Source organism: Hoplias malabaricus, chromosome 2 (genome assembly GCF_029633855.1).
Source record: "Hoplias malabaricus isolate fHopMal1 chromosome 2, fHopMal1.hap1, whole genome shotgun sequence".
NCBI classification, from domain to species: domain Eukaryota; kingdom Metazoa; phylum Chordata; class Actinopteri; order Characiformes; family Erythrinidae; genus Hoplias; species Hoplias malabaricus.
In genome coordinates, this window is record NC_089801.1 from 40,222,867 (window position 1) to 40,294,955 (window position 72,089).

Below are 72,089 nucleotides of genomic sequence, written 5' to 3' on the forward strand. Positions count from 1 at the left end.
GCGGGAATCGAACCCACAACCTCCAGGTCCTTGGAGCTGTGCGACTGCGACACTACTTGCTGCGCCACCGTGCCGCCCCACTCACAACCACCTGAATCCATAACAACTACACAGACGTATCTTACCAGCCACTTGGGACAATATATGCTTATCATCTTCACATGGGATTCCACAGCAGTCACATAGCAACACCATAGCAACCACCTTCCATTAAACACTATAGCAACCACCTTCCATTAAACACCATAGCAACAACCTTGCCACACCTTAGTTACTACACAGGAAATCCTTTCATCCACCTTGAATAAAACTGCAACAGATTAGCCACACCTCAGCATTCCCACCCTCCATCACAATGAATAAAATAGCAACCAGCCAAAAACTCATTGAATATAACAGTCGTTAAGACATTGAATAAAATTTCAACAGCCTAGCAACATTTTCAACAGCCTAGCAACAGCCTAGCAACCAACTGAAACACCATAACAAAGTCCTAGTAATACAACCCTAGCAACCAACTTGGATAACAGCAATATTAATACCTTAGCAACCACTTGTAGTACCATGGCCACCAACATTCCAAAATATTAACAACCACCAGGATTATCATAGCAACAGAGTATCAAAAGCTTAGTAACTCTTTAACAGCTACTTTGGATAACAGAAATGGTCAAGCAATATTTTAGCATTGACCCGCAACAACCCATCAACCTACTAAAAGAAAAGCTCATGCCAGTCAAACTAGTCAATGAAAAACTCCTGCCAGGAGTTAAGGAGTCAATGTTTAACACTGTATTCACTGGTCAGTTTTACCCAGATTAGTCAATTTGGTGTCCAGCTGGTTATCTGTATTAGAAAATGTAGAGCTTTAAATTAAAGTTTGAATTGGAGTTAAAGGTGAGAGACTGATTAAAATCTCTGCTCATAATGGGATCATTGTGGTCAGTGCTTTTGTGTTTTGCTTCCATAGAACGCCAAAACACTTACGCAACTCAGAGTTTTTGTCCTAGAGATGTAATAAACATACCCCTAGAAATCTTAAAGGGTCTTTTCAAATATATGCAAGTTGAAAATAATTTTTTAGCTTGTTGTTATAGAAAGATAAGTAACAAGTGGCACGTCTCTCTCTGAGACTACATGGTCCACCCATTCATATTCATATGATAGAAGCATGCTTATCTGGCCATAAAATTATGACAAGAAATGTGGATATGCCCATTTTAGTCTAATAAACAGAAGCATATTGCTGTGTTTTCACACTAAGCACCAAGCTCCAAGATGGAGCAGTCACATTTTTCAGCTGCCTGAGGAGGGGCTGCTTAATTTGTGATGTGAGAGAGTAATTTAAATATATTTGACTTATTTTTCTGAAACATGTTAAGTGCTGGTTAGCTTTGATGCTATGCTATTTCTGTAGTATATATTACAATGAGGGAATTTGTGAATCTGACAATAAATGTTTTGTAAATGCACAGAGCTTCATGGATATAGGGAAAAACTGCTTGTAGTAAAGTTTGGATGCTCTCTGTAGCTTCCAAGCAGTTACCCGGCGAAGCTATCTTCACCGTGGCTCAAGGCTAAATCGCAATAAATCTGTACACTATTCCAATGGTAGTAACATTTGCTCTTTCTGGACACTGTCTCGCTCACCTTCTCATTCTACAAAACGTTTTTCTAATCTGTCTAATTTACGCCCTCTTACCCCTGTTCCCCCTAGTTCCTCGTTTGCCCTCCTTAATGTCCGCTCACTCACTAACAAATCTTATCTGTTGCAAGAATTAATATTGGACAATTGACTTGATCTCCTTTTCCTAACAGAAACATGGCAACAACTAGGTGATTACTATTCTCTCAACCAAGCAACCCCACCCAACTTTAATTATGTGCAAAAACCACGTTCCTCAGGCCGTGGGGGCGGTCTGGCAGTGATCTTTAAAAACAATCTCAGAATTACTGAACTTGTTTTCTTATCACCATCATCTTTTGAGTATCTTGCAGTCAAAACACCTGGCTCTATTACTGCACCCCTCATCTATCGCCCCCCCAAATCTAATTCATCCTTTTTCTCTGAACTCTCTGAGCTACTCACTCTCGCTAACTCTTCTTCTTCTCGACTGTTGCTACTTGGTAACTTCAATATACATGTTAACACTCCTGACAAAAAGTTTGTGACTGATTTTTTAGCTCTCCTTGACTGCTTTTCCTTCACTCAACATGTAGATTTTCCTACTCATGACAAAGGTCACACACTTGACCTAGTCTGTTATTCTTCTGTCCTGGTTCACAACCTTCATCCTCTCCTCTTCCCACTCTCTGACCATAAGCTCCTTCTATTCTCTGTCCCTATGAATGTAGCTCACCAATCTGTTAAAAGACTTATCTCTTTCCGTAATATTAAATCTGTTGCTCCCTGTTCCTTCGTTCAGTCCATCAATATGGGCTTTCCTGTTCTCACTGCTCCATCCTCTCCTGAGGTACATGCCACAATGCTTAACTCTGCTCTTTCCGCGTCCCTCAATGCATCTGCTCCTGTGAAAACTAAACTGGTCTCTTTCACCACTTCTGCTCCCTGGTTCACCACTGAGCTGCGCACTATGAAGCAAGCCGGACATCAGCTTGAAAGGCTATACAAAAAAAAAAACAAATTAACGGTGCATGCTGATGCTTATCTGCAACACATGCACAAATACAGAGATTCCTTACACACCGCCAAGTCTAGGTATCTCTTAGGTCTTATTAATAGGCCTAATGCTAACCCCCGTAATCTCTTTACAACAATCTCTAAACTTTTCAAAGCCCCTGGCAGCAACATGACACCCTCCTCTGAACTCTGTAACTCCTTCTTACACTTCTTTGAAAATAAAATTTCCAATTTTAATAACTCTCTTACGATCATCTCATCTAAATCCACCTTTCCTTCCTCACTGTCTCCACAGCCCTCAGTCTGTTCTATATCCATGCCCTGTTTTTCTGATTTCAGCCCGGTTACTCCTTCTCTTATCAGTGATATCATTACCCATTCTAAAAGTACCACCTGCTCTCTTGATCCCCTCCCTACCTCACTAACGAAAGCCTGCATGACTGCTTTGGTCCCTCATCTAACCTCTATTATTAACCAGTCACTGTTTTCTGGCCATGTCCTCTCAGTTTACAAATTAGCTGCAGTTACACCTATCCTTACAAAACCTGGTCTTGACCCAGCAAATCTAAATAATTTCCGTCCGATTTCAAATCTTCCATTTTTTTCTAAAATCCTTGAGCGTGTCGTAGCCACCCAGCTGACAACATATCTAGAATCCAATAACCTCCTCGACTCATTTCAGTCTGGTTTTCGCCCTCACCATAGTACCAAAACTGCCTTGGTCAAAGTTATCAATGATCTGTTGGTGGCTGCAGACACGGGAGCTCTAAGTATTCTGGTCCAAGTCAATGTGTGAGCCACAGGTGTAGAAAAATACAGTGTCACATCTGATCCATAGCAATATAAAAGATAACCTAATTAATATATAATAAAGCCGTAAACACTACGGTGTGTAGTCAAAATCCATGTCTACAATGTTCAGAGCTCAAAAGAAAACTTCATAAATGTTCACAATGTGCTTTTTCACTATACAGGTGCTGGTCATAATGTTAGAACATCATGAAAAAGTTTATTTATTTCGGTAATTCCATTCAAAAAGTGAAACTTGTATATTATACTCATTCATTACACACAAACTGATATATTTCAAGTGTTTATTTCTTTAATTTGATGATTATAACTGTTCTAATGATTGAACCAAAAAAAAAAAAAACCTGTGAAAAAAAGAACCTGTGAAAATCTGTGGATAGGAGGCCCCTTGGAGATGTATCTGTGGCTGAATGTACAGATGAACTGAAAGGACCTCAGCATGAGGAGTCTATTTCATTTTTTGATATTAAAGCACCCAAACATGCTATCATAATTGGGTCTCCATGGCTGACTAAACACCAACCAGAGGCGATTGCTCTAAGACTGCAAGGGAAGCTCAGCTTCCCCTAAAATGCCAAAAATTATGTGATCAAATATATAATGTTGTGTGTACATGTTATTGAATAAACTTTTGTTCAGAATGAGCTTCTTATCACTGGTAAAGACGCGCCTTTCCTCTCAATCAGCTTCACAGTGTTGTAAACAGTGTCCACAGAGTTCAACAGCGAAGCAGCGAAGTGCAGCGAAACGAAACGAGAGCCATTGGATAAATGCTGGGCTTTGTCCCGCCCATCGGACGCTCAGCATCTCTGGGGCTCTATGGGGCAGTGGGCTGGCCTTGGCTGGCCCGGACGCTCAGCTTCTGCATGATGATTGGATGATTTGTCTGAGGCTGAATCCCTTTTTGATTGACAGCGAAATGAGCGAAACAGCAATCCTTTGGTGTAAAGATCCGTGGGAGCATTACATTTTCATTCTGTTCTGAGTTGAACCGGAGACTGTCTTAAAACTCTTAGCGACATTTTCTTTGTTAAAAACGACTAGCGACAAATCGAGCTTCTTTTTCTGGTGGGTTTTTTTTTGTAGCTGCTTGTGCTTGGAGACTGACTTCTATCACTCTTTCTGACTTCTATCGCAGTTTCTGTCCAGCGGGTGCTGCTGAGCCCCTCCACCATCACAAAGCACTCACAGGCGGACATATTTCACATGGGCCAAGGCCGTTTAAGTAGCCTAGCTCTGCTGGCCATTGAAAGGACACTAGTCCAGTCCCTGGAAAAGACACCTTATTGGTATGACAGGGTCACAGATCACTTTCTTGAAAAAGCACGGAGAGTAGAATTTACTTATAAATAAACGGACACATTTTATGATGTAGACCGAAATTGAGCTTCCCCTCCTTGAAAGACCAGCATTCGCCACTGACACCAACCCACCATTACTTGGGGAATTTGCGACATTAGCAGATGGGGAACGAATTGCTTTGATTCATGTCTGAGTGTTCCTCTAAGAGCTACTGAGGTAGAAAGTCCAGAAAGCCCTGTGTTGGAAAATATTCCTCCTTGTTATGATGTATTGGAATTAGAGAATGTGATGAACGGAAAACAACATTTACAACCACTAGATGCCATTATGAGCATACAGTGATGGCCTGTAGTTTGGTAATTTCACCTTCTGTGTTCCAAGCATTTATTAATGAGGCAGTACGAGATATAATTGATTGTTGGATAATTGTTTACTTTGACATTCTAGTGTATTCGCTGGAGGAACTTGAAGTCCATGTGAAACTGGTACTGCTAATATTATTGCAAAATCACCTTTACATTAAAGCAGAAAAGGTGGGTTCCAGCTGAAACAAGTCTTATTTTTGGGGTATATCATTGATCAAGTAGGTGTGTATATGAATGATCATAAGGTGAGTGCCGTTGTGAATTGCCCATGATAAGGAATAACAGTGATTACAAGGCTTTGCCAATTTCTATCGACGGTTTATTAGCGGGTTAAGCTAAAGCCCCCTAACTTCCTTGATACAAGGCAAACAAAGGTCCATGTATTGGAATGAGGAAGCATCTAAGGCCATTGAAGAATTAAAGACTCAATTCATGTCTGATCCTATTTTAAAACATCAAACTCCAGAACCTCCATTGTTGTACAGGTGGATTCTTCTGATTCAGGTGCTGTTCTGTCACAACATTCTGGCCTACCACATAAAATTCATCCATGTTGTCATCCAGTAATATTCTCACATAAACTGAATAATGCTGAATGCAACTATGATGTGGGTAATAGGGACTTTCTGGCAATGAAGCTAGCTTTTGAGGAATGGTGCCATTGAATTGAGGGTGAACAACATCCATTTTTAGTCCCAACAGATCATCAAAACCTAGAAGATCTCAAGGCTGTTAAACAGTTGAATCCGAGACAAGCACAATGGGCATTGTTCTTTACTCGATTTAACTTTAATGTCACGTATCATCCAAGACCTAAGAAGATCAAAGCTGATGCCTTATCGAGACTTTGGTATTCCAAACGAGAAAGAGAGAGATCTGACACTATCCTCAAGACAAAATGCATCCTGGGCCCTATCAAATGTTAGTTCAGATGGAGGAAATCAGGAGGAAAAGAGAAGCAGAATCTCCCCCACCCAACTGTCCTAGTGATTGAATATGTACCCACTAACCTGAGACAAAAATACTTGAATTAATTCATTGTATCACTAGCTCTGGGCATCCAGGGGTTAATTGTACTTCCATTTTGGTAAGGAACAAATTCTGGTGTAAGGGTGTAGACAGGGATGTGGCTGCTTTTGTTAAGGTTTTTACTGTGTGCACTCAGTCTAGGAACCCTAGACAGCTTCCAGCAGGTCTCTTGGAACCTTTAACCACCCCTCAGAGACCCTGGTCCAATTTAGGGGCTGACTTCATCACAGATAACAAGGGACCTAATCACCAACTGTTTCTGATGGACAGAGACCTGATGCCCTCTGCCCTGATGGTGTGTTCACTGCTGCTCATGATATCAGCCATCACAAGAGGTCTTAGCAACACATCACAGTGACAGTTTAGCAACATTTTAGAACCCACCTTGGAGCCACAAAAAGCCACAACTACTTTGCAATCCATAGCAATCAACTAGTTCAACAACCTGCAAACATGTTAACAAGCACAATAGGTACCACAGCAACTGCCTCGTTAAACTTTAGCAGACATTTTAGATACCATAGCAACCACCTAGCAACAGCTATGTAGTTACTTGGGATATACTCACAACCCTTTGGCAATCATCTGGGAAGAATTGGCAACAGCTTAGTAGCCACCTTGGATACCATAGCTACAGGTGGCAACAGCTTAGCCTCACATAACCAAAGCAATAATGTAATGTAATAATGTAAATGTTAGTAACCACACTGGACAACACAGCAGCCCCCTAGAAACCCCTCAGCTAACAGTCAAGAGTAAGTAATAGAGGCCAGTGAATGTTTCAGTACCATGGACAGTGATAGCAACATTCAGCTCCCTGTGACCTACGGACAGTTTGTGTGTGAACTCTCACTGCAAACTTCATCTAAAAGATGCTTATGTTTGAGTTTGAGATCCAGGGACTTTACAGCTCAAGTCTAAGGGTTGAAAGTACAGTATATTAAACATCAATATATTTCAAGACATTTTATTCAGAAAGTATGTGGTCTCTTCATCAGATAAACACAGCCCCTCCCCTTCCACCAGCTTCTAACCCTTAGTTTAAGAGCAGCAAACAACAGCCTCGACAGAAAAAGGAAACCCACAATAAGAGCACCGAACACTGACTGTCTTTAATGACTGATCTCAGAACTGATCTGTCTTGTGTAGAAGCAATATTAAGACCTGGTTATAGCGCTGAAACTCATCTAGGATCTGCTGAATGATGTCTCAAATGGTAGTTCATCTTCTGCAACACACACAAAGGCATGGAAACATCAGTGGTTAGAGACAGACATACTTTTAAGATGCAGAGACAAACAGAAGCTGATTTCAGTTTCAGTTTACAGTTCAGAAAACCACAACACACACACATACTGATGTGTTCAACATGATGGCAAACACTAACTGTGTTTATTGCTAAGGTCATGTCATGTGCATGTACTAAATTTACATTCATTCATTCATTATCTGTAACCGCTTATCCAGTTCAGGGTCGCGGGGGGTCCAGAGCCTACCTGGAATCATTGGGCGCAAGGCGGGAATACACCCTGGAGGTGGCACCAGTCCTTCACAGGGCAACACAGACACACACACACATTCACTCACACACTCATACCTACGGACACTTTATTTTTGAGTCGCCAATCCACCTACCAACGTATGTTTTTGGACTGTGGGAGGAAACCAGAGCACCCGGAGGAAACCCATGCGGACACTGGGAGTGTTAGGGTCGCGGGGTGCGGACTGACGGAGGCGGACGCAAACGCTAATAACACAGACTTTAATAAACAGGAAATAAACGAAACAAACATGAATGAACTAGAGGACAAACACGAAACGAGAAAAGAACAAGACCACGAACGAGAACCAGAAACAACTAGGGATATGAACAAATCGATCAACTTGAAACACAATGAGAACAACACGGTTTGAACATAGCAAACTATACAAAGAACAAGGTGAACATTACAAAGAACAATGAACGACACCAGGAAGTGAGGGAAGGGGACTTAAATACATCAACAAACGAGAAACGGATCCTGAATATATCCTGAAATGGATAACGAGGGCAAAGACAAGGAGGAGGAACAAAGGCGGGGCATGAACGACAACAAAACAAAGCCATGTGCTGAGACAGAGAGAAAACAAACCTGACGATACAAGGGCGTGACAGGGAGAACACACCAACTCCTCACAGACAGTCACCTGGAACGGGAATCGAACCCACAACCTCCAGGCCCCTGGAGCTGTGTCACTACCTGCTGCTTTCACTACTTTCATGACTTCCCAGACCACTCCCACTACTCCTGTATCAGAATGTAGTCCCTGCTGGATGATGATGGTCATTTTGGGTTCAGTGTGTGTTCTGCTTTCCTCACTTCTCTCCTCAATATGTGTTTACTGCATCTGTCACTACAGAACTAAAGGTACCACTTCTGTTAAAAAAAAAATCTCCAACTGTTGATGTGTGAATATTCCATGTTCATCTCTGCAAATGAAATAAAGAACAGCAGAATCTTTTAACATTATTTTTAACCCAACATAACAGCTGATCCTAGAGCAGACCAAGGGAATATGAAAATGAGAAAACGTAACAAGGTATGACTTATGGTTTTTAATTTTTCCTGCATAATTTTAAAGCTCCAGTTCCTCTTCACATGTGTTAAAATTTCACAGTGAATCTTCCTTCATTAAGAATATTTAAATTTTGAAGGTACAAGGTTACTTGTTACAAGGTTAGTTAATAACAAATATTATATGTGATCGTTAAATAACTTAAGGCTGGAGAAGAGAACGTCTGCTACGCTTCGCTGGAAATCCCAAATGGTGGACAAAAACGACTGAAGAAGGAACGAGTAGAGAAGTCTGATTTCTGCACATATTCTGAGGTTAAATCTCAGAAAATATAGAACTCCATTCAAGAAGTGAAGGTATCACAGTCAGTTGGAATTGATTTAATTTCAGGTTGTTGAGATCAGACAGTCTGGTTTATTTCATTGTTTAAATTTCTTTACTTATCTATTTCTCTACCTATATAAACCTTACTGAATTTATTGAAATAAATTATTCTTCATTTTGCAATCATTATAAGTTTTTAACTGAAATGCTGGTCACACATTTGTTTTCTCCTGACATTTATCTTGAAACCTAATAAATGATGTGTGGTTTGCTTTAGCAACAAGAGTAGGGCTGTTTATGTTAAATATAATGATTTTTTCTAGCTGCTTTACACTCAGCAGTGAAACAAAAAGTATTACTCACTTTAGCATTCCAGGAGAAGCGCATGCCAATCGGTTGCAGGCATATTGGAGATTTCATCCAGGTCTTAAAATACAGACAAACACTTCAATTTTGTATTTCTGTGTTATATATCAGGGGAGGGTACAAGTTCTATTTACATGTGTTTTGAGCCTCGGTTTCCTGTGTGGGTCAACACACACTGAGGAAGATTCAGCAGGAGTGTGAGATTTGTTGGATGGATTGTAGGCAATCCAGTCCTTGTTTAGGGGAGTTTATAGTTGTGTTTGTATGTTTGGCATTAAAAGGCTGTTTAAAGGGGATGCTGGACTGGGTCAAGAATGCATCATGACTCCACAATATTTGTGGTATAAATGGGCAAGGTATTAAGACACAAAGAAAGCTGGAGGTTAAACAATTGAACTAAACAGAATAAACTTTATTGCCCCCAGGAGAAACATGTCTTGTACTCTAAATTGCCCTGGATAAATGTGTTTGCTAAATGCCATTACTGTAAATGTTAAATCAATTTAACAAGAACGTGTGATAATCCTCCCCCACACTGAACATCAGAGAGCCTCGCTAAAACAGGGAACCCACACTTACATCCTGCCAGTCAGATGTGATCTGCAGCTCTCAGGCCTGGGTTAAAATGGTGATACTGACCTCAAAAAAGGCTTCATCTTATATTAATCTCAGAGAGACATTCATGGAAACATCTGTGGTTGGAAAAGTTCACATTATTAATATGCATAGATAAACACAGGGTCCTTTCAGCTTCTGACAACGGGATTGGTCATAACAAACTATTATTAGTTATTTTGTTATGCTTCATCCACTGAAGGGTTCTTGGCCCTGAAATTGAATCTGACCAGAAAGTGAGAATTCTGTAAAAAATAATGAACACACAAAGAAACAACCAGGGATTGGTTTTATCAACACAGCTGGTTAATTAAATGAAATATCAAATATTGAATATTGATTATACATTCATATAATTAAATGTACTACAGTGATACATGAGGAAGGAAGGAGATTAACATGTGAGGGAATTTCTCTATGATAACTATCCTAAATTCTAAAAGGGAGCTATTATTTATCCTAGAAATACACTCAAGTTCAGAGTTATGAAATTAATCACATGACCTTATGTTCTCCCTGGGGTAGCATTGGGATGGTGAGCAAAGGAGTTCCAAATGCATGTTGTTGTAGCGGTCTTCAACACTTCCTCTTCTTCCTATGGCTCTGGTCAGGGACACAGTCAGAATTGGAAGACCACACTGCAAGATCCTGTGGCCTTCTTCATCACTGGATCTGCGTCCTTTGGCAAACCACAGGCACATCTGTCCTGTGCTGCAGGCTGGGGCTCAGAGGTCTGAGATTTCTTTCAGGCCTAGGGTGTAGTGTACAACATTGCTGGACTAAATTACAGCTTTCAAATTCTCTAATAAACATAGAAATAAACTTTGTCTGGAATTTCTACTGCCCCGAGGCAAGAACTTATTAAAACTTATTATAAATGTATTTGAAGTTGTTTCACCCTGGTGTTCTGTGTGTGTCTTTCAATCCATTCTGTTTTCGTCTCTTCTAGTGGACTGAACTGAATGAATTACTTCTCTCCCATCTTTCTCCTGAGCTGAATTCTCTGCTCTCTCTCTCTTTTCTCTACATTTCAGCTGGGACTTGAAATGCTTGAGCGCCAGCCGTTTAAACTGGGTGTGATGATGAACGCCTTGGAGGCCTAACTGGTCCTGAGGGACAGACGGATGAGAATACATCCTGGTTCTTAAATCTGAATGGAGGTTTCTAGTGGGTTTTCAGACTGGAACCTCTCTGAAGTGATGGCATCACATATACGTCACAGCATTTTGACAGGACAAAGAAAGTCTTCCTTGTTACATCTCTGAATCATACCTTTGCAATCATCAACAAACAATATTTATTATACAACCCTCCTACACATGAGCTCCTCACATGAGTATAGTTATTTCAAGCCTGGAGCAGGGTTGTCCAAAGTCTGACCCCCTGGCCAAATGTAGCCCACTGTAATATTTTAATTACCTCACAGGGTTCCACTTTATACTAAGTGTCTTCAATAACTGTGTACTTACATACGAACACCAAATGAACTGATGAATTAGTATCTGTTAAAGTTGGAAAAACAGTCCATAAACACATGTTGGCAGGTGGATTGGCGACCATCCAGTGTGTGTTCCTGCCTTGCGCCCAGTGATTCCAGGTAGGGTCCGGACCCATTGGAACCCTGAACTGGACAAGTGGTGACAGACAATGAATGAATGAATGATATTACATTTAATAAACCGGTTGTGTTCATAAAACCAATCCTTTTTTATCTATTTGTGTGTGCACTATTCTTGGAATCCTCACTTTCTGGTCAGATTCAACTTCAGAGCCAAGAACCCATCAGGGGATCATTAAGCATAATAATTAATAATTCCGATACTAATTCCGCTATATTGTATGTAATATTGTGCAACATCTTGGCCTTGTCCAAACTGAAATTGTACTTGTAAAGATGCTACATATTAATTTAATGCCACACAAATATATGGTCACTACACTTTAGCGTTGCATAGATGTTTAATGTGGAAAGCATTATTCAGTAAGAAGCTGGAGAATAATGCAAATATTACTCTTAAATGGACCCAATTAAGGAGGAACTAAATTACATTTATGGTTGAAGGGAAAATAACACCAGGCTTGTCTAGTCTACAATTTTAAGGTGATATGGACAGTATATTTGTGTAAATGCAGGGAAAATGATGGTGGCACTTTCCATTTTTGGCTTTCACTTGTAGTGACATCACATTGGTTTGTGTGATTTAAAAAGATAAAATGGAATAACAGTTGCTTCAGTATGTTTTAAAATCTTTAGCACTAGCTTCAGCTCTTAAGGTGGAACAGAGAATTCAAAAAATCCTAAACAGAGACATGTAGTTTGGAACATAATGATTGACTATGAAAATTATGAATAAGAATCAAACTTCTTCCTCCTAAATTACATTTATTGTGGGAGGGAAAATCGATAAGTAACACCAGCCTTGTCTAGTCAATTTTTTTTTTATGGTGGATTTGGACAGTAAAGGCTTGTAATTTTTTAATTATTATAATTAATTAATAATTAATTAATTTTTTTTTTACATTTTTGTCTTTTTCTTGCATAGGTAGATGTTTTAGCAAAATTATGAACACTTTTCTGTGTAAAAATGTTGAATATGGCGCATTCTTCATAGCTACTATGATCCAAAGTTCTTAATAACCCTTTGGTTTATGATGTTTAATGTTGAGTTCAGCACACCATCATCCAACTCACACTATATGCTATGGTAGATAGCAGTAAGATGCACATGGTCAAAGGAGATCTGAATCACACACTACAACTTGCCCTGGCCCCACACAACACACCCAACCTCCTGAGTTAAAACTCTCGAGCAACAGAGATGAAAAAACAGCAAAGTGTTACCTAGGCCAACCCATGTCTCTTCACATTTATTGTCTTTACCAACTGATCTCAGATCTCCTTAGACTAGCAAAATTGGCAACTGTCAATCTGAATCCACTTTTATATACAGGATTTCTAATTAACTAATCACTCAATCAATTATTTCTAACCATTTCATCCTGATCAGGGACCCATATGTGTCCAGGGCCTATGTGGAATCACTGGATACAGCTGAGACAGGGAATATTCTGACTTTTACTAAATCAAATACCACACTCTTGAGAAGGGACCACTCAGGACACATGACTAGTTTGCTTGACTCTCATTGTATAGTTGTCTGAAAATCAAGATTAACCCCTGTGTGATGGGACATAAAAAAAAGTTTGATGTTGTCAGCAGGAGATAATTCACACCTCTATGTACTCTAGAGACATGTGGCCTATTTGCACTGAAATTATTGGCAGCTTGTGTCTGAAGACAAACCCTCCCCACAGGACGGGGGACAGAGGGTTACATATAAAAATGACAAACTGGAAAGTGTAGGAGTGGTCTTTCCTTCTCCTTATTTGGTTACTTGTCGAAGCACTTTTTAACCCAATGCACTGTTAGAAGGCAAAATCTCCACTGACATGGACCAATTAGTTCAGCCCCTCGCTACAAAGACCCTCAACGTCATCAGCCCTTCAGTAGAAGTATCTGAGATGGAGGGATCAAGACCAGCTCATTTTCCTCTCCTCTGTAAGTAAACCTTTTTATTTATTCAGGTTCATCTCATAGTGGACCTTTTCTCTTATTGCTCATTTGACAGCTCAGAACACCTCATAACCCAAATTCTGTTCTGAAGGAATAAATATAACTGAAGGATATCAGAAGTGTGTTTCTCTTCACAGCAGTAACTGTCTTTAATCTTCTGGGAAGGGTTAACATTAGACAAATAAACATATGTGAGTATCTGATGGTAACAGTATAAATAGTGTGGAGGTCATGTACTGATGCTGGATGATTCACCAGTGCCAATGATACTTAAATGTACTCCCCCAAGACTGGATGTGGTGCATTTACTGGAGTAATGGAGCTCCATTCAATTTTTCTCAGGTGGGATTTGGTGCCTGAACTGATCATCAGTACCCCACTAATTTGCTCAAGGCTGAATACCATCAAATCCTCACAAAAATCTGCCGGCATGTAGTGTAAAACCTTTCAAGAAAATTCGAGACTGTTACTGCAGGGAAGAGGAACACACTCCTGATAAATGTCCTTCAGGTCAGAAGAATCTACAGAAACATTAAAAAAACAAAAACAAATGGTGAGTAACAAATGGTCAGTCAGCTGGTACTCAGAAAGTTCATTTTCAAAAATAGAATGTAACTAAACCTGTAAAATAAAATAAAGGGTAAAGGCGCTGAAAATACAAGAACTTTTGGTTTTAATAGAAAAATCTGCTTACGTTTGCAGAGAACATCACAGCTCTTGTATAAATTATCAAAACTGTCTTATTTCAGACCCCACTATCCCATGTGTCAACCCCACCCAGACCACACCCATGACTTTCCAGTCCACTCCCACTGCTCCTGGATCAGAATGTAGTTCCTACTGGAAGCTGATGGTCATTTTGGGTCCAGTGTGTGTTCTGCTCTCCTTACTTCTGTCCTCCATCTGTGTTTACTACATCTGTTGCTACAGAAAAAAAGGTACAACTTCTGTTAAAAATCTCAAAGAACACTTGATTTGTAAATATTCCCTTATATTATGGTGATCTCTGAACATAAGGCCTTATGTCCTTCCCCAACATAACAGCTGATCCTAAAGCAGACAAAAGTGGGAATATGAAAATGAGGAAACATAACGAGGTATGACACATGGTTTTTAATATATCTGCCTAATTTTAAAGTTTCAGGATGTCTGTTAAAATTTCACAGTAGACAGACTGAGAGAAACGCTCCAAAGTTTCAGAATATTACGCTTTGGAAGATACAAAGATTTGCTTCAACAGTGTCAATGTCCATGTCAGTTAAAATCAGCAGTGACTGTAAACATACAATAAGCTGCAGTAATCTTACTGTACATAAATATTATGTGATAATAAAATCCCTGCAGCCTGGAGAAGATGTCTGTTACGCTTCACTGGATGTCCTGAGTGATGGACACAAACGACAGAAGGAGAAAAGAGTGAAGAACTCTGATTTCTGCACATATTCTGAGGTTAAATATCAGAGAATGTAGATCTTCACTGAAATATGAAGGTACCATAGTCAGTTGGAGCTTATTTAGTTTCAGGTTGTTGAGATCAGGGAGCATGGTTTATTTCACTGTTTTGAGTATTACTGCATTTAGTGAAATAAAGTATTCTTCATTTTCTTTTAACATTCAGCATTTATTAAATTTTCTTACAATTGAAATTCTGGTCACATTTATTTATTTCCTTTTTATCTGAAATCTTTTAAAACTTACTTGAAATATATCAATGGTGTGTGGTTATTTTGAACAACAAGAATACAGCTGTTTAATGTGGATGCTGGACTGTTAAGAATGCATCATGTCTCCACTGCTGTTCATCTTATACATGGGCAACACATTAAGACACAAACAGAGCTGGAAGTTAAGCAATTGAACTGAACTAAATACACTTTATTGTTATAAGTGAGTAATGTGTCATGTACCCCTTGTTGTTCTGGATAAGAAAGTTTACTACATGACATTAATGTAAACGTGAATCAAAAAAACACTAATGTGTGATACTCCTCCCCCACACTGAGAGTCAGAGAGTCTCGCTAAAACAGGAAACCCACACTAACATCCTGCTGGTCTGACTAATATCAGATCTTATCTGCAGCTCTCAGGCCTGGTGTAAATGTCATTATACTGACCTATGATTAGTTGTATATGACACTATTTAATTCATGGTTATAGATGGTCACTCCATTAATATGCAGCGATAAAAACAGGGTTCTTCCAGTTTCGGAGTAAAACAACTACACAACACAGGTGGAGCTGCTTGATCAGTGTATGATGATGGTTGGGACTCTGATGTAGGCTCTACTTGGGCTGGTGTAGCATTCATGGCATTTAGCAGAGTGTTCAGTGCCCAGCAGCTAGATGTTATCTCTGAGCAGTGTGTGTGTGTGTGAGAGAGAGATATATTGATATTCTCAGTGTTTATGTACATTACTAAGTTTACTGAACAAATCTTACAGTTCCTTAGCAGAGTGTTTCTAATAGAATAGTGTTGTTTTTTCCAGTGCCCAAAGCAACCAACCCCCACTTGTAAAAGGAGTGCACTGTCTCTTTAAGCAGTGGTTAAGATGTGGTTGGTCAGTTTGAAATCAGAAAATCAAGGTGTGAGTCTCCTCCAGATTTTTTCACAGGAAAAGAAACCACCCTCACCCATAATAACCGCAACACGATGTTCATGAAGCAGCAAAATATGTTCACGTATATTCAGGATTTTTAGTTGAGTAGAAACACTTACATTTCTGTCTTCTTTCTCAAGAGGCTATTTATACATCTATAACTATTCATACAATATTTTAGCAACAACCTGCAACACCACAGTAAATTACTAAAAGAAAAACAGGTCAATTATTTCTGCTTTGAATTAAATTAGAGTAAAAGATGGATAGCAGAAAGTGACTTCACCAAGCCCCCTTCAGAACCCTCACCCAATCTGATCATAAAACAATCAGATCAGAATTGAATTGTTCAATTTACGTGGACCAATCAGCTGAGAAATATCTCCCAATACGAAACCTGTGATTGGCTGGTGCTATTTTCGCCTGTTTTTATGTCTGCACTTGCCATCTGCTGATGATGTAGTTTACAAGAAATGTTCCACTGACATGGACAAATCAGATCCCAATTTAACCCCTCGCTACTAAGCCCCTCATCAGCAGTCTCTGAGATGGAGGGATCAAGTCCAGCTCTCTTTCCTCTTGTTTGTAAGTAACCAACTAATTTGTAATAAATTGGGGAATATAAGATTTTACATAGTTGTTCAACAAAACTTTTTTTTTTCCTTTTTGATAGTTGGTGATGGTGCTTGGTTTAGAAACTGTTCACATGAGGGTCATCCTTCAATACTCTAATGAGTATTAATCAAAGCTTCATAAGATTCAGTTTTGTGAGAAACTCCTCTAGTAAAATAAACAATCTGTGATCAATTTCACAGCAAAGACCATGTCATATCAGTTCAATGATATGAGTGAAAACAGTAAGGTGATGGAATCATATACAATAGCTTTTTAAGATACGCTTTATAAAGTATCAGAATCTGACCTCACCACTGCTCTATTAGATAAATTCTTAGGAATTCCCACAAATATATCAATTTGTTGTCTACAGCCTTCCCAAAAGTTTAGGGACAGTAACTATGCCAGTCAGCATCAAACTCCTGTCATATGGTCTTCTTAAAAAATTAAATAATGAAATATGCCTGAAGTCGTTCCAGAGATGTTTAACATAGTCTCAGAGTATCACTGGTGTTCCCCTTTACTGAGGAACTGAAAGGGGAATGTGATATCATCATCAGATTCTAGTGCTCCTCTGCACATGCTCAGTTTAGACTGGAATGTAGATGTAGCTGTGTATTTTACAATTAGATATACCCCCCCCCCCCACACACACACACAAACCTCAGCTCTCTAGCATCAAAGTTGAGACTTGTGATAAAAACAGGAAACCCACAATGAGGCGCTGTCCATTGAGTGTCTTTAATAACTGACCTCAGATCTGTTCTCACCTAACTTAGGGATGGTCTTATAACCAGTAACTGTCCTAGAGTCAGTTTATAGTCCGAGAGGGTCAAACATTCTGGAGCTGATCCTAAAGTACTGCTGCAAAGATATAGGGCCTTAGAAATGAACACTATAACCCTGTCAAGTCCTTTAGATCTACTAAAATGGAGGTGTTTTTGATGTCATAGGACAGAGGAAATTCAAAATATGTTCTAGTTTTAGAGGAATAATCTTTCTGACTTTACTAATAAATTCTTATGCCTATGCTTATTTTAACCTCAGAATCAGGATTTGTTGATTTCATACAAGTCAAGGAATAAAAAAAAGACAAACCCTTCCATCATGGCAAATTTCTAAAACAATTGCCACGTGCCTTTACCCATTCTGTAGAATCTAACTGCAGTAGTATGAGGTTTAGTGGGTTCTCTTGTGGAATTCTTTATTATCTGAAGGATATGTCCTGGATGCTGGAAGTTTCTTTGCACTAAATGCCTTCAATGTAAATGTGAAATTAAATAAATAAGAGTGTGTGATACTCCTCCCCCAAACTGAGAGTCAGAGAGCCTCGCTAAAACAGGAAACCCACACTAACACCCTGCTGGTCTGATTGTATTTACTGACTGATCTCAGATCTGGTCTGCAGTTCTCATGCTAGGGGTTAAACTTGAGATACAGAGATACTGGAAACCTTTAAATAAACTAATGCTTCTAACAAAGCTTCACTTATATTAAAACCAGAGACACAGTCATGGAAATAATAATAATAGCAATCACCCCATTAATGTGCAAGGATAAACACAGCATCCTTTCAGTTTCTGAATGAAACCACAACACAACAGAGATGGAGCTGCTTGACCAGTGTAGGGTGATGGCTGAGACTCGGATGGAGGCTCTGCTTGGGCTGGTGTAGCATTCAGCAGAAGTTCTGATCCTCAGTTCCTGAGTGTTTAATACCAAGCAGCTAGAGTTGGTTATCTCCGAAAAGTGTGTGTGTGAGGGAGATATCATATTGATATTCACAGTGTTTATGTGCATTACTAAGTTTGTTAAACAAATCTTTCAATCACTTAGCAGAGTGTTTCTGATAAAATGAACTTGTATGTTCCAATGCTTTCACAACCCCTCTACAACATAGAAACATGTGCACCGGCTCATGTGTTAGAGTGATGTGGTTGATCAATATGAAATCATATCAAAAGTAAAATATGAGTCTGCTTCCCAACACTCAGCAGGCCATGCTAAAACTGGAAACAGAGACTGAGAACGTGCATATTGCTGACTTGATTTCTAAACAAAGATTTTTCCACTATTGTGTTTCTTTTAAAAAGACAAAACCTTGCTACTTCCTTATAAAATGGATTCCAGCTCAGTATCACTCCTTTAACCCAGGCCTGGGACCTGCAGATCAGATCTGAGATCAGTACATAGTCAGTCCGGCAGGGTGTTAGTGTGGGTTTCCTGTTTTAGTGAGGCTCTCTGACTCTCGGTGTGGGGAAGAAGATTCTTATGTTCTTGTTTATCTAATGTCACATTGACATTGATGACATTTAGTAAACAATCTTATCTGGACCACCCTATAGTCCTAAGCATATTTATCCATTATAATATTAACATTTATTCCATTTATTTCAAAGGACTAAATTCCAGTTCTGTCTGCATGATGATATCCTGCCCATGAATGTCCAAACCAGAGTGGAGATGAGATGTAACTTTGTTTGAGACCAAGACACACTTGAATGATTTAAGGCTAAGCATTGGGGCATAGCACTCACTGCATTTGTACAGGGACTGGATCCCCATAACAGAATCCTCCAAACCACATACTTATGAGTACAGCATTAGTCTATGCACATGGTCCTTCTTCAAATCTATTTGAACATATTTGAATAGAATGGTCATACTCACACAGCTGTCCCAGTCCAAATCCATCATCTGGGAAACAAATCGGGACCACCATGCCTTCTTGTTGGAGCTTGAACACGGCCTCTATTTTCTGTTCTAAACACATTTGAGCTTCTAGGCCACATCCAAAATGAAGCTGCCAAAAAACTAAGCAAGAATGTGATTGGTCTGTGGTTGGTTACTTCATTTGTCCACTGCCCTGTGGGTCGTCATGTGACACACAAATTCAATTCAGATTTGAATCCCAATATGTAAAAACTATTTGCTATTAGATGTAGCACATCATTACTCTGACCACAACATGCGTTGTCATTTTGAATGTAAACAGGAATTCTCTATAAAGAGGCCAAAGCTGGAGAAAGGGATTAAAGCAGCAAAGACGGAAATCTCAGAAAAGCTGAAAAGCCAAATTGCTGCTAATGACACAGCTTCAGTCTGGAAAGGTCTCCAAAAGATCACAGGTCTCTTAAAATGTGAGAAAGTCCCCACTTATTCTGACCGTCAGCTCACCATCAACCTGAATGAGTTCTACTGTAAGTTTGAATACGCAAGAAACATTCCTCAACCCTCCTTTTCGTCCTTTATTTATACTATATTCTGGATTCACTTAGTTTGATACTTGTTAGTAATCTCTGTGCCTGTCTGACTTTTTTGTTTTGTTTGTTAAATGTTATACATGTGTGCTCTTACCAAGACAAACTCCTTGTATGTCCAACATACTTCACAAAATAAAGTGATTCTGATTCTGAAGTGACTTGACCAAGCCCATTCAGTCCCCCCATCCAATCAGATCATAAAAAACTCAGACCAGAACTAAAATGTTCCATTTACGTGAACCAATCAGCTGTGAGAAATGTCTCTGTCCAAAAGTCTTCAAAGAGAGTTGACCAGTGCGAAGCCGAAGCTGTTTTTGCATGTGGTTACATTCACGCCTGACAAACGCTGATGATGTAGATTACAAAAAATGTTCCACTGATGTGGACCAATCAGATCTCAGCCCACCCCTTGCTACAAAGACCCTCAATGTCATCAGCCCCTCAGTAGCAGTCTCTGAAATGGAGGGATCAAAAGCAGCTCTATTTTCTCTCGTCTGTAAGTAAACTTTTCTATTTGTTCAAGTTCATCTCATAGTGGACCTTCTCTATTATTGATCAAATGTTGATCGTGAATGGCTCAGGAGACTCTTCACTGCAGTAAAAAATGTCTACAGAATTTAGGGTTAGGGTTGCAGAAACAAATATTAGTGTTGTCAGCTATTTGGGGTGGTTTCCCAGTCATGGATTAATACTAGTCCTGGACTATACCCTCATTTCAATGGAAGTCAAAATACAAAATGCTGTGTAGCCCAGGATTAGGCTTAATCCCTGTTTGTGAAACCGCCACTTCATGCTGTATAACTCTACACCTAAAGTCACCATGTCTAATGCAAATTGTGGGCAAGATGACAAAAAGCCCACTGATGTATTCATGGCTTAATAACAATAAATCCCCACTGCAATGGTTGAGATTCCAGCTGAATGTTTGGCCAGAAGAGTAGAGAATGTTACTGCAGTGAAGAGGAACACACTCCTGATGAATGTCCTTCAGTTTCAAAGAAACTACAGGGACATTAAGAAGATTCACTTTTCTGAGACAGTCTTTTCTTCAACCTTTGTTTTAATGTTGTGTTGCAGGTGTGTTGCTCTCCAGTGTCTCAGGAGAATTAGTGGAAATGAAAGTGAGACCAGGAGATGATATTACTCTCAACTGTGACTGTACTTTACAGAATCAAGAAGCCAAAAGAAATTTTAAAATGATTTGGGTGAGACGATCCTCCCACCAGCTTCGGCCTCCTGTTCTTTATTTGACTGAAGATTCCAAACCTCATTACTATTTCAAATGGAATTCTTCATGTTTTGATCTTAATGTAAAAAACATCTCAGAATTTGAGCTGGGAGTGTACTACTGTGCTTTATGTCCTAAAAATCCTGGGGGTTCATATCTTGAAGGAAACAGATCCACGCTTCTCTCTTTCCCTGGTGAGTGCTGAGACTTCATTTCAAACGGATTCTTGTATCCCAGTGTTTTTTTTATTTTTATTTCTTTGCTAAAGATTTTCCACATCAAATATGTAAAGAATTACAACAACTAGGTGGTAGGACATTATCAAGTGATGGGTTTCTTCTTCTGATTCGTCTTCCTCTTGTTCTGAGGGAGGACTTGTATTTCTGAATAGTTCAGAAACTCTTCCTGTTTGAGCTCCTGTTGGAGATCTGTCAGAAAGCACAACTCAAATTCAACTAAACTCAGGTGTAAATTGAAGTTATGTAATAACAAACTCTGCAAACTTCTGTCAGACAAACTTGCTACATTTTGCTCATGGGATGGACCTCGATTTCACTGCTTCTAAATGTCTGCTTGCTCCTCTGCTCTGGGTTAATTTCTGGGTTCTTCCTCTGCCTTATATTTGGAGCAGTGTTCGGCCGTCATCAAGCTCACCGAGCCTCCTATTTCCCCAATAAGGGAAATTTCCTCCTATTTCCATACAAATGCACATTTCTGTGAGTCAGTTTCAGAGCTGGAGCATGATGGGACCTGATTAGGGTTGCCAACCAAAATGTATTAGGAAAATATAAACCGTGTTCTGTTTGGAACCGATACGCTAGGGGTTTTATTCAGGTTTTGAATTACATTACATATAATGTTAAATATTACAATATATTTACAATATAAATGCCTGGAAGAGTCTGTGTGTCTCACACATATTATTGCTCATGTGGATTGTGTCCTTGTTAAAGTGGCACCTGCACAAGTCAGAGCAGGCATTGCATGCAAGTAGCTATATAGCTTTTAAAAGACACTTTGCTTTCAGTGAATCACTCACATGAAGCTGTTAGATTGTTTAATTACCATTCCACTTTCAAATCTGCTGTGGCAACACAGGTTTCAGGCTGAAGATGTATTTTTTTAAGTGTTTTGACTCCATCGGCTCTTAATGTGGAACATTCAAATAAGACGCAAGGTGTATTTTTATGTGGATTGTTTGTGTTTTGTACACAACATAGCAGAAATGTATAAAACTAATCAAGAACTCAACATGTAATGTATGCACCATTTTAAGGTAGAAGGGGAAATTTAAACAAGAACCTGTAACCTTCATAAACTGGTGGCTGTAGAAGTGAGGTATTAGTTGCTGTGAATCAACTGTGAGTTGCAATCAATACATTGTTGTATAAACTTGACGTACATGGCTGAGGCACATTGGTTCAAATGCTTTTATTTATTTAAACTGTTTTTCACTTAACATAATTCACTAAAAGAGAATGTAATTTCAGACAATGTCCAGCTTTTATATAAAGGCATTTCATCACTATCCCCCTAACATTTCACATTGTATATGCTGTAATGTTCTCAGAATGAATGGCTGAGATAGTACACAAGCCTAAGCTACAGTGACTTTCACTGACATTATTCCCATTTATTCATAATGAATTGTCACATGATTCTGTGGAAGTGATTCATTTTCAGGGCAAGAAAACTGCTGACATTACAGTAAACAAGCAAGACCTCTCCCTTATGCAGCCACGCTGCTCCTAGCCCCTAATTTTCAGCTCATGCTCTTTCTTCAGGCAATGCCTTGGACCAGTCACCTGCCTGGCAGTCCAGGCATCTGAAGAACCCCAAATTCAATTCACCATCTCAAATGTTGCCTTATGTCTTGCACCTACTTTTCCCCATCAGGCATCTCTGTCATCCTTGAGTTAACGTTCTACCTTGTCACCATGCTTGAGCTCCTCAGCGCTTTTTGGATTTGGTCTCTTTCAGAGTTTGCTCCCATGCAATGAGCTGCCTTCTCTATGTCTCACTGTTATTGTGGTGCTGATCGTCAGGTGCACATTTGGGGTTTCAGTCTCACCTGTCATTCCTCTATATCACACTTCCATTCCTCAATTCCCTCTGTGTCACTGGAAAGGCATAATCATGGCATACCTGCCAGCCAGAGCTGTAACTAGAATTTAAATTTTAATGAAGTCCACACTGCGTCAATGCAAACCTACTTCACTTCACAATGCCAATTGTTTACAGCTTCAAATGCTGACTTCTAATATATGTAACCCATCCTTTCTCTTATAAAGTGCTTTGACTCCACTTAGACTATGTATTTTGATTTATGTTTACCTTTCTCTCTCTCTCTCTTCTCTCTCTCTCTCTCTCTCTCTCTCTCTCTCTCTCTCTCTCTCTCTCTCTCTCTCTCTCTCTCTCTCTCTCTCCCCATGTGCAAATCTCGCACTTCTCCTTACTGATTACAAAAAAAAAAAAAAAAAAAAAAAAAAAAAAAAAAAATATATATATATATATATATATTAATTAATATATTAATACTATTAATAATCACAAACACATTCACTCATTCATTGGCAATATATATAGGAACTAAGTCTTTAGTCTCTCATTTAAATAAACATATAGTATCCATGTAGAATTGGGACATAAGAACACTAACTGTTTTAATTACTAGCATTGATACAGTTGTATTGATTGACCATGCAGTATATTAGTAAAATACTAGTAATATACTGCATGACCAAACTAAATTACAGTATTAATGCAGTAGATAAAACAGTTCATGTTTTTATATTGTACTAATATACTGCATAGATTACGTCATATCATGTTACTGTTAATAATAAATGTTTAAAGCTGGAAACAAGTTATTACGATACAGACATTTGCAATTTATATAAATAGCTGATGCTGGAATCATGTTTAGATAAATTATAAAATATACTACTTATTTTTTATTTGTGTTCGATTCTTTTAGTAAATATAACATTACTATAAAACATGTAACTACTGAAAGCATTTTGTATTATTCAGTTTATATCCTGTGTTAAGATGTCCTACCTTTGTATTTTGGAAGTTAAACCTGTAAATACACGCATGATCTAAAAATGTAGCATAACCTGACAGGCATTAGTCTGCTCAGTTAATGTTGCTGTAGCTAGAGAACAGGTTTGAATAGCAGTGCTACGCACACATTTCTGACTAAACCTTCAATTTTAACCTCACAAAGTCCTCATGTTTATATCATAGCAGCAGTGTCGTACACTAGTCTATTATATATGCATAACATACCTCTCAACAAGAAAAACAGTTAGCATTTGAAAGATCTTGTGAGAGCAGGTTGGCAATTTTTACCGGCAAATTTAGAGCAGAGTTGCCAGGTCCAGCAAACGTATCCAGACCAATGCCTGTTAAAAACCAGTGTCCTACAAATATGGGAGATGGGGAAAATGTAAAAAAAATAACAAACAAGGTCCAGACCTCTGTGTCGTCATAGCTAGTTATCATTGGTCATGCTGCCAACTAAGGACATCTCAATTCATTAATGCTGCCCCTGTGTAGTATTTGACTTTTAGGGCCACTAGTAATCCACTTCCACTGGCCCAAGTATCTTAGCCATTTATGGCCAAGTTGGACTCTATCGCATTGTGCAATCACAACCCCTTTACTGCTGCGACACTTTAAATACTCAAATTACCAGTCATGCCATCTCCAATCAAGCTATAATTTCTGTCATTATCATAATTAATAAAGGATTTTCAATTTACTCAACCTAATGCGATTCCTCTACCATCTCACATGGCACTTAGTCATGCACCAGTTTATTAAAGGCAGTTCATTCATGGACTCACTAACCACTTTCTTCACCTACAAATGATCCAGGACACCAACCTAACCCTCAACCAGAGTATCTCAACCTGTCCATTCTGTAGCACTTAATTTTCACTTCAGTTTCACTTTCAGCTTTTTTTTTTTTTACTATTTTATTTATTATTTTATTTTTATTACTTTAAGTTCTTATTTGTTTTTTTATTATTTTTTTTATTTATTTTTTTTTACTGATGTACAGCATTTTTGGTCTGATATGGCTATTTTAAATGTGGTAATTTGAATTTAATTCATGACTAGCATTCCTGTCATTTTTGGGGTCTGGTTCATACGCATTCATAAGCCACCCTAAACTCCCCCTCAAATATTTCTGAGGTCACCTCCCCATTCACCCTTTAGGGGCATGGTCTGTACTAGCAAATTGAAGTTACGTAATAACAGAGATTTGGGAGTACGACCACGCCTGAACTACTCCTCTCAGCCTATATATACCCTGCAAAATCATGTCTTTTCCGCATTGGACACTCCAATTCATTTGCTGTCACCACAATCACACTAATAAACAAAGGATTTGTAAAAGCTAAAATAATATGTTGCAGTAAAAACACTAGGCGAGGGCGACCAATAGAGTCAACACTGTCCTGTTTCATTTCCACTAGGTTAAAGTTCTCTAAATGAAATCTCTCTTATTTCAAACCCAGCTCTTCCATGCACCAGCCCGACCCAGACCACTGTCCAAATCAATCCCCAGGCTAACTCCATGGGTCCCCAATACACAGCCACTCCTCCTGGATCAGACTGTAGTTCCTACTGGAAGCTGATGGCCATTTTGGGTCCAGTGTGTGTTCTGCTCTCCTTACTCCTCTTCTCCATTTGTGTTTACTACATCTATTGCTACAGAACTAAAGGTACTGCTTCAGTTAAACATCTCAAATAACTGTTGACATATAAATACTATGTTATATTATGCAAATTAAAATAAAACAGCTGAATTTTTAATCTTATTGCATCCCCTTTTGTCCTACCCAAACATAACAGCTGACCCTGGAGCAGACCAACGAGGGAATATGAAAAAGGGGAAATGCAACGAGGTATGACACATGGTTTTTAATAATTTTGCATAATATTAAAGCTCCAGTTTCTCTTTACATTGTGTTAAAATTTGACAGTGAACATGCAGGGAGAAATGCTCCAAAACATGCTTCCATCAGTATGTTACCATTTTGAAGATACAAGGTTTTTTTCAACAGTGTCAATATTCACATCAATTAAACTGAGCAGTGACTGTACACATACAATAAGCTTCAGTAAAGCAGTCCACTTCTATGAAGACTTTGCCTTTAAGTTTTAGTTAATAACATTAATTATTATTATTAATTATTATTATATTTGATAATTAAATACTTGCAGGCCAGAGAAGAGGATGTCTCTTATGCTTCACTGGATGTCCTGAGTGGTGGACACAAACGACTGAAGAAGAAACGGGTGGAGAACTCTGATTTCTGCACATATTCTGAGGTTAAAACTCAGAGAATGCAGAACTCCATTCAATAAGAGAAGGTACCACAGTCAGTTGGAGTTGATTTAGTTAAAGGTTGTTGAGATCAGAGTTTATTTTACTGGGTAAAGTTTTCTGTTAAAAATATTTGAAATTTAAGGATTGGCTCTGGTGCTGTTCCTGAGTAGAACCCGAGTCAATGAGCATAAACACCCAGCACCTGGAGCTGGGGTATATACTCTCTGCTTGTTTTTTTGTCTTATGTGGCCCAAAGACACAGTCAGATAAAGGTAGGGGGCTGAGAGATTTCAATCTCCCCTTCATTCTGTCCTTTCTTCAGTTGTCTCAGGTTTTCTTGAGTCCTCTCACCTTTCTTCTGACGCCTGTGTCTCCCAGGATTTTTGTCTCTGTCAGCATTTCCCCTTCCTTTCTTTTGTGTTTTCACTTTTTTGCCTGTTTTGTGTGAAATATACTGTTTATTTTGAGATAAATTAATCTCTTTTAAATCTGTCCTTTCATCTATCTTCCCTAGTCTATGGTAGCTGTGAGACTCATGTTTAATTGGGGTTAGTAGTCATCAGTCCTCAGGCTGAATCACTCACTGGGTGCCTACAATTTAGCTAAAAAAGTATATATATATTTTTAATTTAAATTTTTACTGAATACAGTTTATATTTATAAGTGACTGAACTCATCAGCAACTGTTGATGACTGTAAATGCTTGTTAATATTTGGTGTTTTCTTCAAAATTTTCACTGGAATCTAATAAACTTTGCCTGAATCCTAGCAAATGGTGTGTGGTTAATTTCATAAGCAGGGACAGGGGCAAGGGGTAAAGGGTGTGTTGGATGGTGGTGTGAATGGACAGAGATACCTCACTCAAATCCATGGCTGAATTGCCCGCAAAAAAGGCACCAAATCCACCCACTGCTCCCTAGGAGCTGAAGAAGGCAGCTGACTGCTCCAGGGGTATGTTCACTGCCCCTAATCATGTGTGAGTTCACTGAAACCGAGGGGTTAAATGCAGGGCTCAAATTTCATTACACTCTTATATTAATGACCATCATTGATATTTTTAGTTTCATTACATTTATTAACTAACACCACCTTAGAAACCATCATCAGCATATTAGCAACCACACTGACTATCATGACAACATTCTAGCAATGACTTGAACTTTCATAGCTACTGCCTGTCAAAACCTTAGCAGACACTTCAGATTCAATTATAACAGCTTAGCAACATCTTAGTACTTGAATTGAATATCATAGCAACAGCCTGACACCTTCTCAAATATCTCAAACATAGCAAACACCTAACAACACCATTGCAGTGTCTTGGGACATGAAAGCAACATCTTCTCAACCATCCGTGATGCCTTAGCAATATTCTAGCAACACCTTAACAGTCACCATGGACAAATTCATATTCCAAAAACCAATGCGAACATATTTAGTTAGACACATCAATGAAAACCACAACTTATCAACAAGGCAGTAACCATAACACCAAACCCCACAAAATACCCTCAGCTAATGGTTCACAGTAAATAAGTAGAGAATATTCAGCACCATGGTCAGTGAAAGCAAACATTCAGCATTAAACATACAGCTAACCATAACCCTGTGCCCTGTGAACTCTCACTGCAAACTTCACCTAAAAGAGGCTTATATTCGGTTTAAGATCCAGGGACTTTGCAGCTCAAACATAAGTGTCATGTTTCTGGAACTATACGATGATGGAAGGTGCTTCTGGACATGTTTCATTATGAGACTCTGCTCCTTCCACACGCATAATGATAAACAATCCTGGAATTGTACAACTAGGCAACTTTTCATTTCTCAAGGTCCACATCTCTAGGGAGAAGGAACAGAGAGGATGGACAGTAACAGAGAAAGGTGGCAGGTCTTCTTCTTTAACATCAACAGGTCAACGTTTAGTGCTAGTCTAAATTAGTCTGATGGTTGAAGCTTGTTTAGTGCTGGTTTATCTGATCTCCCTGGTCCTGCTTGTTGAGCAGCCTATAAACCACAAAATAACTGTGGGAGTCACCTGCAAAATGCACATGCTCAGTTAAGCCTGTAATGGAAATCTGTTTTTTCACGCTAATGTCTGAAAATTCACTTTCACCCCCATGTCTTAAAGCCTTACACTCAAAAGTTAAAAGAGTTAGCCTACATCGTGTAAGAAAAGTTACCAAGGTTAAACCAGGCCACATTTTTTGTCATTGCCAACAGATGTCAGATCTTTGGAAAATGGGGTAAAATGTCACCTGAATCTAAACCCAGTCAGTTATTTCAGACTAGCTCAGCCAGCAGTTGTTCAGTATATGACACAATGTGAGTCTGTATTGAGCTGGTAGTGAGCAATAAGGGGATTTTATAGCCTGAAATCATCCATTATTTAATATCTGTCAATTCTCATTGAGTCAAATCATGTTTATTTTTAATGATTTTATCTTTATAACTAATTGTACTTTTAAAGGTTTGCGGAGATTTAAAAAAAAAAAAATCTGTTGTATTTTGGACTTTTCTGAATCAAACCCCAAAACATTGAGAAGGGACCACTGAGTCTATTTTGGAAAGCCAACTTTTAAAAACTAAAGTTTGATTGCTGGGCTGTATAGATGTCAAAACATTTGTTCTCTCCTTCACCTGTGTTTACTTCATCTGTCGCTATAAAAAGAGAGAGAGAAATACCAACAGACTACAGAAAGGTACAAACAGACTAGACAGATACAACAATAGAACACAGGTACAAACAGACCAGAAAGACACAAGTACTAACAGTAATGTCCACCAAAGGGACACTGAAACAAGGAAACTAAAATACACACCAGAGACAAGGAACACCTGGGACAGATAATGAGGGGGCAGTACCATAATGGAGGCACAATGGAGAGGGTGGAGCCTAGGCAGAGACAAGGAGGGAGACAGGAACAAAACAATAACAGAACCATGTGCTAAAGAACTGTGACACACAATGTTAAAAGGAACTGTGACACACAATGAAAAAAGGTTAAGTAACACCAGCCTTGTCTAGTCTAAATATTTAATAAGGTTTTGGACAGTACATGCTTATAAATGCAGGGAAAATGCAGCCGCTCATTCACTTTTTTAGATAGATGTTTTAGTGAAATTTGGACACTTTTCTATGGCACATTCTTCTTAGCTATTACAGTCCAAAGTTCTGAAACTCACCTCTTGTTTGTCCATTCAATTTTCCTCAAACTGGCAACCTGGTTTAGCTTCACGTCTGGGGAGAAGGCGGACAGCTCTCACCACTGTTTTGAAACTATTATAGTCCTGATTTTAAATGCTTGGTGTCAGTATTACAACTTGCATTTATAATTAATATATGCATAAGACTTTATAATATGGATCCCAACAGTGTAATTAATACTAAAAATGTTTAAAAAATGCTTAGTTGAAGTTTATTAAACATTCTGGTGCAATTATACACAAATGGTATACACAAATGGTACATGTATTAAATGTACGTTGCAACATCAAATGAAACATTGAGAACAGGCAAAATAAAACAACTGGGAACACAGATAGATAAAGGATGGAGTATATTACAGAATGTAGTAATATCTGAAGAGTGTCAAAAACAACTATCTCCCAAGATCACCACCTCTCCAACAACTCTAACTTAACTAACAACACAAACACTCGTTTATGTTGCACCATGGTCCTGAAGGAATGTTGTTTTGTTTCACTGTGTACTCTGTATATAGCAGAAAAGACAAGAAAGCCTCTTGAATCTTGAAACAGAAAATACAAGTCTAGTGCTTACTCTAGTGCTTATATTTCTAATTAACCATAAAACACAGTCAAAACAAGAGCAGAACCAGAGACACTCAGTGTAAACACCTGGAGCTGGGGGTATATAAACTTGCAGGACCAGCTGCTGCTTCATTTGTCTCATGTAGGTTATAGACACAACCAGGTAAGGGAATTTTCTTCAGTTGTCCTTTGTTTTCTCCAGTCCTCTCACCTTTCATCTGACCCCTGAGTCTCTAAGGATCCTCTTACTATTGTTTTGGTATGCACTGTCATACTATTGTTTTGGTATGCACTGTCATTAGTTTGATCCTCAGGACTGGCAGGAATATTTGGGCTGAGTGCACCCTACTCCCTCAAATCCATGAAGGCTGGGTGCCTCCTTGAATGCCATAGCAACAGCCTAGCAACATGTTAGCAATAACCAGACATTTCATATCCACAGCTTGGGGAAATTTTAGCAAAAACGTTTATATGCCATAGCAAATACCTAGAAACACTTTTGCAATTACATGGGCTATAATCTCAATACTTTGCAACCATCTGGGGTGAATTAGCAACAACCTAGCAACATCTTAACAGCCACCGTTGATACCATAGAAACAGGTGGCTACATCTAAGAAACCACCCTGAAAAACAAAGTAGGCACTTATCCACATACAACAACCAAAGAAATAGTGTTGCAAAATGTTTGTAACCACACTGGACAACACGGCAATCCCCTAAATACCCCTCATCTAACAGTTCAGTGTAAACAAATAGAAGGCAGTAGATGTTTCAGCACCATGGATAGTGAAAGCAAACATTAATCCCTCTGTAACCTGTGGACAGTTTGTGTGTGAGCTCTCACTGCAAACTTCACCTAAAAGTGGCTTATATTTGTGTTTGAGATACAGGGATTTTGCAGCTCAAACATCAGTGTAATGTTTCTGGAACCACACAGTAATAGATGCTGCATCTGCTCCTTCCATCATTCATTCATTCATTGTCTGTATCCAGTTCAGGGTCGTGGTGTGTCTGGGGCCTCTGGAATCACTGGGCACCTGGAGGTGGCATCAGTCCTTCACAGGGTGACACACACTTACATATTCGCTCACACATTCACACCTACAGACACTTAGAGTCAGCAATCCACCTACCAATGTGTGCTTTTGGACCATGGGAGGAAACCGGAGCACCTGGATGAAACTCACACGGACGGAGGGAGAACACACCAAACTCCTCACAGACAGTCACCCGGAGCGGGACTTGAATCCCCCACCTCCAGGTCCCTGGAGCTGTGTGACTGTGACACTACCTGCCCCTAGGACTCGTGCAGCCAATCACTGTCACTAAATGTGCTTAATTTAGGGTAATGATTATGGTCAAACTTTAATTAAGCTAATATATTAGGATTTACTCCAAATATTTTACACCATGTAGGAATTAGACTACACTACACTACAAAATACATTGAGTTTCACAGTGAAAGTAAGAACACTCTCTGTCCTTATTTATTCAGAAAATATTTTTCTGTTTATCAGATAAACAAAGCCCCCCCACACCACTCACCCCCCCACCCCCCGCCAGTATCCAACCCTGAGACTTTAAGAGTAGCCAACTTCAGCCTCAATAGATACAGGAAACCCACACTAAGAGCACTGAACACTGAATGTCTTTACTGACTGATCTCAGATCAGATCTGTGTGTTAGAAATAACTTTCAGACCTGTTTATATTGCTGCAAATGATCTAGGATCTGCTGAATGACATTTCATATGGTGGTTCTGTAACACACACAGAGTCATGGAAACATCAGTGGTTAAAGACAACCATCTCTTTAAGATACAGAGACAAACATAACCTGCATTCAGTTTCAAAGAAAACCACAACAAACGCACACACACACACACACACACACACACACACACACACACAAAGCCAGGATGTTCATCAAGGGTGTAAACTGACTTTAATAAGAACGAAAATCAAGGCAAAATGCAAGTTGTATATTTCACAACATATGTTTAAGAAAGAGATCTTAATAACTCTTTAAAATCTTTTTAGTCCTAAATGAATCCCATGCAGCTCTAATCTGGTTTATGTTGTTTAATGTTGATTTCAGCACACAAGCATCAAAATCACACTATATGCTATGGTAGACAGCAGTAAAATACACATTGTCAGAGAAAATATATTTCTGAATCACACACTCCAACTCATCCTGGCCCCACGAAACACATACAACCTCCAGAGTAAAAGCTCATTTATTTATCAATTTATACATATAAAGCTATTAATTAATTAACTTTTTAGTTTGTTATTTATTAATTAATAAATAACCACTTTATCCTGATCAGGGGTCCAGATGCATCCAGGACCTATGTGGAATCACTGGACACAGCTGAGACAGAGTATATTCTGACTTTACTAAATCAAACACCACACTCTTGAGAAGGGACCTGTCAGAACACATGTGACTAGTTTGTGGCATATTTGCTCTAATATTAATGGCAGCCTGTGTCTGGAGACAAAGCCTTCGCACAGGACAGAGGACAGAGGGTAAACCTACATGTAAAAATGACAAACGGAAAGTGGGAGTGGCCTTCCTCTCATTGGTCACTTGTTGAAGCACATTTCAACCCAATGCACTTCTAGAAGGCAAAATTTCCACTGACGTGGACCAATTAGTTCAGCCCCTCGCTACAAAGACCCTCAGTGTCATCAGCCCCTCAGCAGCAGTCTCTGAGATGGAGAGATCAAGAGCAACTCTTTTTCCTCTCATCTGTAAGTAAACCTTCTTATTTCTTCATGTTCATCGCATAGTGGACCTTCCCTATTGTTGTTCATATCTTTAACGGAGGCTTAGAAAATTCTCATTTATGATATTAACTGTATTAAAATCAGTGCATGATGTGGTTTTGCACATTTGTTTATGATCAGATGTGTTTGGACACCTCATAACCCAAATTCTATTCTGAAGGAATAAATATAACTGAAGGACATTCATCAGAAGTGTGTTTCTCTTCACAGCAGTAACTGTCTCTACTCTTCTGGGAAGGGTTAACATTAGACAAATAAACATTTGTGAGGATCTGGTGGCAACAGTGTAAATAGTGTGGAGGTCATGTACTGATGCTGGATGATTCACCAGACCCTATGCCAAATTACACTTAAATATACTCCCCCAATACATGACATGTGTCAGGACCGCGTGGACTGATGGAGGCAGGATTAAAAATCAGGATTACCAGTGGAGACACTGAGGACTAGGCGGAACCTAAGTAGAGACAAAAATAGAGGGAGACAAACAAGGGAGACAGGCAGCAGGAATACACTAGACAGAGCCAGAGCATGACAACATGGTGAATTTACTGGAGTTATAGAGCTCCATTCACTTTTTCTGTGGTGGGATTTGGTGCCAGAACTAAACAACCTACATCAATACCTCAGTAGTTTGCTCATGTAAACCCTTCCCAGAAGAGTAGAGACTGTTACTGTAGTGAAGAGGAACACACTCCTGAATGTTCTTCAAATCAGAGGAAACTACAAAATCATTCAAAATAAATACTAGGTAAGATTTGGTATCGTTGCTCCTGGGTCCCCCTACAGTTGCAGACTGTAATCCACTTTTACAGCACTGTCCTGCAGTCTCCGCACCGTTGAGTAGCAACAACACTTCTCCCATTTACAGCTCAGTGGCGCATGATAGTTTTGAAGCTGTAATTTTAAAGTAAAAATATCATCTATCATCTGCTTAAAGAAGAGTCACTTATCTGAGACAGTCTTTTCTTTAACCTCAGTTTTAATGTTATGTTGCAGGTGTGTTGATCTCCAGTGTCTTAGGAGCATTCATGGAGATGAAAGTGAGACCAGGAGACAATATCACTCTCCACTGTGACTGTTCTACAGAGTACAAATTTATAATAGTTTGGGTGAAAAGGTCCATCCAGCAGCTTCAAATTCCTGTCCTTCATTTGACTTCATACTCAAAGCTTCCACATTACTCTATTAGGAAAAATGTTTCAAACAATACTTATGATCTTCTAGTGAAGAACATCTCTGAATCAGAGCTGGGACTGTACTACTGCGCTCGATATGAGGGTTCAAGATCAGAAACTGGGATTGTATTCCCAGCAAATGGTTATCGTGAAGGAACCAGAGCCACTCTTCTTTCTTTCCTTGGTGAGTGCTGAGACGTCATTTCAAACTGATTCTTGTGTATTTGCTGAAATAAAAGCCACAAATATCTGCTTCATAAACATTCCTTTCCAAAGTTATTTATTTTTTTTTCATTTTATTTTCCTGTGTTTTGTGAACAGAGCCAGGCCCTCAGTTGGTCAGAGAGTTCATTTTCAAAAGTAAACATTAACTAAAACTGATTAAACTCAGGCAAATAAATTAAAGGGTAAAGGTGCTGAACATAAAAGTGGTTTCAGTTTTAAATGAAAAACCTGCTTATATTTGCAGAGAGTATCACAGCTCTTGTAGTAAATTATTACAACTCTCTTATTTCAGACCCCACTATTCCATGGGTCAAGCGCACCCAGACCACTCCTATGACTTTCCAGTCCACTCCCACTGCTCCTGGATCAGAATGTAGTTCGTGTTGGAAGCTGATGGTCATTTTGGGTCCAGTGTGTGTTGTCCTCTCCTTACTTCTCTCCTCCATCTGGGTTTACTACATATGTTGCTACAGAAATAAAGGTACTTCTTCTGTAAAAAAAAAAAAAAAATCACTTGATTTGTAAATATTCCCCTATATAATGGTCATCTCTGCAAATGAAATGAAGAACAGCAGACTCTTTATTGCACCCCCTTATGTCCTTCCCCAACATAACAGCTGATCCTACAGTAGTCCGAGGGAACTTGAAAATGAGGAACCGTAATGAGGTATGACACTTCGTTTTAAATGTTTCTGCACAAACCAAGACAAATTCTCCAAAACTTACTTCAGAATGTTACTGTTTGGAAGATAGAAAGATTGCTTAAACACTGTCAATGTCCACATCAGTTAAACTGAGCAGTGACTGTAAACATACAATAAGCTACAGTAAATTTTATTGTAAATGAATATTATGTGAAAAAATCCCCGCAGGCTGGAGAAGAGGACGTCTGTTACGCTTCACTGGATGTCCTGAGTGATGGGCACAATCGACTGAAGAAGAAACAAGTGGAGACCTCTGATTTCTGCACATATTCTAAGGTTAAATATCAAAGAATGTAGAACTTCATTGAAATGTGAAAGTACCATAGTCAGTTGGAGCTTATTTAGTTTCAGGTTGTTGAGATCAGGGAGCATGGTTTATTTCACTGTTTTGAGTATTACTGCATTTAGTGAAATAAAGTATTCTTCATTTTCTTTTAACATTGTCCCCACTTCCCAAAAGTGTAGAGACAGTAACTACGCCAGTCAGCATCAAACTCCAGTCACATGGTCTTCTTAAAAAATTAAATAATGAACTATGCCTGAAGTTTATTTTCCCTCTTTATTAAACTCTTAAAAATAAAGGCGCTGCAAAACGTTCTTTGAGGAATGCCATACAAGACCCACTATTGGTTCCATAAAGAACCATTTCTTGCCAATATATGTATGGGTAAAGGACCTTAAGTTTGATAAAGGGGTTTTTAAGCCTTTGAAAGGTTCTTCACACCACACATCCCTTAAACAAACATGGTTTTTAGGGAACCAATTGTGGTTCTTCTATGGGATCGGTCAAAGAACACTTTTTAGCACCTTTAGTGTTAAGAGTGTACTAGTCCACTCTGTATCAGACTGTTATTTTGGGTCCAGTGTGTATTCTAATTTCATCTGTCCTCTCCTCCACCTAAAGGTACTCACTCACTCACACATTCACTCACTCACGCAAATGTCTTGTGGTCAGTGTAGTGTAGTGGGTAACAGCACTGTCCACCAAATAGTAGGGGACTGGGGTTTGACTGCCTGCTACATCAGGATCACAGTGCTATAACTGTAAGTATCCTAGAGTAAGGCTAATTCTGCATTCACTGAGATGTGTGAAATCATTAAAATGCTGCATATGTCTGGATCTGAGTATGGGCCCAATGCTGTCAATGTAAATAGTCTAGTCCTTAAAGACCTAGTAAAATAGTTGTTTTTTTGATGTCATACGACAGAGGAAATCCAAAATATGTTCTAGTTTTAGGGGACTAACCCTTCTGATCGTACCAGGAAATGCTTATGCCAGGGATGTAATAAGTATGATGTCACATACTTATGATAGTTTAAACTCAGAATCAGGATATGTTGATTTTACACAAGTTATAGAATAAAAGAAAAACTCTTCCCTCATGGCAAATTTCTAAAAACTACTGCCACGTGCCTTTACTCGTGCTGTGGAAGTTACTGCAGTAGTATGAGGTTTAGTGGGTTCTCTTGTGAATATTCTTTATTATCTGAAGGGGAAATATGTCCTGGGCCCTGGAAGTTTCTTTGCTCTAAATGGCATCAATATAAATGTGAAATTAGATAAACAAGAGTGTGTGATACTCCTCCCCCACACTGAGAGTCAGAGAGCCTCGCTAAACAGGAAACCCACACTAACATCCTGCTGGTCTGATCGTATTTACTGACTGATCTCAGATCTGACCTGGAACTCTCAGACTAGGGGTTAAACTTGAGATACTGACCTGGGCTGTTTTAGTTTACCTATTTCTCCATTGTAATAATAGAGTTAATTCAGATTATTTCAACTGACTAAATTCCAGTTCAGTCTGAAACTTGATATTCTGCCCATTAACACAAACAAGAGTGTAGATAAGATATACCTTTGTCTGAGACCAGGACACATTTGAAACAGCCGTGATTTAAGGCCAAGCATTGGGACACAGCGCTCACTGCATTTGTACAGGGACTAGATCCCCACAACAAAATCCTCCAAACCTCATACTCCTTCCACAACATGTGTCTAGGCACATGGTCAAAACTATTCTCCAAATCTTATTTGAATAGATTTGAAAACATATTTGAATAGGATGAACATACTCACACAGATGTCCCAATGAAAGTCTGAGCTTGAGCTCTTTCTCTCTTTTCTGTTCTAAACAGATTTTCACTTCTAGGCAACATCCAAATGAAGTTTCTAAAAACTAAAAAACTGACAAATCTGTGTTTGTTTACTTCATTTGTTATAAAGTGGCCAAATACAAGCTGGAGAAAGGGATTAAAGCAGCAAAGAAGGAAAACTCAGAAAATCTAAACAGCCATATTGCTGCTAACAACCCAGCCTCAGTCTGGAAAGGTCTCTAAGAGATCACAGATTTCTTAAAGGGTGAGAAATTCCCCACCAGCTCACCAACAACCTGAATGAGTTCTGCTGTATGTTTGAATACACTGAAACATTCAGCTTTTCTCTGCCACTCCTCAACCCTCCTCCCCAACCTCCGCCTCCATAACCACTCTGGCTTTCCCACCCAAAAAGCAGGATTTTTACAAGCTTTTCAGCATACAAAAGGTGAGAAAAGCTCTGGGACCAATTACAGCTGACTCCTCTCATTCTGGACATTACCTTTTCCAGCCACTTCTCCCAGGGAGGAGACTCAAGGCCATCAAAACCAGGACAACCAGACACGTCAACAGCCTCTTCCCCAAAGCTGTAGCACTCATCAACAACAGTGGACACCTTGCATTTTAAACGTTTAACTTCAACCTGAGAACCAGCATCTCAGAACAGACAACTTATATTTGTTATATGTTGCAGAGCAGATGTTGCAGAACAGATGTTTTATCTGCTCTTTTTAATATGGATATTTGCACAACTATAAAGTATTTACATTTTTTATTCCTGTTTTATAATTCTGTAATATCGTGTACATAATAGATTTTTATAGCACATTTGTAGCACATTTATATATGCCAGAGAGTGGCATAAATAAATAATCATACACAAGATATGATGTAAAATATCCTATGCCAATCAATTAGAGCATCACATAGGGTCTGCCCCACTCTCTTCCTACCAGCAGCCACATCATTTCTATTGTTCCAATCCTACAGTTACACCCTATGGTTGCTGTGGACATTCATGATCCAATCAGCAACCAGATAGCCTTAACACCTACCGTTAATCATTGAGCCCATCGCATGAGAACCCAAACCACCCACTGCATCACTAGCTCTTCACAGAGGTCATCAAATTGGCACCTCCCATCATCAGTGTTTCGCTGAATTAAGCCCACGACACCTCCAGAAGGCTCAACAGTGAAGTCTGTCATCCCAGACCCACCCCCTCCAAGCTAGATTTACAGTCATTCCATACACTTAACCATCAACAAACGTAAATCCACACTGGTCTCCCTGGTGACCACGGCTGTACCTAGCCCCACTGGGACTGTTAAAGCATACTCAGTGCCACCAGTTCCATGTGATCTTTACATGCTACATTACCAACCATCACAACAGCAGCTCTACAGCGCATTTCTCCAACTAGTCTGTGTTCTCCTTATCCACAACCACTGACTAGACCTTCACAGCTATATATGAATATATATTATATGACATAATGTCATCTGCATATGTACTATTATCACACATCCACTTTAGCCCCTTGCATATGACATGTTTTGCCCATTTTATTTATACTATATTCTAGATTCACTTAGTTTGATACTTAGTAGTTTCTGTGCCAGTCGGGCTTGTTTTTCTTGTGAAATGTTATGCATGTGTGAACATGTATTTCCAATATACTTGGTGAAATAAAGTGATTCTAATTCTGAAGAGACTTGACAAAGCCCCCTTCAGGCCCCCCATCCAATCTGATCATAACACACTCAGACCGGAACTGAAATGTTCCAATTAACAGTCCAGCAGAACAATCAGCTGTGAGAAAGGTGTCTTTCCAATATTCTTTAAAGAGAGTTGACCAGTGCGAAGCCGAAACTGTTTTTGCATGTGGTTACGTTCACACCTGACAAACGCTGATGATGTAGATTACAAGAAATTTTCCACTGACATTGACCAATCAGCTCAGCCCCTCGCAACAAAGACCCTCAATGTCATCAGCCCCTCAGCAGCAGTCTCTGAAATGGAGGGATCAAAAGCAGCTCTATTTTCTCTCATCTGTAAGTAAACTTTTCTATTTGTTCAAATTCATCTCATAGTGGACCTTCTCTATTATTGCTCTAATGTTGATATTGAACAGATCAGGAGACTTGGGAAATTCCTTACTTATGTCTTAAGATATTTCTCCCAAAAGTGTTTGCACACCTCACAACCCAGACTTTCTTTTGAGCAAAACGACATTAATCAGGAGTGTGTTCCTCTTCACTGCAGTAAACATTTCTACACTTTTGGAAGAATTTAGGGTTAGGGTTGCAGAAACAAATATTAGTGTTGGCAGCTATTTGGGGTGGATTCTTAGTCAGGGATTAATCCTAGTCCTGAACTATACCCTCATTTCAATGGAAAATCAAAATACAAAATGCTGTGTAGCCCAGGATTAGGCTTAATCCCTGTTTGTGAAACCACCACTTCATGTTGTATAACTCTACACCTAAAGTCACCATGTCTAATGTGAATTGTGGGCAAGATGACCAAAAAGCCTACTAATGTATTCATGGCTTAATGCCAATAAATCCTCACTGCAATGGTTGAGATTCCAGCTGAATGTTTGGCCTGAAGAGTAGAGAATGTTACTGCAGTGAAGAGGAACACACTCCTGGTGAATGTTCTTCAGTTTTCAGTTCAGAAGAAACTACAGGGACATTAAGAAGATTCACTTTTTCTGAGATATATTTAATTTAACCTCAGTTTTAATGTTGTGTTGTAGGTGTGTTGATCTCCAGTGTCTCAGGATAAACAGTGGAAATGAAAGTGAGACCAGGAGATGATATTACTTTCAACTGTGACTGTGATATACTTTATTACTTTACAGAATACACAAGCCAAAGCAAAGTTTCAAATAATGTGGGTGAGAAGATCCTCCCACCAGCTTCGGCCTCCTGTTCTTTATTTGACTGAAGATTCCAAACCTCATTACTATTTCAAATGGAATTTTTCAAGTTATGACCTTAATGTAAAGAACATCTCAGAATTTGAGCGGGGAGTGTACTACTGTGCTTTACATCCTAAAAATCCTGGGGGGTTATCTTGAAGGAAACAGATCCACGCTTCTCTCTTTCTCTGGTGAGTGCTGAGACTTAATTTCAAACTGATTCTTGTGTCCCAATGTTTTTTACTCTTCTGTTTTTAATGATTTTCCACATCAAATATGTAAAGAATTACTACAACTAGGTGGTAGGACATTATCAAGTGATGGGTTTCTTCTTCTGATTCGTCTTCCTCTTGTTCTGAGGGAGGTATTGTATTTCTGAATAGTTCAGAAACTAGGCCAGTTTGAGCTGCTGTTGGAGATGTGTTAACACCATCTATCAGAAAGCACAATCCAAATTCCAGGTTAAAATTGAAGTGTAAAAACAAACTACAAACTTCTGCATTTGACTAACTTGCTGAATTTGACAAATGGGACAGATCTTGACTTTACTGTTTTAAATGTCAGCTTGCTGCTCTGCTCTGGGTTAATTTCTGGTTTCATCCTCTGCCTCATATTTGGAGCAGCGTTTGGCCGTCATCAAGCTCACTGAGCCTCCTATTTCCCCCTTCTCCGGCCAAGCAGCTATGAGACTGCCTCATTTTTGGGGCTTCATTCGGCCATTGCCACGCCTGCTTCCTGCTTCAACTGCTCTAAACTCTTCAGTGTGTTCCTGCTCCTGATCTGAGCGCGGCCTCTGCTCTCTCCTGCTTCACCTCCCATTGCAACCAGTGTTACCTCTTCATGTTTGGGGAAACTGAATCTGCCGTCATCATGTCTGCTTCCCCACTGCTTCAAAAAGTACAAGCTCTGCAGTGCAGACCTGGCTTCTCCTACTTCTACGAGTAGCCAGAGTGAAACCCCACTTCTATCTCAGTCACCAGCTCCTCAAGCCTCACATTTATTCTTTCTCTGGTGAAGACTGCTATGGGACTGCCTCATATTTGGGGAATGCGACCAGCCATTGTAATGCATGCTTTCCCATCAGGGGCATGTCTAGGCTATTGCCCCGGGGCTAAGGTAAAATAACAAGTATTTTTCTTTCTTGAATCTTGAAATGCAATTGCAAACATGGGACCATACCATCCCTTGTCAATTTTACCTCTCTGTCTATCTCACACATATTATTGCTCACTTGGATTGTGTCCTTGTTAAAGTGGCACCTGCAGTATGTTACCATTTTGAAGATACAAGGTTTTGTTTCAACAGTGTCAATATTGCCATCAATTAAACTAAGCAGTGACTGTACACATTAAAGTGTAGCAAGCTCCATTAAAGCAGTTCACTTCTATGAAGACTTTGCCTTTAGGTTTTAGTTAATAACAAATATTATATTTGATAATTAAATACTTGCAGGCCAGAGAAGAGGATCTCTGTTACGCTTCGCTGGAGGTCCTGAGTGGTGGACACAAACGACTGAAGAAGAAACGAGTGGAGAACTCTGATTTCTGCACATATTCTGAGGTTAAAACTCAGAACTCCATTCAATAAGAGAAGGTACCACAGTCAGTTGGAATTGTTTCAGGTTGAGATCAGAGTCTGGTTTATTTTACTTGGTACAATTTACTGTTAAAAATATTTGAAATGTAAGGGTTGGCTCTGGTGCTGTTCCTGAGTAGAATCCGAGTCAATGAATGTAAACACCCAACACCTGGAGCTGGGGTATACACTCTCTGCTGGTTCTTTTGTCTTATGTGGGTCAAAGACACAGTCAGATAAAGGTAGGGGGCTGAGAGATTTCAATCTCCCCTTCATTCTGTCTTTTCTTCAGTTGTCTCAGGTTTCCTTGAGTTCTCTCACCTTTCTTCTGATCACAGTGTCTCCCAGGAATTTTGTCTCTGTCCATGTATTTCCTTCCTCATGTATTTTTTGCCCATTTTGTGTGAAATATACTGTTTATTTTTAGAGAATTTAATCCCTTTTAAATCAAGCTTTTCTGTCCTTTACTCATATATATATATATATATATATATACATCTGAACTCATCAGCAACTGTTTAAGCTTTTCTTACTCTATGAGTATTTATTTTATTATAAAGTACAGTATGCTTTGTGACTGTAAATGCTGGTTAATATTTGGTGTTTTCTTCAAAATTTTCACTGAAATCTAGTAAACTTTGCCTGAAACCTAGCAAATGGTGTGTGGTTAGTTTCATAAGCAGGGACAGGGCAAGAGGTGAAGGGTGTGTTGGAGGGTGGTGTGACTGGACAGAGATACCTCACTCAAATCCATGGCTGAATTGCCCAAATTGACCTGGCTGCCGACTGCTCCAGGGGTATGTTCACTGCCCCTAATCATGTGTGAGTTCACTGAAACCGAGGGGTTGAATGCAGGGCTCAAATTTCATTACAATGTTATATTAATGACCAAATTAATTATTTTAGTTTCATTACTTTTAATAACTAACACCACCTTAGAAACCATCATTAGCATATTAGCAACCACACTGACTATCATGACAACATTCTAGCAATGACTTGAACTTTCATAGCTACTGCCTGTCAAAATCTTAGCAGACACTTCAGATTCTATTAAAACAGCTTAGCAACATCTTAGTACTTGCATTGAATATAGTAGCAACAGCCTGACACCTTCTCAAACATCTCAAACATAGCAAGCTCCTAATAACACCATTGCAGTCTCTTGGGATATGAAAACAACATCTTCTCAACCATCTATGATGTCTTAGCAATATTCTAGCACCTTAACAGTCACCATGAACAATTTCAAATTCCAAAAACCAATGCAAATATATTTACTAAGACACAACAATGAAAAGAATAACTTATCAACAAGGCAGCAATCATAACAGCAACCCCCACAAAAAACCCTCAGCTAAAGTTCACAGTAAATAAGTAGAGAAGATTCAGCACCATGGTCAGTGAAAGCAAACATTCAGCATTAAACATACAGCTAACCATAACCCTGTGCCCTGTGAACTCTCACTGCAAGCTTCACCTAAAAGAGTCTTTTGTTGGGTTTAAGATTCAGGGACTTTGCAGCTCAAACATCAGTGTCATGTTTCTGGAACCATACGATGATGGAAGGTGCTTCTGGACATGGTTCATTATGAGACTCTGCTCCTTCCACACGCATAATGATAAACAAACCTGGAATTGTACAACTAGGCAACTTTTCATTTCTCAAGGTCCAGATCTGGAGGGAGAAGGAACAGAAAGGATGGACAGTGACAGATAAAAGTGGCAGATCTTCTTCTTCCACATCAACAGGTCAACGTTTAGCGCTAGTCTAAATTAGTCTGATGGTTGAAACTTAGTGCTGGTTTATCTGATCTCCCTGGTCCTGCTTGTTGAGCAGCCTATAAACCACAAAATAACTGTGACAGTCACCAGCAAAATGCACATGCTCAGTTAAGCCTGTAATGGAAATGTGTTTTTTCACTCTAATGTCTGAAAATTCACTTTCACCCCCATGTCTTAAAGCCTTACACTCAAAAGTTAAAAGACTTAGCCTAAACATGTAAGAAAAGTTACCATGGTTAAACCAGATCTCTTCACATTTTGTGTCATTGCCAACAGATGTGAGATCTGCTGAAAATGGGGTAAAATTGTCACCTGAATCTAAACCCAGTCAGTTATTTCAGACTAGCTCAGCCAGCAGTTGTTCAGTATATGACACAATGTGAATCTGTATTGAGCTGCTAGTGAGCAATGAGGGGATTTTATAGCCTGAAATCATCAATTATTTAATATCTGTCAATTCCCATTGAGTCAAATCATGTTTATTTGTAGGGATTTTATCTTTATAACTAATTGTACTTTTAAAGGTTTGCTGAGATTAAAAAAAAAAAAAAAAAAACTCAGTTGTATTCTGGACTTTTCTGAATCAAACCCCAAAACATTGAGAAGGGACCACTGAGTCTATTTTGTAAAGCCAATTAAAAAAAAAATAAAGTTTGATTGCCGGGCTGTATAGATGTCAAAAAAATATTTCATAATAATTTTCATAATATAAAAGTTTCTAAAAATATTTAAAAAAAAAAGAAAGTGTACAATAACTCACACCTCTATTTACTTCACATACTCATGGTTGATTTTGTCTGATATATTGATTTTATGCATCAAAACAAATATACATAAACAACTTTGGGAAAATTGGGAAATATAAGATTTTACATAGTTGTGCAACTAAAGAGTTTTTTGTTTTTCAGTTGTGTTTTTCTACACTTTCTCAGGAGCGTTAATGGAGATTAAAGTCAGACCAGGAGAAAACATCACTCTTTACTGTGATCAGGCGATACCCGTACATTCAGATGGTGCTTGGTTTAGAAACTGTTCAGATGACATTCACCCTACACTTCTAATGATTGTTAGTCAAAACTTTCCAAGAATCAGTTTCGTGAGAAACGCCTCCAGTAAAACATACAATCTGTTTATGAGGAATATCACAGAAAAAGACCTGGGTTTTTACTACTTCGCAAGACTGGAGAAGGATAACCCTAATAGGACTGTTTATTACTATGGATGACTGGCTACACGGCTCATTCTTAGAGGTGAGGCTCTGATATTTTCTGGGTTCTGGGCTAAGATTATTTCCTCTAAATAACACACAAGGATGTGTATTCCCACGAAATATGCATGGTTCAGTGTGTGTTTCAGGTCTACTATATTTTATGCTGTGATTGTTCCCCTAAATGTGTGGCACATTGGTTCAGCAGGCAGTGTCACAGTCCAGCTCCAACTCTGAATTATCAAACAGTTACAAACAATGAATAAATGATTCTCTGAATGTTTGGTTTCTTAGTGTCTTGTTTCTATTTAAGATCTTTTAGGCTTGTGTCATATCAGTTAAACTACAGAGACAATTTTAAGGTGTAAACGTGTGCTATATTGGGAAACCCGATTGAACTAGTTTCAGTAAAATGTCTGTTTTCTCTTAGTTTGTCACTTGAGAATGTTTGATTATACAGTTAGTCTCTTTGAGTGAATTGAGTCTAATCCTTTGGGAAGATGCCAGACCCTAAGGTGAACAAGCCAATTGGCTTGCGTGAAATAAAGAGGTGTAAAGAGCTGTGCATCTGGACTGATGGAATTAAATCCAGTACATAAAGTAGATTACAAAGTAGATATCTAATGACTTCACCAATGCTCTATTAGTAAAATCCTCACAAATATATCAGTATGTTGTCTACAGCCTTCCCAAAAGAGTAGAGAAAGTAACTACATCAGTCAGCATCAAACTCCTGTCACATGGTTTTCTAAAAAAAAAAAAAATAATGGATACTGTCTGAACTTTGTCAGTTCATGTATACTTCCCGTCTTTATTGATACAATTTCATTTGTTTTAGACCCCTTGGTCCCTTGTGCCAGCATCCCCCAATCCACTCCTGTATCAGACTGTAGTGTCTACTGGAAGATGATGGCCATTTTGGGTCCAGTGTGTGTTCTAATCTCATCTGTTCTCTCCTTCACCTGTGTTTACTCCATCTGTCGCTACAAAAATAAAGGTATCCAATGGCTGACTTGCAAATTTGCATACAAACAGTGTTCATGAACCCTTCCTGGATCAGGGCCTTGTCGTGGTGGAAGGGCTTGTGTGGTCTCATGACCTCCAGGGCTATGTCGTCGGGAGCTGTTAGCTCCCAGTAGGGTCTCCCATGGCGAACAGGTCTGGAGTGAAGATCCAGACAAACATGATCCAAAAGCATTTCTATGAGTACACCCATTCAAATTCAGTGTACCCTGCCCGGGAAAGGGTTACCGGGACCTACCCCTGGAGCCAGGCTTGGGGGTAGATTCCAACGGCGAGCGCCTGGTGGCCGGGCAGCCCACGTAACCCGGCCGGAATCAGCCCGAAATGGCAACGTGGGAGGATCATGTGGGCTCACCACCCGCAAGATCCAGAGTAGGGGTGCGGTGCAATGCCCATCGGGCACAGAGCGGGGGTGAAGGGGCCTCTGGCATCGTGGAACTTGTCAGCAGAAACTGGTTCTTGGTACGTGGAACATAACCTCACTGGGGGGGAAAGAGCCAGAGCTGGTACGTGACGTTGAGAGATACCAGCTAGATATAGGTGGGCTCACCTCTACACACAGTGTAGGCTCTGGAACCAAACTCCTCGATAGGGGTTGGTCTCTCTCCTACTCAGGAGTTGCACAGGGTGAGAGGGATACTCAAGTCCCCGGCTGGTGCCTGTACAGCTGGAGTTTGTCCCAGTAAACGAGAGGGTCACCTCAATGTGGCTCCGGCTTGCAGAGAGAAAAACTTTGACTGTTGTGTGTGCATATGCACCGAACAGCAGCTCAGAGTATTCGGCCTTCTTGGAGGCAGTGACTGGAGTTCTAGAGGGGATTCCATGCACTGACTCTATTATTTTACTGGGGGACTTGAATGCTCACGTTGGCAATGACTGGGAAACCTGGAGAGGAGTGATTGGGAGGAACGGACTGCCTGATCTAAACCCGAGTGGTGTGATGTTGTTGGACTTCTGTGCTAGCCGTGGCTTGTCCATAACGAACACCATGTTCGAACATAAGATTGCTCATAAGTGTACTTGGTACCAGAGCACTCTGGGCCAAAGGTCAATGATCGACTTGTGGTTGTGTCTTCTGACCTGAGGCCGTATGTTTTGGACACTCGGGTAAAGAGAGGGGCTGAGCTGTCAACCGATCACCATCTGGTGGTGAGTTGGATCCGATGGCGGGGAAAGCTGCCAGACAGACCTGGTAAACCCAAATGTATAGTGAAGGTGTGCTGGGAAAAGCTGGCAGATGACTCTGTCCGGATGGAACTCTCACCTCCGAGAGAACTTCTCACATATTCCAGAGGAGGTAGGGGGAATGGACTCTGAATGGACACTGTTCCAGACCTCAATCGTGGAAGCGGCTGCATGTAGCTGTGGTCAAAAACTTGTCGGTGCCTGTTATGGCGACAACCCAAGAACCCATTGGTGGACACCGGGGGTGAGGGAAGCTGTCAAGCGGAAGAAGGAGGCTTTTCGAGATTGGCTAGCTCGGGGAACTTCTTATTCTGCTGATGAGTACTGGCAGGCGAAAAAGGCTGCAGCTGTGGCAGTTGCTGAAGCAAAATCCAGAGCATGGGAGGAGTTTGGAGAGGCCATGGAGAATGACTTCCGGGCAGCCTCAAAGAGGTTCTGGAAAACACTCCGACAGCTCATGAGGGGGAGGGGGAACACTGTCCAAGCTGTGCTCAGCAAGGATGGTGAAACTCTGAACTCGACTGAGTGTATTGTTGGGCGTTGGAAGGAGCACTTTGAGGAAGTCCTTAACCCAAGAGACATGCCTCCTGTGCAGGAGGTAGGGCCAGAAGTGTCTGGGGGGTCAGACTCCATTTCCTTGGCTGAAGTCACTGAGGTGGTGAAAAAGCTTCGCAGTGGCAAAGCTCCAGGAGTGGATGAGATTCGCCCAGAGTTTCTGAAGGCACTCGATACTGTGGGGCTGTCTTGGATGACACGCCTATACAATATTGCATGGACCTCGGGAACGGTGCTTTTGGATTAGCAAACTGGGGTGGTGGTTCGTATTTTCAAAAAAAGGGACCGGAGAAAGTGTGCCAATTATCGTGGCATTACACTTCTCAGCCTCCCGGGGAAAGTCTATGCCAAGGTGCTGGAAAGGAGAATCCGTCCGATAGTCGAACCTAGGATTTTGGAGGAACAATGCGGATTTCGTCCTGGCCGTGGAACTATGAACCAACTCTTTACAGGTGGTGTGGGAATTTGCTACTCCACTCTACACATGCTTTGTGGATTTGGAGAAGGCACCGTGTTCCCCGAGAGATTCTGTGGGAGGTGCTCCGGGAGTATGGGGTGCCAGGGTCGCTCTGGCAAGCCGTACGGTCCTTGTACTCTCAGAGTTGTGTTCGCATCCTTGGTAGTAAGTCAAGCTTGTTCCGTGTGGGCATTGGACTCCGTCAGGGCTGTGCCTTATCTCCATTCCTGTTCCTGATATTCATGGACAGGGTGGCGCGGCATAGCCTGGGGCAGGAGGGCTTCCGTCGAGGAGCTCAGGAGGTGGCATCTCTGTTTTTTGCGGATGATGTTGTTCTTCTGGCTTCTTCGCATGGAGGCCTCCAGCGTTCACTTGAGCAGTTTGCAGCCGAGTGTGAAGCAGTCGGTATGCGGATCAGCACCTCCAAGTCTGAGGCCATGGTTATCTCCCAGAAACAGATGGCATGCTCCCTTCAGGTAAGGGGTGAGAACCTGCCCCAAGTGAAGGAGTTCAAGTATCTCGGGTACTTGTACACGAGTGATGGGAAGAGGGATGGTGAGATTGACTGTAGGATAGGTGCAGCGTCTGCAGTAATGTGGTCACTGTACCGCACCGTTGTGGTGAAGAGAGAGCTGAGCCATAAAGCAAAGCTCTCAATTTACCGGTCAGTCTACGTCCCCACTCTCATCTATGGTCATGAGCTCTGGGTAATGACCGAAAGAACAAGATCGCGGATAAAAGCGGCCGAAATGAGCTTTTTCCGATGGGTCGCTGGGCATACTCTCCATAATCGAGTGAGGAGCTCAGTGACTAGGGAGGAGCTCGGAGTAGAGTCGCTGCTCCTTCACATTGAGAGAAGTCAGTTGAGGTGGTTTGGGCATCTGATCAGGATGCCTCCTGGACGCCTCCCACTGGAGGTATATCAGGCACGTCCAACTGGAAGGAGGCCCCGGGGTAGACCCAGGACACGCTGGAGGGATTATATCTCCCGGCTGTCCTGGGCAAGCCTTGGGATCCCCCAGGAGGAATTGGTGGATGTTGCAAGGGACAGAGACGTCTGGGCTTCTTTGCTCACCCTGTTGCCACCGCGACCCTGAAATGGAAAAGCAGAAAAGAAGATGCATGTATATATGTAAGGTATCGACACATTTCTGACATCACTCTGAAAAATACTGAGTCACATGTAAAGTCTGTGTTGGTTTTAGTAAAGTAATATCTCCTTATTCATGGAGAATATCTTACTTCTGATATGATAAACAAAATGTGTACAGCCAAAAATGAAGGTCTATTTTAACTTGGCTGGGTTAGGGTTAGCTGAGACAACTCCTCAGTCAAGGTCCTTAGACAAATCCTCATCCACAAGGTTTAGAAATATTGTTATAAATGTTGCTGAGAAAACTCAATTAAATTAAATTAAATTTTCAGGAAAGAAAAAAAAAAAGGTAAACTCCTCATTCATGTGTATAAGCTCACATAGGCGTATATGTTGGTACACAGGGTATATGTGGCCTAATGGTAAGAAGACTGGGCTTGGTACCAGAAGGTTGCCGGTTAAATCCCCAAGACTGGTGGGAACATCCATGGCTGAAGTGCCCTTGAGCAAGGCACTGAACTGAAGATTGCTTCCCAGGTGCCGGGGGATTGCTGTCTGCTGCTCTGGGTGTGTGTTCACAGCCCCTAGTGCATTAGTGTGTGTGTGTGTGTGTGTGTGTGTGTGTTCACTGCCACAGATGGACCTTGCTCTATTTGAGTTCTTGAAAAGCGCTATATAAATATAAGGTATTATTATTATCATCATTATTATTATTATTACTATTAGGATCTTGACAATTTCATGGTTTGCCTAGTACATTTTATAGGGAGTATAGAGTGATTTGGGAGTACACCTCTAGGTTTCTCTCATGTAGTGGAGTCAGTTAATTAATTAGTTATTTGTTAATTTCTAATTAATTAATCCACTGAGTGGGTAACGCAAACAACTATATTTAAGTATAAGTTTGTAATTTCCTTAGATTAAGAATGGGGTTCTTGGACTCGAATTTACACTTAACTTAAATGAGCAAATTCCACACAAAAACACAACACATATCATTCATAACAGGAAATTAATTAGAAAATTTTCATAGACTGGGCTAACTGGCAAACCAATACCCTTACCTTCAATAACATGTGATTAATATATGTAGAAGGGCGGCACGGTGGCGCAGAAGGTGTGTGTGTGTGTGTGTGTGTGTGTGTGTGTGTGTGTGTGTTGCCCTGTGAAGGACTGGTGCCCCCTCCAGGTGTATTCCCACCTTGTGCCCAATGATTCCAGGTAGGCTCTGGACACACCGCGACCCTGAATTGGATAAGTGGTTACAGATAATTAATGAATGAATAATATATGTAGAGCATGTTAACTGAGAGTTAAGAGATAAATTATAACTAGTAACTAAAAGATATGTGACATTTTATCAAAACTGACTCAACTTGGCATTCACCCTTATAGCACCTTTGAGAGAGAGCCTTACTGTACACAATGGCGACTTCTCGCGGACATCGGCTCCAAACTAGTAATGCAGGTCTCTGGTGAAGGTACTGGGCAATCGGCCCTCTCGCTGATAAGGGGGACCTGAAAGATTGCTTTTTGGGGTTGATCCACTGGGCTCTTTAAGCGTAGCAGAGTCATGGTGGTGAAGGGTTGGTTCCTCAAACCATTCAGACACTGGGAGTTCTCGTCATGGGCTGACATTGGTTATTGACACTTACAGGGACAGATTCAGCTGCTCGGGCACACTTCCTGGATGAATGCCAAGTGTCTATTATATTATAATGTTTAATCTGGGGACTAGTCCAGGGTGGTCTACTTGATTGGCCAAATCAAGTTTACCAGCCATTGATCAGTTCTAACGTGGAAGCTTTTGTAGATCAATAGAGAAAACGAATGAATGAAATGAAATAAAACAAAATAAATAAGTATCAAACTTACTATCTTTTTGCAGAAGGTTCAATAGTTAAAATGTAGTCAGTTCCCTTTTCTGAATCTTTCCTTTGTGGAGCCAGAGTGAATTGTCCTTTGTTTGTTGGTGGATCCAGAAGTCAATTTCAATCGCTGACTTCCTCACTGACTCACTGAGTGTTACTGACTGAAGGTTCATTCTGCAATTGCCTAATTCAATGGTCTTTTGGCCCCATCTCAAGGGAGGAGCCTGCGCTCTGATTGGATCCTGAAGGTCTGACAGAGCCGCGGATGATTGGCCCCAAGGGATCCAGTGTGGAGCTTAGTACGTAGAGCTCGCCCAGGAATCAGGACAAAGAGATTCAGTCAGATCACGTCCTTATTATTTAATTCACTTATAAAGAAAGATATTAGGAATGAAACATGTTTCCTGGTGGACTATTCCACAGTCTTTTACACATAGCATATATATATATAAAAAAAAAACAATTTTAACCCAAATACAGAATAATATATGAAATAAAGTGTGGTTTCCATGTATAGGTAACGAAGCAGAGAGGACTTCTCAATCCATGTAGTTTCTGAGTGTTTGATTGATTAAGAAACAATTAATCATTGTACAAATAGAGGAAAGATACAAAACGAAAGATATACAGGAATTGTGGCGGGCTCAGGAACAAAGAAATTTAAATTTTAAAATTAAATTTCAGTTTAATTGTCACATGAAGTCTCAGTGTTAGGTAGTAATATGTATTTCTCATATAAAAATGTATTTTCCTTTTAATGTTGAATTCCATGGTTTGGCTCAGTCTGAAAGACAGAGGCTGCCTTTATTAAGTTTTTAAACAACATTGGTGAGTGTGTCAGCCTGCAGATGCCCCGCTCCTTCAGCTGAAGGGATCATCTCAAGGTGTGAAAGGTGGAACTCTTGGATCAGGCCAAGAGGTGAATTGTGCAGGTGAATTGGCTACTGATGGACTTCCGCTTCCGGGTGAGGGTACTGTGCTCGTTTGTTGCTGGAGCTTGTCGCTGGAATTATTATTATTATTTATTTACATTTTTTTTCTTCCCCCCTCCCTCATCCCTGGTTATTTGTCTACTTTTTCAACTGTTTAACTTCTATGTCTGACGTCTCTCCGGTGGATTCTCTGGACTCCGTTTGCGAGTTTTTTTAACATCGACGCGCTGAGCTGCATCGTGCTGTATGCGGGAGAGAGTTGCTGTGCGAACTCCACACTTTTTGCTTTCATTCTCGGCTTGACAATTCCACGTACAAATTATGTCAGTCACTTGGCATAACCCGGCGCCCACGCTACATTCATCGCTCCTCCAGACCTCGACTTACGGCGTATTGTTCTTCGGGCTCTGCTATTCCTGTCATATGGAATTAGCGCTTCGCATCTCCGTACAGCTCTCCAGGAATTAACGTTAATGTTCTCTGGTTTCCCTCGAGCCACCCCACTGCCATCGATGAACTGCTCCAACACGTCACACAGACTTAAACTTGGACTACTTAACTCCCGCTCTATCACAGATAAAGCTCCTTTACATGATCTCAAGGTTGTGAACCACATCAGTGTATTTTTCCTCACAGAGACATGGCAAAAACCTCGTGATCATTTCCACCTTAATTTATTGACTCCTAGTGATTTTAGATATTTAGCTAAGCCCAGGCCACAGGGGAAGTGGGTGGTCTCGCTGTAATTCTTGATGATTCACTTAATGTATGTCTCTGTGAGTTTCATGAGGTAAAATCATTTGCATACATGGCTCTGAAACTGGTCAGCTCAACCCCTGTGCTGTTTCTGTTAATCTATCGCCCACCAAAGACCTTCTCTGACGTCTTCACTGAACTCTGTGAGATACTCACCTTGGCCAGTCCTGTATGTCCAGCTCTGGTCATGCTAGAGGATTTCAACATTCATGTTGATGCTATCTGTTCATTGACAACAACTGAATTTGAGTCTCTGTTGGACTGCTTTAGCTTGACACAACATGTTGATTTTCCCACACACTCACATGGCCACACAATGGATTTAATTTTGTTATTCTGGTCTATCTGTTACCTCTGTCTCTGGCTCTATTGTTGGTGTTTCTGACCACAAGCTTGTTGAAGCATCTGTTAACATCTCGGTTTCACGCCAATGCAGTAAATCTACTGTCTCCTTCCATAATATCAAAGCTATCGAACCTCAATCTTTTTCTGCCCTTCTTCAGTCTTCTGCACTTTCTTCTATTTCCTGGCTGTCCTGTCCTGATGACATTCTGACTCTCTTTAATGACACTTCTGGTTTCTGGTATACTAGACCAATTGGCTCCCTTAAAGACTAGACAGGTGCCTGCTGGTCGCTCCTCCTCTTGGTTCACTCCTGAACTCCGTGCTTTAAAAGCCACTGGTAGGCGTCTGGAGCACCGCTTCAAGAATTCTGGTCTTACTGTGCACTTAATGGCATATACTGACCACATGATTTCTTATAATACTGCTTTAAAATCTGCCCGTTCTGCACACATTTCATCTCTTATTAATAATTCTGGTAACAAGCCCAAAACACTTTTCGCTACTGTTAGTAAACTCATTCAGCCACAAACAATCAAGAACTTTAACACTGCTGAGCAATGTGAAGTTTTCCATAGATTTTTTAATGACAATATTGCTAAAATCTACCATCAGCTCCTCTCATCTCCTTCACCTGAGCATTGTTTCCATTTGAGCCCAGCTCATAAACCCCTGGCTAATGTCTCTCCCATTGATCCAGAGCTTATATCAGAGCTTATAGTTAATTCCAACGCTTGTACCTGTCTCCTCGATGCCGCTCCTACCCCACTTCTTAAAAAATATTCCGCCATCACATCCAGCCCCATTTCCCATCTCGTTAAAATATGTCTCTTGCCTCAGGTCATGTCCCCATAGGCCTTAAAACATCTGCCATTACACCCATTCTCAAAAAACCTGGTCTGAACACAGACAACCTTGATAATTTCCGACCTATTTCTAACCTCCCCTTTTTAGCTAAGCTGTTAGAAAGGGTGGTGGCTATTCAGTTAGAGTCATTCCTGATGGACAATAATGTTTTTGAGCCTTTTCAGTCTGGCTTCCGCACAAAACACAGTACTGAGACAGCCCTTTTGCGGGTTTTAAACGATATCCTACTCGCTACTGATTCTGGTGCGCTCAGTATTCTTCTTCTCTTAGATTTGAGTGCAGCATTCGACACTGTTAATCACAGCATACTCATCTCCCGTCTCTCAGCTATTGGCATAACTGACACAGCACTTCCCTGGTTCATCTCTTACTTTACCAATAGATCTCATTTTGTTGCTCTTGGTACACACAGATCTTCCCCTATTACTGTTACACAAGGTGTTCCCCAAGGTTCAGTCCTAGGCCCTAAACTATTCATCAGATACATGCTGCCACTTGGTCAGATCATCCACAGCCATGGTCTTAATTATCATTGTTATGCAGACAATACTCAAATATATGTGAGCACCAAAAATACAATCTGCCCCCCTCTACCATTATTTTCTGTGTTCAGGATCTGAGACATTGGTTGCATGCCAACTTTTTGAAACTCAACACAGAAAAATCCGAAGTCTTGCTCACTGGCCCCAAGTCCACTCTTTCAAAAATTTCTGATATCACACTTAACTTTGATGGTGTTGCTGTAAAAACCTGTCCAGTTTTTCGCAGTTTATGTGTACTCCTTGACTCCTCTCTGTTCTTCAAACCTCATATTAAGACCAAAACCAAAACATCCTTTTTCCATCTACGTAATATGGCTCGCCTTCGTCCCCTGCTTTCTGTGAAGGATGCTGAAATTCTGGTCCATGCTTTCATTTCCTCCTCGTTTAGACTTTTGTAATTCTCTCTTCATTATCCTTCACTCCATACACTCCCTTCAGTGTGTTCAGAACTCTGCTGCTCGGGTCCTCTCTTATTCTAAAAAATCAGCTCATATCACCCCTGTTCTTCATCAGCTCCACTGGTTACCTGTCTCACTCCATATTCAGTTTAAAGTTCTCCTGCTCACATACAAAGCTCTGCACATATCTCTTCTCTCAGTACTTCTGCACTCTGCAGGCGTAAGTGTATTCTTCTATTTTATTTTTTTCTTCTTCCCCTCCTCTTTTTGTAAAGCGACCTTGGGTATTAGAAAGGCGCTATATAAGTCTAACTTATTGTTGTTATTATTATTATTATTATTATTATTATTATTATTATTTTAATCACAAATGTGCTGATTGCAAGGTTGGGTGATTGGGTCATCCCAATCTTCTTTGATCTTTGGTACAGACGGGTGACTTAAACAAAGGGAGTCTGCTTTTAAGATGAAAGAGATTTTGATCATATTAGTCCTGAGCCCACTACACATGCTTTGTGATGTGTTAATGCCTCTCTTTAAGAGATACAATGTCCCCATATTCCTCTACACAGAGACATTTTCTCAATCAAAGGAAGGAAAGTTCATGTGGACGGGGCCTAAGGCCATTGGCATCGTTAATGCATGCTCAGTCTCACTGATTCCAACTGGATTTACCATATTAAACACTGACACTACACTACTCACCACTCAGCTACACAGTCCTCCATGTAGCTACAACAACAAAGACATCAGCCATTCAGTGTTTACAGTGCATTTCCCAAAATACTCCATGCTCTCCCTATCCACAGCCACGGATTTGCTCTTTCATCTACCCTTAGTTTTCAGCCACTAAAGCCAAACTACACAAGCAAGGATGTGGCAGATTTATGCCAGGATCAGACAACATGGATTTAGCCTGATTTTGGCATGATTTTATTGTATCTGACAAATTTCCAGTGTTGGAACTGAATATGAGCATCCGGGGTGAGTAAACAATCGTGTAGTGTGACATAATCAAAGATCAGTGATGTGGTGTCTGGGATGCACCATGACACACCGACAAAAATCTAGGATGTTCGAATTTTAGGGATCTTTTCGCCTAGTCTGACATATCCAATGGCATGTTCCTTGACGATGACCAATAGGAGGAAAGAGCACTGTCTGGTTCACATGTGTAAACACAGAAGAGAAAGAACAAGGCTGCTGCTGCAGCTGTCAGGTGGAAAACAAACCTGAGGAAATGCTCTTGGCATGTTAACGCATTACCAAAAGTTCTCTTTGCAGGATACACAGTCTATCATCTCCTCTTTAAAACACACAGGAACGGGTCCACAATCGTGTTTTCTTCTTCTTCTTTTTGGAACACACAACTTCCAGCAGCACACATAGCACTTCTGTAGCCATGAATGAGTTTTTTGACCAGAACTCCTCGAGAGACAATGAACTCACGAATGACACAAATGAAGAATGGTCCATGTCAAACATGTAGTGTTGGCAGTCTTCCAACCAAGACACCGCATGAATTTATAATGCTAATCTGACATAGTGAACATTGTGAAAGACAAAAATATTGTGTGGTCTGATCCAGGCATTAGCTATAAAATTCCCTAAAACAGGGGTGTCCATAAAGGGGGCCAAACTGGTTCATATCAAAATTCTTAAGGACCAGTCTGTCTTTCCAAATATGCTATTTATAAATTTAAACACAAATTTATAAAAACATTTTATATATATTAACTATGGTAAAATCCAACATTTTACTGCAGATACTTCCCTCTCTCTTGAAATCACTGGTTCTCACTGTGAACTTCGCTGCAGCCATCACCAAACATTGTTCTGTGAAACAAACATTACTTTGCTGGCCCTGAGAAACGAATGCCGTTTAGGTTTAGCTCAGTTCATTAACACAGTGGTGCAATATCCTATACATTAGCGCACTGCTGCCACCATCAGATGAAAGAAAAAACTGCCAAGTGCCAGCCACAAATGATGTATTCTTTAAAGTGAAGCTAGGGGCCGGACTTTGGAAACCTCTGCCCTAAGACCAATTTCTATCAGACTTGTATGTGTCTGCCATCCACGTTTTCTCACCTCAGCTGCTAAGTCTGTATATTTCAGCTTCATGAATTCGCAAGCTTCATCTACTGCATTCTCAAATGGAATTGTTAGTTCTAGTAAATTATGTACATTAAGATGACTGGGAAAACTCCTTATCCATGTGGACAGATCTCCCTGTTGGTTCCTCAGTCGATGGAGTAAACTGATTGTCCAGTCTTCAATGATTAAACAAACCATAAAGCAGAGCTTCCAGAGAACAATGTGGTCAGTGGCTTTGTCTATTCTTCTGCTTTTAAACACTTTGAATTTACAGGAAACTGTAGCTGCTCTAAAACAGGAAACCCACAATGAGGCCTTGACTCTGACTACCTTTATTAACGCAGACTGCTTTGTATCAGTTAGGTCTAAACTACAGACACTCTCAGTGTATTAGATAAGCCTAGAGCCAGTATTTAAACCCAACAACAGAATCAGCTCCCAACACTTTACACTTGCACCAAAACTCTTTTAAGTATCTCTTATTTCAATTGAGCTGGATTAGTTTGGATGCAACAATGTTTTTTGAAGTTACCTTCTCTACATGAAAGTCACTCTACTCTGAAGGAATTGTCCCGTAGAGATTATATTCTCTTTTTACATCTAAAAATAAAATAAAAATACAATACAAATACAAAAAATATTGTAGTGAAACGACCCCTTTAACCTCCTTACCCCGTCCCCCAGTTTGATCATAAGACATTCAGAATTGACCAGATATATTTCCATTTATATGGACCAGTGAGTTGTGAGAAATATCTACGTTGCAGGCTTTCTAAAAATGTGATTGGCTGGAGCTGTTTCCTCATGTGGTTACATTCAGACCAGACAAACACTGATGATGTAGATTACGAGAAATTTTCCACTGAGGTGGACCAATCAAATCTCAGCTCAGCCCCTTGCTACAAGGACCCTCAGCTTCATCAACCTCTTCGCAGCAGTCTCTGAGATGGATCGATCAAGAGCAGCTCTCTTTCCTCTCGTCTGTAAGTACACTTTAATTTTGTAGATTTAGTTTGATTCCAGCGAGACACCAATGATCTTGATTTCCACACTATTTTGCCAAAGGTTAATTGGATGATTTACGTCTGTAACCCACACTAGCATTGGACATGTTGATCTTATATATTTCCACTTTATTGGCCAATGCTTTTCTAGGTAAATTATACAATGTAGTTCAGCAATAAATTACACCTTAAAATAGCAGCAATTTGAACATTCAAAGATCTGTTTGTCCTTTTTGTTTCATGTAAACGTTGGCTGGTGTGTTGCAGGTGTGTTGTTCTCCGGTGTCTCAGGAGCTGAAGTGGAGATAAAAGTGAGACCAGGAGACAACATCACTTTCAATAGTGATTGTATTTGGAAAAGTGGATTAAATACGGTTTGGTTTAAAAAATATTCATGTAACTATCAACCTCCTCTTATTATAACACATAGCAACTTGATGAAAGATGGCTTTCCACATTATGATTTTGTGTGGAATCCCTCCAATAAAACTCATGATCTTCTGGTAAAGAACGTCACTGTATCAGACCTGGGCCTGTACTACTGTGCTCTACATGAAAGGCAGGTTATCAAAGATGAAAATGGGATTATATTTTCTAATGACGTTTATCACAATGGAAATAGAACCATCCGACTCTCTCTTTATGGTAAGATTCCTAAATTCCTTTTTATTGACTTTTTTTTTTTACTTTGTTTGCTTTTAATAAACAGAAGTGTTTCTCTTATGCTGTGTCTGTGACACAATAATTACCTAGAGTTTGTTAAACAATATTTCTTCTGAAATGAATTAAACTGTTGAGTCCTTTAAATTGCTGGGAAACTTTACACAAGAGATGGATACATTGCTGTGAGAATTTGACATTACTGAAGTCAGGTACTGATGTATAGATACCAATTCAAATATGTTCCCAATGGACCTCTTTATACATTTCCATTAGACTCTAGGCACTAGTGACCCTGGCTGTCATGAAATTAGCCTCATGTATAGTCGCTAGTCCCTAGACGCTAGTCGCTCCTGAGCGTCTCTTTCTATTGGTCAGTACCTTTCCATGGAAATTATAACAATGATATGTGCACAGTTCAACATATGATTCAGCAACAGATGTGTCTGAATGGCTGCATTAAAATAGCAGAATATATTCATATGGTGTCCTAAAGCAGCTTTACTCAATTCCAGTAATAAAAAGGAACAGCAGACATAAAACATGAAACCCCACTGTGAACAGCCAAAGATGACAGTGACAAGGATGTACTGATTTAATCTGAGTGGTGATAGAATGGATCCTGAAAGTAATAAAGTAATGATAATGCTTAATAAATAAATAGTTAGTGTTCATTTAAACTTCATGAAGTCAGTAACGGAGGGTAGACAGAGGGTTAGTTTGAAGCAGGAAACAGTAGCTGGAGGGTAAGCAATATTTAGTCATAAAGGAATGGCAATCTCCTTTTCCTCTCACTTTAGTCCCTTGTGTCAACCTGCCCCAGTCCATGCCCACTCCCACTGTATCAGAGTGTAGTTCCTGCTGGAAGCTGTTGGTCAGTGTGTGTCCTGTGTGTGTTCTTGTCTCTTGGATGCTCTCCTCAACCTGTGTATACTACATCTGCCACAAAAGAAACAAAGGTACATTCTATCCCTCCTTTCTCTCTCTCTCTCTCTCTCTGTGTGTGTGTCTCTCAATTATTAATTATGTTTAATAATTCTCTTTAATTCTCAGAAATCTTTGTTATATCTGAATCTTCTATGTTTTACATTAGCAGGAGCTGGCGCTTGCCAGGAGTGCAGGAATAAAACACAACAGGGTCAGAAAAGAAGAACAGCTGATGAGGTAATGGAAGACATTCAGTTATATATGAATATTGTCTCTCATAGCCATCACAGATTTTATGAACTTTGCTGTTGTCATTCATGGAAACAGTCAGGGTTACACATTTCCTCACGAATCAATTACTATGTCAGTGTTTAGTGTAGTTTCTGATACACTGTGTGTCAGTATAAAAACAAAACCAACAAGGGCTATACAGATTTAGCAGAAATGGTTAATGCTAGCAGTCCAAATGTCTGTTGTTAGAATAGAACAGAGTTAAGGCAGAATTTGCCTTAAAAAAGCCCCTACCATCAAACAAGAGGAAGAAACACTGAGAGGAAATAAAACAAGAATCAAGGTTCCCCAGTTGAGTCTAAACTAGGCCTGAGTGGGGTTCTTTCTCACTGTAGTAGGGTTAACTAGATTTGATTAGGGATCTTCTTCACTGCAGTATTTGTGTTGAATTTCGATATATGTTTGGAATTCATTGCAGATCGGAGATGATGAAGTTTGTTACGCCTCATTGGAAACCCCAAGTGGAAGTATAAAAAGTCTAAAGAAGAAAAAGAAGAGAATGGAGAACTCGATGTTCAGCACTTATTCTGAGGTCAGAACTGGTCAGCTGTAAAATCATCAAAGCTAATTCATAAAAGATAAAACAATGAGTAAGTACTCAAATAACTAGGTCAGTGGTTACAGAATTGGATTACTGCACTGATATTTGATAGGCTCACCAGATATTGAAACATACCAAAAAGCATGTAAATCCTCAACAGGATTTTTACATTTTTCACAGTTTTACACTTCATGGCAAAACTTTGTCTTATCACGATTCTGTGAAGCTGCTTTTTTTTTATTTGATTTGGTGAAGTAAATGTTGCATGTATTTACAAAGGTTTAATAAAAGAACTCAAAACCAAAGGGGGAAAAAACTCACAGTCAAAGTGAAAGAAAAATACAAAGTCCAAACCAAGAACCCAGACTGTGTGCTTCCATACACCTGACAATTCAGATACTTCCTCCAGACTGGGACCTTTTGTATACAAAGCCATCACTCCATTACAGCAATCACAAACTCCTGCTTTGTGACCTATTTTCATCATATTCACTGCACTGTGCCACCTCTTTTCAATCTTGTCTCACACCCTGCAGGTTTTTATAGCCCCATTGTCCTCGTGCAACAATACATTGTGTATATAGAGAGGCAATCGTATTTATGGAAAATATGCAGTGCATTCACAAGTTTCATTGTCAAAAACTTTTCTTTTCAGATGGTGTTCAATCAAAACTATTTTGACTAATACTTGTATAAATGCTTAGGAGTGAATTTGTTTATATATTATTTTATTTATAATTGAATTTCAAAGATGAATTTATTTTGCTTTTTCTCTTTTTTTCAACTGCCTTTCTTTTGAGAGCAATCTGAAATAGCATTTATAAGAATTTGACTAAATTACTGTATAATATAGTAAGAACTACCCAAAAAAATTTAGCAAGTTATCATTTTCATGTCTCTAAGGGTAATTAACCATTTAAGGTCCCTTAGTGCTTCATAGTTTCTATTTTTCCAAAAGGTTTTAGGCCAATGTTTAAAAAAAATGTATTGAATGAAGGGATATTGAGTGAAGCCAGTTACTGTTACAATTTCATGTTGGGAAAAAAAATTGGGGAACAAATGGGAAAAAGTCATAACTTTTATCACAGCAGACTGATGTTTCAGCACCATGGACAGGACCTGACTGAAAGCCATTTTTTACCCCCCAGTAATTTATTTCCCACATTAGTGATGATGCCAGTAATCTTTTGAAATTCTGTTAAAACCTCCTGAAATGTCTGAAATCTCCAGCTAAACAATATATATATATATATATATATATATATATATATATATTTTTTTTTTTTATTAGGAGACTACATTTTTAGAACAAATAAAGTCTTTGTGATATTGTCTAAGTGGAATTTGAGTTTGTCTGTGATGTCATGTTTCTTTTTACTGTGTAAAAAAAGTTTTTATTTATGAAAGATTTTATTGTTGGATGCACTGAGAGAGTATTTATTTTTCTTATTTCTCTTTTTTTTGAGTGTCTGTTTCTGTTAACCTGTCTGTTTGATTTCTGTGTGATATTAAATGCTAAACCTTTTGATCATATGTATCATGAGTTATGGGGAAAAATATACATTCACTGAGCATTTACATCCAGCTTTGTTCAGGCTCATGTTTGTTACAGTCAGTGTGTTTAAGAACAATGAGGTTTTCATTCAAAAACAAATTATATTAACTTCCAATGAGTATTGGGCAATGAGTTATTGTTGACATACACTACAACAAGTCTAAAGGGTTCTGAACCCTCCTCATTATCAATGAATTTAAACACTATTGTACACCCATTATTACTTTAAGGTCACCATGCGTTGAGGTATATGAGGTATAACATTCAGCATTAGGCTGTAGAGCAATGAGAATATTGGGTTCCAGAAATGGTCCTTCAAGATCAATGCATCACCTCACAAATAATGACCAAATACCATCAAATCATTACAGGAAATATTCCAGCCTCTAAATTAAAAAAAAAAAAGTGTACAGACTTTTCTAAAACCAGTTGATACCCTTGGAAACCCTCCTCAGAACATTTAAACCCAGTTCTAAATACTGGACATGAGTATGTGCAGAGTTTAGTGATCTCCACTTTTTTCCTATTCCCTCATTTCTGTTTGTTCAGGATGTCCAGCGATGCATAGCAAACCCCATCATCTTCAGTCTGTAGACAGTTGTTACACCCCACCCTCTTTTTGGTAAGATGGCATAGGGGTATCAAGGGACAGGTGTAACATGTGGAAGTGAGGGAACCAGACAACAAAGTGCTCTTTTCAGATTTTATCTAAAGTGAAAAGTGAAGTACAACATACAATAAAGCAGCAGTAGCAGTATGATAATGGTTTAAAAATACAACAATGCAAATTAAGCTGTAATAGTTATAGCAGTAATATGAGAAGTAGAAGTAAAGTAGAAGTAAAATCTCAAATGCTAAAACCAACCAACCACTACTGGGTGGACTGTGGATAGTGCCAAACAAAAGAAAAACAATATAAATTTACTAGCAAATAAAACTAACCTACCCCAAAAATACAGGCACTCACCCCTTACCTAGTGTATATATACAGCGTTTCTCCTAAAATGGAATGTACAGGTGCCTGTACTTGCCTGTCCACACCAGTAGTGGTGGTAGAGAGATTTAACAAGGGAAGAGCAATCAACAGTTTTAAAATAGCTAAAGTGAAACTAGGCTAACGCTAAGTTAGTAGCAGCACAACTAGGCCTTAAACTCTAGCTAGTGAATTAACTTCAACAATCATCACAGCAACAATAACCTCAATTTGAACTAACAGCAAAGACCCTCAAACAAACTAGCAGCAAAGATCATCAAACAAGATAGCAGCAACATCTGTAAACATAAGCTAACAGCAACAAGCCTCAAATCATAAGTTAGCAGCATCCAAGTATCACAAAAGCAAAAAGCTTCTCCCCCCCCTATTGTTCCACTTGATTGGCTTTATAACCAAGAGGACCCACCTCTTCCAGGTGAACAGCTTATCCTATTGAAGGATCAGGACAGCAGTCTTGGAAAACAATTCCCCCATTGACTGAACAGGCAACAAGCTAGAGAGAGAGGAAGTGAAAGAAAGTAGAGGGAGAAAACAAAACAAACAGTGCCTCTCTGGCATGTAACAACAGTTTAAAAACAATATGTAAGAATAAGCTTTTTTGTCTCTTGAGCTCCCCCTACCTGCATGTAGACTCACATTACTCCAACTTGTGTTCTCATGTCTGATTCTGTTCACTGCTGTGTCATTTCAGTCCAGTATTAACTCTTGTACAGCCACTCTCTCTCTCTTACATTTAAATACACTTATAAAGCACTACATAAATGAGGTGTTAAAGTCATAGCATTGCTGTCCCTGAATTAATCAGTTTATGATCCATAGAGCAGGTTGCCCCCATAGGGTGGCCATGTTTAGAACAGGTTTCAGTACAGAATCTCTAAGACATCCAGGACAGTAGGTAAGTTTAAACAAAGGAAAAATAGAGATGTCTTTAAAAAACATGAACACATGGAAAAATGTCCCTATCCTCATCCAAAAGTGCATTTTCTGCAGTGCTGAGCCAAGATTTTCATTGACAAAGGCTCTATTCTCCCTATTACAGTGCAGTGAAGCATCAAAATAATTAATGCTGTAATTTTAAGGTAAAAATATTACATAGAGTTCCTGACTGCTTATGCCAGACGCCTGAATCTGTGTCCATGGTTTGGCTTCACCCTTCCACTGTGTTTACCTCACACAGAGGAAGATTTCCACACCAGACTGTTTATTTGCTCGGTTGTGCTCTGTTTGTGTTTTGTTGTGGAACTGGGGTTTTGTCTTTGTTTATCTGTAGCAAGGGAGTAAGGTTAGCACTGTGTCTTTGTTTTATGTCTTTCTGCACAGGTTAGTTAGTGTACCTAAAGTGGTTAGTGTGGGGTTTGTTTGTTGTTTTGGCCTGGTTCACTAATGGTAAAAATACCAACAATACATTTTCATAAAGATTGTCCCAGTTGTAGTATTATTTTTGCCAATATTACACTGTCAGTCAGTATTGTCCTCATTTTATTTTGTGTTGTGGTCTGACCTAGACCAGGTTGTAACATATTTAGAGGCTCGTTCCTTTTCTTTTTCTTTGTTCTGGCTGGTGGTTTTCTCTTTTGTGGGTGGGTCGGAAAGTAGTGGTTGACATGGCTAGATTTGACTTAGTTGCATTTGCACTTGAGCCTACCTTAGAAAGTTTTGATCTGTGGCGTAGCGATGATCTGCTTTTGGTGGCTGATATTTTTTAGTGTTTCCCGTTCTGCTCCAAAATATGAAATAAAGCATTTATTGGAGATTGAGCTCATTAGTAAATGGATCTTACCTGAAAGGGAAACTTCCCTGGGTGTTGCTTCATATTCTGTTCTGGGTGTGGAAGCGGCGGAGGTCGTCGATGTCACAGACACTCAGCTGTGCAGATCTGATGCAGAGTCTCCCCGTCTGGATGTCCAGCTGAAGGAGTTGGAGTTGGAAATTAAAATTCAAGAGCGTGAAGCCGAAAGTCTTCATCTGCGAGCGTTGCAGATTGACGCTGATTGGGAATTGATAAAGTTAAGCTTGGCAGGGGTCAGGCCTGTCCCCCTCCAGCTCATTCTGGCTGTTTCTCCACAAGTGCACATGCCCTAGTCTTCAGTACACTCTCCAACACACTTGACAGCAGTGAGTAGCTCAGAACACTTTGATGTCACTCGGCAAATCAGTCTTTTTCCTGCATTTAGAGAGAATGAAGTGGACACTTATTTCACTATTTTTGAGTGTACTGCTACCACACTTAGTTGGCCCAAGGACCTATGGTCCTTGTTGTTACAATGTAAATTAGTGGAGAAGGCCCAAGAAGTTTGTTCTACCCTCTCGTTGGAACTCTAGTTCCAACCGTGAATGTGATGATGTTCACCAGATCGTAGTTCTGCATCTTTACCGGTCACACATTTTATCATTAGCTCATGACCACCCCCTTGCTGGTCATCTAGGGATTAGGAAAACATTGCAGCGTATTTTAAAACATTTATTTTGGCCCTCCATCAGATCTGACGTCACATATTATTGCCGGTCTTGTCACACCTGTCAGGTTGTTAGAAAGCCAAACCAGGTGATTCCGGTCGCACCCCTCTGCCCCATACCTGCTGTAGGAGAGGTGTTTGAAAATTTGATAGTTGATTGTCTTGGTCCATTGGCAAAAAATCTGACACTGAGGAAACTGTTACCTTCTGACACTGTGTGCTGCTACTCGATACTAATATGTGTGCTGCTAATCAGTTCCCTGAGGGATCTGTAATTAAAGCTTTAATTAAATTTTGCACCACCTTTGGCTTACTAAATTATATTCAGTCTGACCAGGGTACTAATTTTATGTCTAAATTTATTTTCTCAGGTTGTGCAAGAATAAATATTAAACACGTTGTGTCTAGTGCACACCACACTGAGTCCCAGGGTGCTCTCGAGCATTTTCATCAAACTTTTAAAATTATGCTGAGAACATACTGCTTTGATCATGAGAATGGGATGAAGGTATTCCCTTTCTCCTGTTTGCTATCCGCGACACAGCGCAGGAGTCTACTGGGTTCAGCCCAAATGCTTTGCTTTTGGACATTCAGTTCATGGTTCACACAAACTTTTATATGAGCAGTGGTTGTCTCCCCACTCTACATCTAAATAAGACAATGTGTTAAATTTTGTTTCAAAACTTCATGAATACACATAACTTGGACAGACAGATAGACATATACCTCCCAATAAAGCATGAAAACTTGTTTTGATCACCAGGATATTAGTCATTCTCTAAATGTTGGGGATAAGGTTCTCGCTCTGCTACCTGTTGGTTCTTCCCTCCCTACAGGATTTTCAGGCCCCTGTGAAATACCAGAGATGTTGTCCCCCACAAACTATATACTCACTACTCCGAATATGCGTCGGAAACCTGTGTGTGTCGTATTAACATTCTGAAACCATACCATCATCATTATGCTAATGTACCCTCTTTTTCTGCCTCATCTCATGCTCCTACTTCATTAACTGCTGTAGCTACAGTTTCCATTATGGATCCTTTTTAAGAAAATGATCTTTGACCCTGTCGTACCATCAAGGCGTCTTTTCCAGGGACTTGACTAGTGTCCTCTCAATGGCAAGCAGAGCTAGGCTGCTTAAACGGCCCTGGCCCATGTGAAGTGTGTCCGCCTGTGCTCCCACGGATCTTTACACCAAAGGATCGCTGATTCGCTCATTTCGCTGTCAATCAAAATGGGAGTCAGCCTCAGACAGATCATCCAATCATCAAGCAGAAGCTGAGCGTCCGGGCCAGCCGAGGCCAGCCCACTGCCCCATAGACCCCCAGAGACGCTGAGCGTCCGATGGGCGGGACAAAGCCCAGCATTTATCCAATGACTCGTCTCATTTCGCTGCACTTTGCTGCTTCGCTATTGAACTCTGTGGACGCTCAGCATCCACACTGTTTAAAGCACTGTGAAACTGCAGGAAAGCTGCGTCTTTACCGGTGATAAGAAGCTGATTCTGAACAAAAGTTGAGGGCGTTGTAGTGCATATTTATTCAATGACATGTACACACAACAATATATATTTTATCACTTATTTTTTTACATTTTAGGGAAAGCTGAGCTTCCCTTGCAGTCTTAGAGCAATCGCCACTGCTTTGAAATGTAGTGGATTTAAAGTAAAAAGTCACCCTAAATGGAAATATTTCAGTAAAATGCAGAAAACGTTTAAGTACAATTTACATTTACTTCGTTACTGTCCACTACTGACAATTATATAAGATTATATAAGGTAGGGTGCATATATATTTTGAATATTTTAATATCAAAATAACCTTTGATATATTTATCAATGTAGAATCCCACTATTAACTGATTCAGTCTTGTACAACTATGGGGTTTATAATGTTATCCAAGCCCAACGTTAGACTTGTTTCAGAGAGAGCTACGTTTTCCTGATTTCCAGTGCCATGGTGCAGTAGTAAAGATCTCTTCTGGTTCTGAGATGTTCCTGATCAGTAAAACATTTTTGGAATGGTAATGATGGTCTTCACCTTGGACCAGCTCAGTGACCAAGATAACCAGAGAGGGCTGGGTCTTATGGGAACAATCATGTCTTGTAGCATCCAGGTCACAGTAAAAAGCCTCTTCTGGCTTTGATCCCTTCTTCCCCAGATACTGCTTTGACGGGAGGAGAAGAAATCTATGATTGTGAAAGCAAAATTAGTCTTTATGTACACCACAGGAATAATGAAATATATGTATAACATACAATGGAATAAACATTTAAATTAAATTTTGCACATTTTACCCATAGCCAGAAATATTATATTAAGAGAATCAAACAATGGTTCGTTGACTTTTAGCAATACTGAAACCCTTCGTGGTTCTGTAGAGAACCTCCTTAAAGGCCAAGCACCAGCTATATGAAAGTGTCAAACAAATAAATACAGTGGAATATAAGTTCCTAACTTGTGTTTATTGATAGTCAGAAAACATGTTATTTCTTACTAATTCAAGGAATAAGGTTTAAAAGACCGTTGATCCCCCCCCATCCCCAGTGGTGTTTTCATCATTTAATGCAAAATGACGAAAAGGTGTGTTGTTTTTGGCTGCAATAATGTAATGTACAGTGGCACATCTGTGCACAAATGGCCCAAAGTTCCCAAAATATCCAGAAAATTGACTAAATTTGTCAACTTTAAACGGGCACTTTGGAAAGGACCATCCACTCACTCCGTTATCTGTCTTAACAGTCATAACTGATGATTATACTGTCATAACAGTCAGTCATAACGATGTTTTACCATGCCTTTGTTCAGCTGTTGTCCCTCAGTGACATCACGGTTGCGTTCAAGAATTTCCGTAGCGAGCTCGGTTTTTTTCCATCAATTTAATAAAATTGTCAGTTTTAAAGCAAGTTAAGCAGCTATTTTCATTTTAATTCATACTTATATATGTCAGTAACTAAAATAATGTGAAATATTCATGGAGGTCCATTAAGTGGTGCTTAGCCTTTAAGGAAGTTGGAGTGATGAACACCATTAGGAGGAGTTAAGGTTCTGAAAGTTATGGAACACCTTGCAGTGATTTGGAGGATGAAGTTCCACAGTGGAAATAGAGTGAAGACTCCACATTGAATACTTCCAACCACTGGGCTGAGTTGGAAAAGCTTCAAGGCTTTTCTACTGAAAGCCTCTTGGATGGGCCTGACATGGAACACCATGGAATAAGTTCCAGACGAGGTTGCTTTGATATAGCTCCATATTTTTGATGAAGTGATGAAGCTGTTTTTAGGGATCTGAATACAGGTCAACATCAGATAGGTCAGAGCAAGGTCTGATGTCTGACTGAATATGTGTAAGGTCAAGGCCAGTGTTTCTGGTATTCATCAGATAACAGCAGGATGTTAACTTTGCAGTGTGTGTGTGTGTGTGTTTGTGGTGGTGAGTCGGCATGTGTACAATGGTCTTTGCACTTGTTTTTTCTGTTGTCGCTTTTCTGAGAACCTGAAAACATTTCTGTTCATCGACCACAAAGGTTTCCACTCTCTCTCTCTCTCTCTCTCTCTCTGTTTAGAGGTGAGACTATAGGATGACCAACAGAATCTGTGCAGCTTGCACATTAGCTACTGTCTCTGACATTACATCTAAGAGAGTGGACAGTAAGTGGATAAAGGGTTTAAAATCTTCAGCATCACTGCTGTGTTTGTTGCACTCGCACCAGCACAACACAAATAACAAATCACCACCAGCATGTCAGTGTCACTGCAGTTCTGAGAAAGATCCACCATCTAAATCATACCTGCTCTGTGGGGATCCTGAGTTGTGAAGAATTGGGGGTGGAGGTGGAGGTGGGGTGGTCAATTAAAAATTTTGTCTCATTTGATTATAAGCAGCAAGTGTTTGTTGAAAGGCAGTGTTTTTTTTTTGTGAGTGGTCTGATCTGCAGCGTCTCAGCTGTGGGTTTCCTGTGTGTGTGTGTGGAGTGTGTGTGTGTGTGTGTGTGTGTGTGTGTGTGTGTGTGTGAGTGTGTGTTGTGGTTAGCTGTCCTTTTTTTCCAGAAACAGAAAGTACTTTCTGCTTATCTCTGTATATATGAGGCGACTAAATTTAACCACGGATATTTCCATGACTCACTCTGTGTGTGGGTGTAAAAGAATAAAATACTGGTCTGAAATGTTGTATTCATTATTATTGCACCGTGCACTATTGTACTATTACATCCCAAATCATACACAATAGACACTGAATAATGTAGGGCAGATACTGAATCATTCATAATAGATCCTGTATCATGTAGGGTAGACACTGCCTATGTGCCTGGTGTTTCCAGGTAGGCTTCGGACCCACCGCAACCCTGAAATGGATAACCAGTTACAGACAATGAATGAATGAATGAATTAGTGTACATTGCTTCATAAGTGATTTGAGATCAAGGTTCTCATTGTGTGTTCCCTGCGTGTGTGTGTTTATTCTGATGTCAGAAGTTTGTAATAAACTTCAGTGTGGAGACACAACTTTCCCTTCATTCTATGTTCACACAGATGTTCTTTAATACAGACACCCTGAGAGAGAGAGAGAGAGAGAGAGAGAGAGAGAGAGAGAGAGAGAGAGAGAGAGAGAGAGAGACAGAATGGCATGCATCAATAACTAAGAAACTATTTTCTATATCCAAAACTATCTAGAAACCTTTTCTATAGAGTTAAGTTACACCTATTGCAGGCACAATGGGTCAAACAGATCGAGACGTTTTAAAGCAGATGCACCTGATCCTAAGGTCACCATGGTCAATGCCAAGCGTGGGATAAAGAGGTAAAAAGACCTTTGTGTTAATGATGTACCAATAATGAGCTCAAATGAAGAAGGTTTGAACCTGAAACATATTTGCAGTAAGGAGTTCTAATCTTCTCCAGAACCTGAGGAAATAAACCAAACAGAAACATACATTTCCAACATAGGCCTAGATTGTACGTCAGAACATTGCTGAGGATTTGATGGTATTCAGACAGATAAACATGAGCAATTTTAGGTACTGATCTTGGATTATTAGTTTTTGCATCAAAACTAGTCTCAAAAGTTTTAGATGGAGCTCACACCAGGGAACATAGTTCCTCTATTTCACTCATATGCTTAAGAGCTCAAGCTTAGTGACCGGATACTGCTTAGCTGGAGGACATACAAACTGAGTGTCGAGCTTATGGTAAAGGGTGTCTAGAAATCTGTGCACATTAACGCAGGTGCATGTTCATTCCCTATGAGTCAGCAGTGTCCATTATCAACCACGGTGACAGTGGACAGAGTGTTTCAAGGGGCAGCTCATTCATTAGAGCGATGGGGCAACACATTGCCAAAAGGGAAAGGGAGGAAATTTTATTTAACTTTCATTCTACAACAGTAAAAACCCATGCCTCTGTATTAACATATTACATTAAATATTAAATATCACAGTCCAATCAGTGTTATGTTTTGTTCTGTACAATCTTTACCAATTGTTTACCTTAACAATTATTTACCTATAGGTAAATTCCAGAGATATGGCCGCATAGAAATTATCCAAAATTATTTTCTTTTATTTTAACTAAACTTATATTAGCATTGATCAAGATTGTTGTGTTTTCAGATGTGATAAAATTTTAGATTTATTTATTTTTTTCATTTAAGATAGTGAGTGCCATGTTTTAAAAAAGATTAAGTACAATATCGCCCACACATTCAGGCCACTAGGTGTCGGTATAATATTTGTTTCATAATGTGAAGAAGAAACACTGGAGAAAATGAACTTGCTCCACATTACATGATAAATCAGCTCACTGAATACAACTGCTTCCTTAAGAGAGCATGTAAGGTGGAAAGACACATGTGAATAAGAAGCCATTCTAAACAGCTCAAAGCTTAGCTGCTAATATATAGTAGATATGATTTACGCTGTGATTGGTTATTACACTTGACACATAACAAGAACTGGCAAGTGGTTTTACCTACAAGGACCAGTCTGATGGTCCTGCTTCCATAGTGATATACAACCTTAGAAGTTGCAACTTTACATCCCTCTGAAGGGATGGACCTTTCTTCATTACCTATTTCTGGGATGATTTGGGATCCAGAACCAATAATTCAACCAATGCCAAAGTCAAGGTCTTCAAATCCCTGATCAGTGCCCTTTATTCCAGGGATTGCAGGATGAGCAGGAGCCCACACAAGTTTGGCATAAAATGATCCTTCCATCTCAGAGATTAGTGCTCACAAAGGCTAGTGAAAATCTTTGAAGCCGACGTTTATATTCAGGTGAATTTTCAGTTCCTTTTACAACTTCACCCAGATTTGTTTTTCCTAAGAAGCATCTATAGGTTCAGTTTGGACCCAGCAGCAAAGGAAACTGTTCTAGCTCAAGACTGAGCCCATAGTGGGATGTTTTTTTTTATTTTAGTCACACCTCTTTAGTCAAAATTCTAGACCATTGAAACACTTTAAACCAAAGGGTCTACCAAGCCCAAGGTCAGTTTCACATTTAAGGCCAGAAATGAAAGGAATAACTTGGTTTAAGGGTTCCCAGATCGGGTGGGTGGGGTTGCATTTGATTATGAGACACTTGTGTTGGCTTCAGGGAGGCATGGTGGTACAGCAGGTAATGTCGCAGTCACACAGCTCCAGAGACCTG

At 39.8% G+C, this 72,089-nt stretch overlaps 1 protein-coding gene across 1 annotated transcript; it reads left to right on the forward strand.

Annotated features, from left to right (window-relative positions):
• The first annotated feature begins 33,132 nt into the window (after positions 1-33,132).
• On the forward strand, positions 33,133-41,273 carry LOC136676648 (uncharacterized). The gene is made up of 6 exons (XM_066653788.1): positions 33,133-33,162; positions 34,198-34,560; positions 34,894-35,082; positions 35,219-35,268; positions 35,474-35,581; positions 41,091-41,273. The coding sequence occupies exons 2-6, from the start codon at positions 34,230-34,232 to the stop codon at positions 41,271-41,273; spliced, it is 861 nt and encodes a 286-aa protein (XP_066509885.1). The 5' UTR covers positions 33,133-33,162; positions 34,198-34,229.
• Positions 41,274-72,089: the final 30,816 nt, after the last annotated feature.

Bases quoted from the DNA above. Each gene is read 5' to 3' on its own strand.
- LOC136676648 (XM_066653788.1), top strand. From the start codon at position 34,230: ATGGAGATGAAAGTGAGACCAGGAGACAATATCACTCTCCACTGTGAC. The intron at 34,561-34,893 runs GTGAGTGCTGAG...CTCTTATTTCAG, and splicing joins CACTCTTCTTTCTTTCCTTG to ACCCCACTATTCCATGGGTC. The intron at 35,269-35,473 runs GTATGACACTTC...AAATCCCCGCAG, and splicing joins AAATGAGGAACCGTAATGAG to GCTGGAGAAGAGGACGTCTG.